The sequence below is a fragment of the Hibiscus syriacus genome, unplaced genomic scaffold, assembly GCF_006381635.1.
Source record: "Hibiscus syriacus cultivar Baekdansim isolate YM2019G1 unplaced genomic scaffold, ASM638163v2 tig00110831_pilon, whole genome shotgun sequence".
Lineage (NCBI taxonomy): Eukaryota > Viridiplantae > Streptophyta > Magnoliopsida > Malvales > Malvaceae > Hibiscus > Hibiscus syriacus.
The window spans coordinates 1,946,519-2,018,607 of NW_024062882.1; the positions used below are offsets into that span (position 1 = coordinate 1,946,519).

The window sequence follows — 72,089 nt, forward strand, 5'->3', positions numbered from 1 at the left end:
TCTTACCTCGGTGGTGGAAGATGGCGTGGGTCATTCTTAAATTGTCATTACCTTTCTTCGTCGACATTGATACCCTGTGCATTAACGATAAAGCCTAAAAAGACAAGCTTATCACTATAAAATACACACTTGTCCATGTTAGCAAATAAATGTTCTCGTTGAAGAACTTCGAGTACAGAACGAACATGGCTGATATGAGATTTAAGAGAATGTAAGTAGACAAGGATATCATCAAAGTAAACAATAATATACTTATTTATGAATTGTTTAGAACATGGTTCATTAACTACATGAATGTGCCCAGTGCATTAGTAAGGCCGAAGGGCATGACGAGCCATTCATAGAGTCTGAACTTTGTCTTGAAAGTTATTTTCCACTAGTCACATTCTTTGATTTGGATTTGTTGGTAATTTCTTTTTATGTCTATCTTTGTAAAGACGCATGATCCTTGAAGTTCATCTAACATATCATCAAGGCATGAAATAGGGTGTTTGTATTTGATTGTGATTTGATTGATCGGTCTACAATCTACACACTTTTGGATTGTGCCATCTTTCTTTGGCATGGGGATGACTTGAATAGCACAAGGACTAAGACTTTCACGGATGTGGCCATTTTCTAGCAATGCCTCTACTTGTCGTTCTAACTCTTTGGTCTCTTTGAGATTACATTGATATGTAGGTCGGTTTGGAATCGATGATCCCATAATGAAGTCAATTTAGTGTTCTATTCCTTTTTTAGGTGGTAAGCCATCCGATAGATCACTTAAAACATCTGTGGAATCATGTATAAGAGAAATAAAAACACTAGGCAAATCTGTGAGGTTAGTAGAAATAAAAAATATGGTGTATTTTAAACGGATGAGGACGCAAGAATTGTTATGGGAAAATGTTTTTCTCAGGTCTTTTGTGCTCGCATAGATATTTTGTAAGACTCTTGTTTTCTCACAAATAGGTTCACTCAACTCTCGTGGTTTATGTTTTTGGTTTCTATCAGTTTTGACCTCTTTTGCCTATTTTTTTTAAAATTCCCAACCTCCTTACAAATTCATTTTTGATCATGAAGAATGTATTTTAGATGCATCAGCCTCAAATTATAAGGTTTATTGTGGATGTTTAGAGAATATTTTTTTGTCTTACCACAGTAAATGGCATCATTGTTATATTGCCATGGTCGTCTCAAAAGAATGTGATATGCTTGCATCGCACCAGACATCGTTAAAATACTTTACCATATTTAGATTAACGAGGCATTACTTTGTGACCTTCAGTTTGGCATTCTCATTAAGCCATTGTAAGCAATATGGCTTTGGGTGTCATTGAAAAGGTAAATTAAGTGTGTCCACCACATAATTGCTAACCACATTAACAACAATTCCATTGTCAATGATCAATGAATATACTTTATCTTTTATTTGACATCTTATATGAAAAATGTTTATTCTCTGTATATCCGAGTCATCAACTATTTGTATGCTTAGATTTTGCCTCACAATTACGCATATTGTGCCAAATCCATCATTATCTGAATCAAAATGTTTATCCTTTTCCATACTATCGGGATAATCCGTTTTCGATTCCAACAAACTAGTTCCTTCATCTTATATTAACATGTTTTTCAAATTCAGACAATCACGATGGACATGACCATAAACTTTGCATTTAAAGTACAAGGTTTATTTTGTTCAGGACTATTTCGGGTTTTTGATAATGTCTTTACTAGCCATCTTAGGCTTTTCATCCCTCAATTTATTATTCACGACAGAAAGTGGGGTAGAAGATGAAATGGAATTTGATGAATTACCTTGTTAAGAAGATGAAGTACCTTGGTAATTATCTTAGATACAATATCTCCGTTGAAGTTTTGCTTCGATTGTCATCGCTTTCTTTAATGTTTCTTAAAGGTTTTCATAACCATGTAAGTCAAGAAGATCCATTATATTCATGTTTAAGCCAATACCAAATCTTGACAACGTATCTTATTCTTCTTCAGTGATGTTTGCTCGGTTCATGAGGGACTTTATCTCCTTGTAGTAGTCTTTGATTAAACTTTTCCCTTGTCAAAGTCGGTGGAGTTGTTGTTTTACTTCCTTAGTGTAGTGTGTCTGAAGAAAATAACTTCTCATGAAGAGATTTAGTGCTACCCATTATGTGATTTATTGAATTCGGTTGTCGTGAATTACTTTTCTCATCTGTATGCACCAAGTGTGAGCATATCCCACAAATTCAATAGTGATGAGTGGTAGTTATTCGTTTACGAGACAGTCGCAGTAGGAAATCATAAGATCAACTTTTCCTTCCCCGTCTATGTAGTTGTCTAGATCGTATTCTCCTTTGAATGATGGAATTGTGAACTTAGGTTTAGTTAAAAGTTCCAGTATTTGAAACCTTGGTTGTGCTCGTCTGGGTATCGTTAGGTTGTTTGGTTGGTTGTCATCGACTTGTCTTGGTTGTTCAATTGTTGGTTGTGGTTGTTATCGTCTAAAGGTGAGAATGAATTCATCTATTCGTTGTTGAAGTCCGGTGAGTATGTTTGTTTATTGTAGTATGGCGTTTGAGAGATTGACGAGTGTCTCATTAAGGCCTTCTTCTCTTGACATCCTGAAAATCAAAACACTCAATGATAAATTTAAAGTGAAAAATAAAATAAAAAAGAACAAGAAACCTCACAAGTCACTCCAAGGAAGCAACACAATGAGAGTCAAGAAACCCGATCTTTTACTCTTTAAAACTCTCTTCTTCAAAAGTCTTTCGATGTTTGTATTAGAGTTTGATCGCTAATAAAGTGGAAAAAAGAGACTTATAAAGCTTTAAGAGGTCATGAAAAGGTATGACTCCAAGTGAACGAAAATGTAAGGAAGAAGAATTATGCAAGCTCTTTTAATCCTACTAACACAAGAAAGAGAATGTTTTAGATGATGTAAAGGAAAAATAAATGGTGTAACAAAGGAACCTAAATCAATAAGATCAAAGAAATTGGAAAATAAACATGGAAACCCTAAAAACGTAGGATAACGTGAGAAACATTTTTGTGGAAATTTCAAATCTCCAAAAAAATTGAAACTTTTTTGAATGTCTTCTAATGAATGTAGTTGTAATATGGAAAATTTCAACACCAAATGTTTTCTGGAAAATTCTATGAAAATTCGTCAATAACCAGTGCTAAAAAATATCGACCAAACTTGAATAATGGATTATAGAGGTATATTGATGTTTGATTATCCTGAATTTTGACTATATACTTCTCTTAGGATGAAGCAAGTACCTGTAAAAATTCAACCTCAAATTCCTCCGTTTTGAATTTCTATATTTTTTGGCATTTTTTTTGCCTTTTTTTCTTTTTTTTATTTCAATGGAAAAATTGAACTAACAAGAAGGGGTTGAAACTAAATTAAAAAATTACAAAAAAAATGTGAAAAAGATGAAACTTCATGAACTAGCTATGCAAGGGTACCTTGGTGACGTAGGCATGCAAGGAGAAGCAAAACCTCTTGATTATTTCCAAGAATCATCCCAAATCTGATACCAATTTATAGAGAAGATACAGTGGATAATGGATTTTTCTCGAAGATGAGGAATCAAACCTAAAAAGCTCTAGACTTGATGAAGAAATGAGAGGTCTTGATGGAATAAGGTGGGCGATAAAAACTATAATGAGTTTATATGCTGGTTTTAAGATAAGGGAAATAAAATATAGGACAATGAAAACAAGGGTAATAGAATAGATGAATAAATAAAGACAATTTGAAAACAAGGATAATAAAATATAACTAAAGACAAAACATGTAATAAGAAACAAGCTTATCTCCCTTATAAAGTGGGCGGCCAAAGGGTTGTTGGTGTTGGATTTTGATGGATGAATGCTCATTGGAAAGATAGAAAACTAATAATCGTAATAGTAAAGATGGAATGAAGATCGAATGGTTGGATTAATAGAAAAATTGAATTGAAAATTTACCCTGGTATATATGAAGTTTACACAAACCCTAATTTAGAGATATGAGTGGCATGATGATGGAAAGAAAAAGATGATGGCTTGTGGAAAATGATAATTGAAAGATAAATGTCCTATCGAACCCTCCTAGTTGTAATGAAAAGGCAAACTCAATAATACAACTCTAACTATCCCTCCTAATTGTGATGAATAGGCAAATCAGAGTGTGAAGATCTCTCTCTTAGGAACTCAGAGGAACTAAAGAACAAGAAACTTTGAAGGCACAAGGCTATTAACTCTTGCAAAAATGATCTCTCGTTGTATTGAATAAAAGAATAAAACTTGATGATTACCATGAGGGGAAATAGCCTCCTTATATAGGCTTTGGGGGAGTCCTTGTAGTAACATAACTAACTAATAAAATATAAATAAAAACTATCCTAAATCCTTGTGACATGCGACATGAATGAGGGCCCTTGACGAGACTTTGATTTGACGGTGTAGATGAAAATAAGCATGATGAAACACTTGAAACTTGATGGACGACTCAGATCATCCTTTTGGAAGGTGGATGGGTAGCATAGTGTGAAAGAGGGCCTTGATAGGCACCTTTGCTTATGATAAGCAAGGGGGAAGAGTTTGATAAGAAAGTGGGAGGGTGATAAGCTATCAAAGGTTACATTCAATGACATATTTATCTTTATCCTAATAAATCGAAGCAAATAATAATATAATCATAAGATAATGAGTTATCCCATGCTTTATAGATTTAGCATTGGATAACTTTACAAGTTTTTAGGCTCAAGGTAGTTTAAGCTAATTTTTAGGTATATCTTCAAGGATACTGCAATTGTTCCCGTAAGTGACTTGGGTTGTGGTGATCCAAGTTGATGTGAGAGGAAGGATAAGTTAGTTTATTTCCTTGAACTCTTCAATCTCCATGCGGGCGTAAGCCCTTACTGATGAAGGCCTGAAATGCATTATGGAGTTTTTCTTTGAAGAAGTTTGGCTAGTCCTCTCGTGATTGGGCCTAATGGTAGAGTAAGCACATCTTCCTTATCTTTTGGGTGTGTGGTGCATGTATCAACATGTAATGAAGACTATCTTTATGACATTTAAGAAGGATGAATGGCTTGTAGATGAGCATTGAATAGGAAGAGACACCCACTTTTGGACAAAATTATGCCTCCATTTAGCCACAAAAGTTTCTAAGTTCATCTTAGATTATCTAGAATATTCTGCCACTAAAGGGGATAAAAAGAAACAAGACATTCAAGAGCGCTCAACACCATTTTGATGAAGCATTCGTCTACTTTGTATGACATTTCATATTCAACCCATGAACACTATAAATAACACAATTTTTTTTTCATTTGAAAACAAACTTTGATATAAAAAAAATATTTTTTGAGAGTTTCTTTTCTTTGTAGTTATTTGAGAACTCTATCGACTTCAAGTTCATTCTTGTGGCATACATCCATTCAATTGTTTTTAATGTTGGTTCTTAGCTCCTTTATAGCTAAAGGGTTATGTTCCATATCCTACCACTAAACTTCCATTATATTATATTGTTGGTTCCTAGATCCATATAGCTAGTAAGTCTCAATCCATCTACCTTTCATCATTACAAACTCACCCTTTCCTCTATCATATTTCAATTTCATTTAGACACAAACCCATCACTTTCCATACTTCATCGTAACATCATCTTAACCTTTACAATATCAATCCTTTACGCTTCCATTTCTTATCTTATACATATTCTTCATCAAACATCTCTTCATATCTACTTATTATCTCTTTGAGAGTTGTTTTCAGATTACTCAAGTTATAAGCTCAGTCACTTACTAAAATCATGATCAGACAATATTATATATGATTCAAAACATCAAAATCGAGATCATATCACTTAATAAAATAATACTATATAGTAGAGAATCATTTGTTTATTTTACCCATATATTTAATGTTCTGCGTTGTCTAATATGATTAAATAAATTTTAGCTGTTGGTTGAAGAAGGTTATAGAGTATTCTAGGATTCTTGATTGCTTTATATATGTAGCATTTAATGCTAATTAAATTAACAAAACCAGTAACTCGTTATAATAAGAAAAAGGTTAATTACTCCTAAAATGTCAAGATTTCTTCCTCTCGTTAGACTATTTCTTGCCGGAAAAACCAGAAGTGTGCATATTCCCCGACGGGAGAGGGTTTCCCCAGAGCCGTCACTCTAATTCCTGGTGAAGGAAACGGACCTCTGTTAACGAAGGCAGTGGAGAAGGTCATGTAAGCTATGGAGGCGCCCGCGTACTTCGAAAAGCACAAGTACACGTGGGCAAGCGAGTGCCGACGGAAGTGTTGGAATCCATACTGAAGAATAAGGTGTGTCTGAGCGGTGGTTTGAAGCCCATGGGAGATGTACATTTGATAAAATATTTTGACCTTTACTCATCTTTGGAGTACTGCTTAAACTTTCCGGGCATATGGACGAGACATCCGAAGGTGGATTTAGTTGTGATTAGAGAGAACACTGAAGGCGAGTACAGTAGTCTCGAATACGAGATCACTTCGGGTATTGTGGAGATGCTTGAGGTAACGAATCTTTTTGCTTCTTCATCCTAACCCCAAATATTCAATTAGGGTTTATTTTGCTATGAAATTCCATGCCCTGTTGAGTCAGCTAATTAAGTAATTCAATTCTTTTTATTCTAAAGAAAGATTAAAATATTGTTTTCTTGTTAGTTTATAACCAACTAACCAATAGGCCTGTAAACGAACCGAACGCATACGAACGGAGGTATGTTCAATTTCGTTCATTTAATAAATAAACGAACATAAACGAACACGAACATAAACGAACAAAATATTTTTTGTTCATGTTCGTTTATTAAGGAATATAACTTGTTCATGTTTGTTCATTTAATAAATAAACGAACATAAACGAACATAAACATAAATGAACACGAACATAAACGTTGGAGACCCTACCTTCCATTGTTTTTTCATGAAAAATAGTCGACAATGCAAATCAACCAAATCTACAGTGATAAATAGCGTAAAAGCTGATTAGCATTGATGAAATGTTTAAATATATCAAATATTTTGATCGATCTTTTAAAGATATTAAATTATTCACACGACTTTAATTTAACGCTATAACATTTATCTTAGTGGTCCATGATTACATATGAACATTCATTTTCCGCTATTACACTCTTTTTCAGAAATTGCATAGAAACCTTTGTTTTGTTTTCTGACAAATTCTATATATTTTTCTCTTTACTGATGCTCATATACTTCCTATTGTTACATTTATCTTCACATCTATTTCTAGAATGAAGTATGATGTTTTCTTGAGTTTTAGATGTGAAGATACCCGCAATAACTTTACATATCAACTATTAAGCCAAATAAAACAGAGAAAGAGATGGAAACAGACCAGTAAAACTTCATATTGCACTATAATATAACTTGTTTTGAAGGTTTCAGCGATCGTCTCTACTCTCCAGTGAACACTAGGGTTTGGGAAAAAAAGGGATTGAATATAGGTGCGAGGTACCTCACAGGTTAACATATTGGATTTAAACTCCAAATAAAATTGGGTTAATTATAGAGTTGGTTATCAGAATATCAGATTAATTAATATTTTTAAGATACTTACAAATTGGTCACCAAAATTGATTTAAGAAGATTGGGTTAAACATAAATGAATGAACATAAACGAACATTACTGAACGAACATAAACGAACATAACCGAACGAACATAACCAAACGTTCATGAACATAAATGAACGAACGAGACCTATGTTCATGTTCGTTCATTTAATTAAACGAACAAAAAATCTTGTTCATGTTCGTTCATTTAATAAATAAACACACATAAACGAACTTCCCGCCGCACGGTTCATGAACGGTTCGCTGAACGTTCACTTCATTTACAGGCCTACTAACCAAGTTTTGTTCAGAACGGATTGCTAAATATGCTTTCGAATATGCCTACTTTAACAATAGAAGGAAAGTTACTGCTGTTATGAAATCTGATGATGGGCTGTTCATTGAATCTTGCCCTGACGTTGTGGCAAAGTATCCGGGTCGACTATGATGAAATACTTCTTGAAAAATGTTGTATGAGACTTGTTTTCAAACCGGATAAATTCAATTTAATGGTATATTAACATTTAGAACTCTTTTTTTTGCTAATTATTCACATTATTTAATGTTATTTAACTTATTGTTTAGCTTACTCCCTATGTACACGGGAATGTCCTTGCAAGCACCGCCGCTGCGATAGCTGGATCCACCGGCCTTGTACCTTGTGGAAACGTTGGCGATAAATATGCATTGTTTGAGCAAGGCGATTCGGTGGGCAACGCCGGAGCGAATCCCGTTGCAATCTTTCTTGCTTCTGCATTGCTACTGAGGCATCAACATTTTCATTCCTTCGCCAGCCGACTCGAGATTGCGGTGAAAAATGTCACTCAAGACATGGGTGTCAATGGCACGACCCAACAACTCCTCGAGGCCGTTCTAGCTCATCTAGAGCGATAGTTTTTTCTTCGTTTTTTTCTGTTTCCGCGAATAAACAAACAAATGAATGAGAGGATTTTAAATTTCATGTTTTTGTTTTTCAATTTGCCATTTACACAGAAAATTGCAAACTTGGTACATGTCTTTTTTAGACGCAAAGTGATGCTGCTAAGCTTCAGTTCATTTTTCTTAAATTCGTTGAACACTTGATGTAGTTTTTGTAATGGAGAAAAAAAATTTAGTTTAGCAATCTAATTAATTGTTTATCTCGTAAAATTGAAGAAATACTGTTTTCTAGCTGAACTTGTGAAATTTGTTCAAGATTTGACTGAAATTATCCTTGTAAGATGTTTGAATCCGGTATTTTGGTATTTGTTTGAATGAATTTTGATTTGTAGGATGATGATGGAGGTACAGTAAGTGTTGACATTGAGTCTCTAAAAGGCAAAGGATTTCCAGGGGTTGATATGTTTTGGTTATAAGTTCTATTTGATTGCTATGAAATTTCAGTTGTACAAAAATTTATCCTTTGTTTATCTCATTTTTTGTTATGATTTCCATTGATACGCAGCTTCTGTAAGTAATGTTCCTAAAAAAGGAACTGGCCAAGTGGAAGCGCAAGTAAGATCGACCTATATGTTATATAATCTGTTTTCTTTTTACTACTATTATCATCAAAAAAGAAAAATTAAATAAAATTTTGTTGGTTGTGTTTTTTTTTCTTGATTAGGACAATCGTTACACTTGCTTTGGCATTTCTTACAAGTTCACAAGCAATACTTATTGTTTGGTCGAAGAGAGCTGGGAAATACGAATACAGTGTTACCACAGCAAACTTTTTGGTGAGTGGAATGGTCATCCTTTTTTTATTACATGACACAGTGCCAATGGGATTGACTTTCTACTTTTATTTCGGGAAACAGTTGGTGACTCTGAAATGTGCCTTGTCACTTGCGGCCTTGGCAAGAATATGGAAAAGTGAAGGAGTTACAGATGATAACAGATGTCACTTTTATTTTTTTTTACTTGACACAGTGCCAATGGGATTGACTTTCTACTTGTCACTTGCGGTTGCCTATGTCTAATTTTCTTATTAATGTGGAGATGATTAACATACTTTTTTCCCTTTATTTGTCATTGAAACTGGTTGAGTACAACCCTTGATGAAGTTATTGTTTATCCAGTTCTTGCTTTACTTTATCTTGTCAAGAATTTGCTTCAGGTGGATTTGAATTGTAGTTTTACTTGTGAGTAATGATATCTGTCTTATTGTCCAAAATGTAATTGTATATGCTTTTCAATTTTATATTGCAGTATTACATCTTTGCCTATGTTGATGCACCAGGTTATTAGATACTGAAGAATCTGAATATTATCAGTATTGATGTTTTGCATCGTATCATCCTTAAGAAAAAGTGAGCTCCTTAAAATCATGCATGTCGATGTTGATGGATAACATCTTATTATTCAGTGTAGTGTAGCCTTGCAATTGAAATTCTCAGGATCTCAGTTATGCCAAGTTCTATGAAATATACCTAATATACATTAAAGTGGAATAACATTTTATTGAAAGTAAAAAATAAGATAATGAGGTGGCTGGAAAAATGGTTTTGGGCGGCTAATGTAGTCAAATTTAGGCAACCAAATTGTTTAAAAAAATAAAGGGATAATTACTAAATTTAATCCTTAAATTTTAGGATATTTACAAGATTAGTCCTTAAGTTTCAACTATAAATACCCTAACCCATTTAGCTTCAAAACCATCCCAAATCATTTTAGCTTTCTCCCAATACTAGAGAATTTAGAGAGTTTCTTGAGAGTTGTTTTCTCCTTTTCTATCAAGAGAGAATTGTCATTGTTTTCTCCTTGTTAGATCGAGAGAAGTTGTAATTCCTATTTTCTCATAGTGAAATTCTTCTACCGTTGCCCGTGGTTTTTACCTTATATTATTTAGGGATTTTCCACATAAAATTTGGGTCTTCTTTATCTTCATTTTTTATATTTTCTCAAATTATCAGTTGCGATTTTTCTATATCCAATAGTCGTATACCGCAACAATTGGCATCAGAGCCAGATTAGAGTGTGTAATATCTAATTATTATCTTTGTGGTTGCCACCAAAAGGTGGATCCTCTAACATAAGAAAGTAAGAAGTTATTACCCATTCTTTGAAGGTTCCAGAGAACTATTCACGATAGTGAAATAGTGGGAGCTATCCGTAATAGAAGCTATGTCAACAAAATTTGATATTGAAAAGTTCAATGGGAGAAATTTCTCATTGTGAAAATTGAAGATGAAAGCCATCTTGAGAAAAGACGGTTGTCTAGTAGCTATCAGTGAAAGGCTGGTAAATTTCACAGATGACAACAAATGGATCGGAATGGAGGGGAATGCTATGTCAAACTTTCATCTAGCATTAGCAGATAAAGTATTATCAAGCATCGAGGAGAAAAATACAGCTAAGGAGATATAAGATCATCTCACCAAATTGTATGAGGTCACATCATTGCACAATAAAATTTTCCTTAAGAGGAAATTGTACACTCTCCGTATGCCAGAATCTACTTTAGTGACAGAGCACTTAAACATGCTGAACACTATATTTTCTCAGCTTATATCCCTAAAATGTATAATAGGAGAACAAGAACGTGTTGAACTTCTACTTCAAAGTATACCTGATTCGTATGATCAACTCATCATCATCAACTTGACAAATAGTAATGTCACCAGTCTAGTCTTTGATGACGTTGCAGTTGCTGTTCTACAAGAAGAAAATCGGTTCAAGAACAAGGAAGATAGACAAGTAAATCTACAACAAGCAAAAGCGTTGACAACGATGAGAGGGAGATCAATGGAACGTGGCCAAAGCAGCAGTCACAAACATGGTAGATCAAAGTCGAGAAGCAAGAAGAATTTAAAGTGCTACAACTGTGGAAAATGGGTCACTTGAAGAAGGATTGTTGGAGTCTAAATAAAAACTCCAATCCACAAGGCAATACCGCAAACACTTCAGATGATGGAGATGTTCTATGTTGTGAAGCGTCAACCACTGTGGAAGGTAGAAAAAGATTTGTAGATATATGGCTCATTGATTCAGGTGCAACATATCACATGACCTCAAGAAGAGAATGGTTTCATCATTATGAACATGTCTCTGGAGGATATGTGTATAGTTACAATGATCATGTCTTAGAGATCATTAGCGTTGGAACCATCAAATTGAAGATGTATGATGGAACAATTAAAGTTGTTCGAGATGTGCGGCACGTGAAAGGCCTAAAAAAAATTTTATTATCCTTGGATAATAATACAAGAAAAATTGAAACACGGAAAGGAATCATGAAGGTGTTCCATGGAGCGCTTGTGGTGATGAAAAGCGAAAATATATCAACAAACTTGTACATGCTGAAGGGAGAGACTTTGCTAGAAGAAGAAGCCTCTGTTGTCTCATGTAGTTCAGATTCTGCAATGCTATGGCATCAGAAACTTGGACACATGTCAGAACAAGGAATGAAAGTCCTTGTGGAGCAAAAGCTATTTCCAAGCTTAACAAAGGTGTCACTTACTTTGTGTGAGCATTGCATAACAAGTAAACAACACCGGTTGAAATTCAACACGTCAAATTCTAGAGGCAAAAGTGCTCTAGAAATGGTTCATTCTGATGTATAGCAAGCACTAGTTACATCCCTAGGCGGAGCAAAATAATTTGTCTCATTTATTGATGACTACTCCAGGAGATGTTGGGTGTACCCTATTAAGAAGAAGTAAATGTGTCTTCCACTTTCAAAAACTTCAAAGCACAGGTGTAACTTGATTCTGGAAATAAGATCAAGTGTTTCAGAACAGATAATGGAGGAGAATACACAAGTGAAGAATTTGTTGACTTTTGTAGGAAAGAAGGCATCAAAAGACAGTTCACAGTGGCGAACACTCCTCAACAAAATGGAGTGGCAGAGCGGATGAATAGAACCTTGTTAGAAAGAACAAGAGCAATGTTGAGGGGTGTAGGCCTAGAAAAATCATTTTGGGCAGAAGCAGTTAATACCGCCTCTTATTTGGTGAATCGAGCTCCATCAACTGCAAAAGAGCTGAAGACACCAATGGAAATGTGGACTGGTAAACCAGCTAATTATTCAAATCTCCATGTATTTGGAAGTATTGTGTACGTGATGTACAACTCCCAAGAAATTTTAAAGTTGGATCCGAAATCCAGGAAATTCAAATTCTTGGGGTATGCTGATGGAGTAAAAGGGTATCGATTGTGGGATCCCAGTGCCTGCAAAGTGATCATTAGCAGGGATGTTATCTTTGTAGAAGATAAACTACAAAGAAAAGAAGATGATGATAGCGCTGAAAAGTCTACACAGATACATGTGGAAAATGAGATTCTTCTGAAGCAGAACCAATACATGATGAACAAGAATCAAAGAGTTTTGAAGCTCTAACAACTCGTCAATCAGATCGTGTGAGAAGATGTCTCAATTGGCACTCAGATTATGTTATAGAAGGAAATATTGCATACTGCCTTTTAACAGAGGACGGTGAGCCATCAACATACCAGGAGGCAATTAATAGCTCAGATGCTTCACTATGGATGATGGCGATGCAAGAAGAAATTGAAGCCCTTCATAAAAATAATAAATGAGACCTTGTGCCACTACCACAAGGAATGAAGCCAATTGGTAACAAATGGGTCTTCAAAGTTGAGAGGTATCAGGCAAGACTGGTGGGCAAAGGATATGCTCAAAAAGAAGGTATTGATTTCAATGAAATCTTTTCTCCTGTGGTTCGACTAACAACAGTTCGAGTAGTTTTGGCAATGTGTGCTACATTGAACTTACATCTAGAGAAGCTAGATGTTAAAACAACTTGTCTTCATGGAAATCTTGAAGAAAAGATTTATATGCTCCAGCCTGAAGGTTTTGAAGAAGACGAAAAGAAGAACTTGATTAGCAGGTTGAACAAATCTCTGTACGGTCTAAAGCAGGCACCAAGGTATTGGTATAAGAGATTTGATTCCTTCATTATGTGCCTTGGATACAACAGACTTAATGTAGACCCTTGTGCTTATTTCAAGAGGTTTGGTGATAACGATTTTGTTATATTGTTGTTGTATGTGGATGACATGTTGGTTGTAGGACCCAACAAAGATCATATTGAAGAATTGAAGGCATAATTGGCTAGGGAATTTGAAATGAAAGACTTGGGATCAACAAACAAGATTCTAGGGATGCAAATTCACCGAGACAGAAGTAATAGGAAGATTTGGCTTTCACAAAAGAATTACTTGAAGAAGATCTTGTCACGATTCAATATGCAAGATTGTAAGCCAATTTCTACCCCTCTTCCTATTATCTTCAAATTATCCTCTAGTATGAGTCCTAGTAGTGAAGAAGAGATGATGGAGATGTCTCGAGTACCGTATGCATCAGCAGTGGGAAGTTTAATGTTCGCTATGATATGCACAAGACCAGACATTGCACAAGTAGTGAGAGTGGCTAGTCGGTACATGGCGAATCCAGGCAAAGAGCATTAAAATATAGTAAAGAGGATCCTTAGATACATTAAAGGGACCTCAAATGTTGTATTATGTTACGGATGATCAAATTTACTAATCAATGGGTATGTAGATTCTGACTATGCAGGGGATTTGGATAAAAGCAAATTTACTACAGGATATGTGTTCAAAGTTGCTGGTGGAGCTGTAAGCTGGGTTTCAAAATTGCAGTCAGTTGTGGCTACATCCACAACAGAAGCAGAATATGTAGCAGCTACACAAGCCAGTAAAAAAGCAATTTGGTTGAAGATGCTATTAGAGGAGCTTGGACACAATCAAGAGTATGTCTCTTTGTTTTGTGATAGTCAAAGTGTCTTGCATCTATCAAAGAATTCAACATTTCATTCAAGGACAAAGCACATACGAGTTCAGTACCATTTCATTCGTGAAAAGGTGGAAGAAGAGACAATATATATGCAGAAGATCCATACCAAAGACAACATAGTAGATTTCATGAAAAAGGCGATCAACGCTGATAAATTTACTTGGTGTCGATCTTCTTGTGGCCTGTCAGAGACATATAAGCAACATGATGGTACAAGGTAGAAAGAATGGTGTGAAGATATGATTGTTCCAATCAAATCTTCAGGTGGAAGATTGTTGAAAGTAAAAAAATAAGATAATGGGGCGGCTGGAAAAATGGTTTTGGGCGGCTAATGTAGTCAAATTTAGGCAACCAAATTGTTGAAAAAATAAAGGGATAATTACTAAATTTAATCCCTAAACTTTAGGGTATTTATAAGATTAATCCTTAAGCTTCAACTATAAATACACTAACCCATTTAGCTTCAAAACCATCCCAAATCATTCTAGCTTTCTCCCAATACTAGAGAATTTAGAGAGTTTCTTGAGAGTTGGTTTTCTCCTTTTCTATCAAGAGAGAATTGTCATTGTTTTCTCCTTGTTAAATCGAGAGAAGTTGTAATTCCTATTTTCTCATAGTGAAATTATTCTACCGTTGCCCGTGGTTTTTACCCTATATTATTTAGGGGTTTTCCATGTAAAATTTGTGTCTTCTTTATCTCCATTTTTATTTTTTCAAAATATCAGTTGCGATTTTACTCTATCCGATAGCCGTATTCCGCAACATATTTTGGGTTCCATTAATTTTTCTCTTATTGATACTTTAATTCAGATTAAGCGAGATCCTTAACCATGGATACTCACTAATTATCACTCTCATGATCCTTAACCATGCGTTCAGGCGTTACATTATCCTCTATCGCTTGAGTGAGTTTGCCGGCACCTGGTTGCTGACTCCATTTATAGTTTTGCGGTAGACATTGTATTTAGGTTATTGCATCTTTTCTGATAATTAAATTTGATTCTTGGAGAAAAACACCGTGAACCTCGGAAAATAGGCAATGAGCTACACCAGTAACATTGAAGGGATGCCTAGCACCTTGCTACTGACCTGCCCTTTCAATGCTTAAAGAAATGGGAATTCTGATGTTCGACAAGCTAAATATAGCCGATGCTTATAGGAATATATGGCATCTGCCTAAATATACCTTCTTTTTGCAATGAGAGCTTAGATTTGTGATTATTATTTCCTTTTCGTAGTGAAGTACTATTAATAAGGACCTTTTAATTTCCCTGCTTTGCTTTCATGACGTACTATTTAAGTACTCGTGTAAGGACCTTTTAGTTTCGCCCTTTTGCTTTCATGAAACATGCCTAGTTTATTTGTTCATTTGCAGTGGAATTGCTGTATCAATGGTGATGAAACATGCAGACAATATTGTGAAGGTAAGACATGATATGAAATTTCATATTTATTTAATCATTTATTTATCGGAATTTACATCCATCTCTCTGATTTGATAGAATCTTGTTAGGTTTGCCATGGTTATTAGTATAGAGTAATAATTCTCATTCATTTGTAGTTCAATTTACAATGAAGCTGTTTCTCGTGAGGCTTGGATTACTTTTTTATTCGTCGTTTCCAAACTTCCGGTTTCTTAATGCCGAAACCTGTAATAAGGTGCCTTTTTTCTTGCTTGATAATTCTATTTACAACTTTGCTGTGATCCCAATGAAGTGGTGCCGTACTCGTATTCAAATTAATATATATCATGAGTTGACTCAGTCTTTATCAATGACAGTTCCGCTGGCTATCCACTTTGTCAAAAAAAAAAAAATTCAGTGTTAGTACATCCTTGCATTAACAGGGAAACAGCGAAATCTGTAATAACTTTGATGGGTCATCGTTTTATTTGTGCCATTAACAATTTAAACCAAAAATTGAGAGAAAACAAAATAGCCACCACAACTATAAAGGACCAACCAGATGTTCAGAACCAGAGACCCGAAATTATCCTTGCATGAACCGGAAAAAAATGTACATTACAGAATCACTTTTCTTCCGGTCGCCGAAGAACAGATTCGGCAAAGCTTTTGTTGCATGCAAAGTGCAACGATAACCCGTTTAGAATAACATTCATAGGATCGAATAAAAGGGTTTCGTCTTACTTTTTCTCTCTATGCTTAGGGCTTGGGCGAGAATACTTCAAATATCCATCCCATGTAACCTTTCTAAGACCGGCACGAATGGATATTATGTCTCTGACCCTGTATATAAAGGATGTCAGCTGAATCGAAGGTATTGCTTCTCTAGAGAAGATTTCAAACGTGTTAATCGGTGATCTCAACTACCGATTCCATTAATAAGAATGGAACTAACCTTTCCGCAAACTCGGTGGCCGTTTCTCCTGGCCTGAGATTCTGGGGCTCTAGGTACAAAACATCACAAACAACGGCCCAGGATGTCATAAGCTGCAACAGATGCATTGTGAAGGACTGCCTGTAGGAAATGGATATATCGGTAAGACTTCAGGGGTATCATAACCACATAATGTAAAAGCATTTATATTTGTGCAGGACAGTTGAAGACTCGGGGATTGATTCCTTACTTCCGGCGATTCCAGAAACCGTCAACAAGATTTTATTGTACTTTATTGCGATCGGGCAAACTGTGCAGCGGAGTTCGAACGCACGCTAAGCATCATCAAAGAACAAAGATGTCAAAGAATTAGGATATTGCTTTTGGCACTAAACTTTTAATACTTACATTCTAGCGCTACATTTTCCAGATAGCCAATCATTTTCCATCACCCATTTCTTTTGTGACAGGTTAGTGTCAAAACATTCACATTTCACTCCTCTTTCTTCTTCTATGATTGATTTTCCCTGAAACCCACTAAAAATCGATAAAATTTCATTAAAAAATTTCATGTTCTAATATTCTAATCTCTTTAGACGACCATCCAATTAGACTAGTTTTGAGTTATATTATTCGTCTCCTCAAGATGAAGTTTCTCACTATTCTATTTTCGAACAAACACCCTAAATCCTTCAATTATGAGAAACGCCTAATAATAATAGTTTTTTTTTTTAATTTTGTCGTGAGTTTTGTGAAAAATCAATCTTAGAAAAAGAATAAAGAGTAAAATACAAATGTTTTGATATTAACCTTGATGTGAAAAACTACTGATGATAGGCAATGATTGGATGTCTACAACGATCGGAAAAATGTAGTGACAAAAATGGAACCGTAAATATTTTAGTGGTAAAATTGATACATCCCTAAAAATTTAATGTATAAAATGATAACATTTTAAATTTTAATAATAATTTTAAAATCGTGCATATGTCTCTTGATTGAGATCCCATTTTTGATGGAGCTTTGACTTTTCCTTTAAAATAGATTAATAAGATCATATTTTGACTATAGCCAGCCATAATCAAATTATTTAGATTATCAGATATTCGACTCTTGTATCGCAATACAATCTCTTCACAGCAAATTATCTTCCCGAATCATTCAACTAAAAAAATTTATTAATTTAAACCAACTCACACATACACTCATTATTATTTTTGGTCGAATTTTGTTGTTAGTATTTATATTAGGTATAAGTTTCGAATTTAATTTACACTTCGATGGTATGATTTAATCAGTTTTAATCTATGTATCTTTTGAATTTTGAAATTTCAGACCTAACCTAAATAGAAAAAAGACAATAGGATTAGGGATAGGTATGGATTAGGTCGAGCTAGTTTTTGGTCAACCTGAATATGATCTGAGCATTCCACTCATTCACCCGTCACCTAATCCGATTCTAATTTAGGAAGATTCCATTCGACTCGAAAATCAACTTGATTAAAAGTATGCATTTGACTCGATAAAAATATATTTTTATTAGATAAAATAGGGATCTAATAGAAAAAATAGAATAAGAGGATATTATTGTAATTATCCCTAAATATATAGGAGATAATTATACTATTTCCTGGATGGGGTCGAATTTTCACTCATGACCGATCTTATCCTTAAAAAATCTAACTCAACTCAAACCTAATTTTTTTCTTAAAAAAATCTCGATCTTAAAAGATCATATTAGGTTAGAATTCATCGATTAGCTTAGAATTCATCGCGTTAGAGTTGCATACCTATCCCTAAATAAGACTAAGTCATAAGGAATCAAAACGATCAAATTAGAGAACATAAACTAAACCTACAAATTATGCGTAATACTAAAACTAATAAAAGAATCGAACTTATCAAGTTTAACACACTATACTCAAACCAAGATTGAAATTTTAAAATTATACGAACTTAAAATGATTATTAAGTGGTTAGGGATTAAATACACAATTTACACATAAAACAAGGAATAGTAGAATAATTTGACTTGTTTTTTATATTTCAGGGAAATTTTATAATTTATGTATTATTGAATTAAATATAAGTAGAAATTATCGATAATCAAATAAATGCTATTATCAGTCGATGTTGGTGAAGTGGTAAGTAGATTGATATCATTTAAAAAGGTCTCGACTTTGAATTATTGTGCATACATAAAAATTTTATTGAAAGATTCATCCATCAAAACTAAGTGTTTTATACGAATCGATTTGAATTAATCAGAACCAAACCTAGAAAACAGAAAGAACAAAGTGCTCACCATTACTGTATAAATCTATTCATCTAATATTTCATAAAAAAAATTCTTTTGATTGTGGATTTGATTTCAAGTTATTCAATTTTTTATAATAACTCAAATAAAATTATTTTATTACTTTATTATTTTATTATCTTTCATTTATTGTTAATTATGTTAAAGGATTGTTCATAAATAATATCATTTAATTTTTATTTGATTGATAGTAAATGTTAAATTCATTATTAATAAATTCAAATAATTGATAAAGAATATCATTTTAATTTTTATTTGGTTGACATTAAATTTGAAGTCCAATCTTAGTAATCTCAATCGAAACTAAATTAAAATTTTTAATCTCCTAAAAGATTTACATAATTCAATTTTGAGATGATTTTGATGGTTGACAATAAAGAAGTTTTAGATTTTAGTTTTGATTCATGTTTAAAGGGATTGAATGGCTTTCTAACAAGTTTGAATTGCAGTAAAGCAGTAGTTTGATAATATTTTCGATCAAATAAATCATCAAGCGTCGAAACGATGCGATGGTTCAATCGAAACTAAAAATTAAAATTTTTTGATATGTCATTTTTAACTATCACATTAGTTTGAAATCAAACTATATAAGATCTTCCCACCATTGATATTAGCAGCAGTGACGGAACTTCATGGGGACCAAGGGGAGCTTTGGTCGTGACTGTCCCTTTTATGGGGCCACAACCGGGTAGGTACGCCAAGGCCAACCATGTATAGGGCCTAGTGGCAGGGTAGAATAAGCTTGTCCTCTTTTCAAGCATTTCAATGTTATAGGTATGGAGTGGGGGTATGACTTACTGTCCCCTGTTCGAGCATTTCAACGTCTATAGGTAGCATTTCTGTTATTTTGTTTTTGCATATATGTAGGGGGTGGACAGCCGGCAGAGTTTGGGCTGATCCACAGGTAAAGGTACGTGTCTTGTGAACACCATCGAGGGCCGCCCCTACGGCCTAATCGATGGTGTGGGTGAGTCTTCTGTAACCCGATGTTTCTTTTATTAATAAAACATTTTTCTCTCGGAGAAGTTCGGGGGTTGAGGTGTGCATCCGCTATGCCCCACGGGCTCGGATTATTGGTCGAAGGACCATGTGGCTATAAAGATCTAACGCGATGTTTGTTTATGCTTGATCAGATCTACGAGATTAAGGCTGACTTGGTTGGGAAGCGTCCCTTTCGAGTGGCACACGGATTAGCAACCGAACCAACTAGGCTAAGTCCGTGACACTTGGTATCAGAGCACAGAGGTGCGTGTTCATTTACTAAAAGCACAGAGGTGCTCATTTTGTTGAGTAAAGCATGATAGTGCTTGTTACCTGCTTGTGGCACAGCTGTGCACAAGTGGTAAACCTAGCACAGAGGTGCTTCGCCTCAGGCCGCAGCACGGAGGTGCTCGGTCATTTGTAAAAGCACGGAGGTGCTTGATTTTAGATTGTAGCACAGAGGTGCAAATCATTCCAATGCACAGAGGTGCCAGAATTTAGATTGAAGCACAGAGGTGCTCAGTCATATTTGGCTGCACAGAGGTGTCAGTCCTCGATTGAAGCACAGAGGTGCTCAATCGTCTTAGCTACACAGAGGTGTCAGCTCCCGGCTGAAGCACAGAGGTGCTCAGTCATTTATTTTAACTGCACATAGGTGTCAGTTCTCGATTGAAGCACAGAGGTGCTCAATCACTTTTGGCTACACAGAGGTGTCAGCTCTCGATTGAAGCACAGAGGTGCTCAATCGTTAATTCTAGCATAGAGGTGCTATGGATTCAGCACAGTGGTGCTCTTTTCCTTCCTAATTTAGGCACAATTGTGCTTATTTGTGTTACAGGCATAGAGGTGCCAGCGAGTTACAAAGAATGGTTCGCACACGAAATGGCGGAGTAACAAGCTCTCACAGAGGTGTAGAGCAGGAAGTTACTGAGCCGGTTGCACCGAGAATGGTTCACACACGAAATGGCGGATCGACAAGCTCTCACAGAAGTGTAGAGCAGGAAGATACCGAGCCAGTTGTGCAAGAGACTGGTTCGGTTGATCGACGAAAGCTAGAAGAGATCGAAGCCGCACTAGCGGCCCTTAGAACTCATATGATATCTGGTGATCGTATGAGGAGAGTAGAGGAGACCCAATAATATTTGCTCGAGACATTGACTGATTTGGGCAATGAGGCAAGAGATGCCATAGGTGTGATACAACTTGGGTATGATGACCTGAAGGCTCAAGTCAGTGTGCTTCAGGCAGCGGTAGCTAGTTTGACCGCAAACCCTATTAAAAGAGTGGGCGTACGAGCCAAGATCCCTGATCCTTAACGCTTTGATGGAGCGAGGGATGCTAGAGAGCTTGAGAATTTCTTATTTGACATAGAGCAGTATTTTCGAGCTATGCGCACGGAGTCTGAGGAAGATAAGGTGGCAATGGCTTCGATGTATCTAGGTGGTGACGCCAAGTTATGGTGGCGGTCCAAGTTCAAAGATGGAGTGTGCTCCATTACGACTTGGGATGCGTTAAAGAAGGAGTTGAAGACCTCCTTCCTCCCCGAGAATGTAGATTACAACGCTCGTAAGAACCTAAGGGAATTATCCCACACTGGACTATACGGGAGTATGTGAGAGAGTTCTCAACCTTGATGTTGGATATAAAGGATATGTCAGAAAGAGATAAGTTGTTTCATTTTCTTGAAGGGCTCAAGCCATTGGCTAGACTCGAGTTGCAGAGACAGAAGGTTCAAGACTTGACAGTAGCGATAGCTGCTGCCGAGTGCCTTAATGATTATAACGATCATCCTGGAAAGCGCAAGACACCTTCTGTGAGTGGAGCTAACACCCAACAGGTTAGTGGGAACAAGTTGGCTCGATGGGAGAAGACATCGAGTTGGGGAGCAAATAGAAGAGTCCCTGGAAGGGACCCAGCTCAAAATAAAGTCCATACTGGTCCTGGATCGAGCAATGGAGGGAATAGACCCTCGTTAAGGTGTTTTCTTTGCAATGGACCCCATCGGGTTGCAGAGTGTCCACAACGAAGTGCTTTTAATGCCATGGTTGCAACAACAAAGGACGGAGAAAGAGTGAACGCTCCGATGGGAGATACTGAGCTTGAGCCGGCTAGAATGGGCTCCATCCGATTCATAACTGCATTACAGTCTCAGTTGAGTAACTTGAGGAAAGAACCAGAGAGGGGATTGATGTATGTGGACATCTCAGTAAATGGGAAAACCTCTAAAGCTCTAGTCGACACAGGGGCCACAGATACGTTTATCTCTCCTGAGGAAGCGGAGAGATGTAAGTTGATTGTCACCAAGGAGGTGGGACAAATGAAAGCAGTTAACTCTACCGCTTCAATGATATGTGGAGGTGTGAAGAGGGTCAGTATCAAGCTTGGGTCTTGGGAAGGAAGTGTAGATTTCACTGTTTCCCATATGGATGATTTTGACGTGGTATTAGGGCTCGATTTTATGATGGCAGCCCAGGTGATTCCTGTCCCCGCATCAAGTTGTTTAATGTTCATAGGGGAGCAGCCATGTGTGGTACCAGCTACGATTCTCCCTCGTCCTGGGAAGAAGATATTGTCCGCTATCCAATTTAAGAGAGGGGTGAAAAAAGGGGAGCCCTCCTTCTTAGTCTTTCCAATTTCCAAAGAGGATGACAATCTTGGCACGGTGCCCAAGAATGTTCAAGAAGTACTGAGAGACTTTGAGGATGTAATACCGGGTGAATTGCCGAAAGAGTTGCCCCCTAGACGGTTGGTGGACCATGAGATTGAATTAATTCCGGGAGTAAAACCTCCTGCGAAATGCCCATATCGGATGAGTCCTCCGGAGTTGGCAGAGTTGAGGAAACAATTGGATGAGTTGCTCCAAGCAGGATTTATTCGACCCTCGAAGTCACTTTTCGGGGCGCTTGTGTTATTCCAGAGAAAACATGATGGGAGTTTGAGATTATGTTTTGATTATAGAGCATTAAACAAAGTGACTGTCAGGAAATAATATCCCACTCCGTTAATTGCCGATTTGTTCGACCAGCTGAGTAATGCTAAGTATTTCACGAAGTTGGATCTCAGGTCGGGATACCATCAAGTGAGAGTGGCCGAATGGGATTAGCCAAAAACGACATGTGTAACTCGGTATGGAGCATTTGAATTTCTTGTTATGCCTTTTGGACTAACCAATGCTCCCGCTACTTTCTGCACTTTGATGAACCAGGTGTTCCATGACTATCTCGATAAATTCGTAGTCATCTACTTGGACGATATAATGATTTTTAGCACTTCTATAGAAGAGCACTTGGAGCATCTTCGGTTGGTGCTGACGAGATTACGGGAAAATCGGTTGTTTGTGAAGAAGGAGAAATGTGCTTTTGCCCAAACGCAAGTCCAATTTTTGGGTCACATCATTGAACGAGGGCGCATTCGTATGGATAAAGAGAAGGTGAAGGCTATCCAGGAGTGGCCGACCCCACAAAATGTTAGTGAGCTTAGATCTTTCCTTGGTTTGGCCAATTATTATAGACGATTCGTAGAAGGTTATTCTCGTAGAGTAAAGTTACTCACTGATTTGCTAAAGAAAGGCTGTGAGTGGGTTTGGTCCAATGACTGTCAAGAGGCTTTGACGATTAAAGAAGGTTGTAATCAGCGAACCAGTGCTTACCTTGCCGACCTGGAAAAACCTCTAGAAGTAGAGACAGACGCATCGACTATGCAATTGGAGGGTACTCTTAACAGGACAAACATCCGTGGCGTTTGAGAGTAGGAAGCTAAATGAAACTAAAGCGAGATATACGGCTCCAGAGAAAGAACTTCTCGTAGTAATTCATTGCTTGAGGATTTGGAGGCATTATTTTTGGTTCCAAATTGTGGTAAAGACCGATATACAGCAGTTAGCCACTTCCTTACACAACCGAAACTGACAGCAAAGCAAGCTAGATGGCAAGAGTTTCTGGCCGAGTTTGACTTCAACTTTGAGCATAGGCGGGGAAAAGAATCAGGTTGCTGACGCTTTGAGTCGCAGGGCAGATTTGGTAGCACTCCGATGTGTGGCCCTATATTCGCTAGTAGAGTGTCCAATGAAATTCGTCAGCTCCTTGTGAACTTTCCAAGCAAGATCCGCAAGTGGAGGCCCTTATGGAGATGGTTAAAAAGGGTGGTGTTCGAAATGTTTTGGATAGAAAATGGCTTATTGATGACAAAGGCCACGAATGTTTATTCCTCGAGCTGGAAATCTACGACAAAAGTTGTTGAAGGAATGTCATGATACCCATGGGCCGGGCATCCTGGTGGAGGCGTACTGTTGCTTGTTGGGACAAGGGTATTATTGGCCTCAAATGCGCCAAGATATGATGGATTACACCAAGACATGTCTTATCTGTCAACAAGATAAGGTAGATCGACAGAGGACTGCTGGGTTTGCTCGAGCCACTACCAGTGCCCGCCCGACCTTGGGAGAGTATCTCCTTGGATTTTATATCACGCTTGCCTCGAGTAGGAGATCTTGGATCAATTTTGTTGGTAGTGGATAGGTTCTCGAAGTATGCCACTTTATACTAGCATCAAAGTATTGTTCGGCGGAAGAGACTGCTAGTTGTGTCAAACATGTGGTGAAATATTGGGGCATTCCTCAGAGCATAGTCAGTGACCGAGATGGAAGATTATTGGGAAATTTTGGAAAAGATTGTTCCAGTTATTGGGGACACAACTCAACTTTTCGTCGTTACCACCCTCAAATAGATGGTCAGAGCTGAGCGATTAATGACTCTTGGAGGAGTACCTGAGGCACTTTATTCAGGCCAATCAGAAGAACTGGCCTCCATTATTGGATGTGGCGCAATTATGTTTTAATTCACAAAAGAGTTCGTCTACTAATAAAGCCCTTTTGAACTGGTGACAGGTCAGCAGCCAAGACTTCCTCACACTGTGGATGAGACCTCTCAGGTAGATGCCCTCGTGCCTCAAATTTTGTGGGGGATGGAAGCAGAATATGGAATACGGGTCCAGTCTCAATATAGCAAAGTGGGGAATGCTTCTTACAAAGTTGACCCTACTTGGATACGAGTTCACCTGTCTTCCATGTGAGCAATTTGAAGCCGTTTCACACCGATCCCAATATCGATAATCAGAGTAGTCTGCCAGGGAGTCAATCGGCACACAACCACCCTCACAGCGTCATGTTGACGAGATTCTAGTAGGGAGAATTGTTAAGGTGGGAAAGCAAACGGGAGTATCTAGTCAAGTGGGGAGGCTTTGAAGAGAAACACTTGGGAAAGAGAGTATGATCTCAGGGCATTCAAGCAAAGATTGAAGAGTTTCAGGCCAAGCAGTCGACGAGGACGTCGACAAATTAGGTGGGGGATTGTCGTGACCGTCCTTTTAGGGGCCACAACCGGGTAGGTACGCCAAGGCCAACCATGTATAGGTCCTAGTGGCAGGGTAGAATAAGCTTGTCCTCTTTTCAATTTCATGTTTTAGGTATGGAGGGGGTATGACATACGTCCCCTGTTCGAGCATTTCAACGTCTATAGGTAGCATTCTGTTATTTGTTTTGCATATATGTAGGGGGTGGACAGCCGACAGAGTTTGGGCTGAGGTAAGGTACGTGTCTTGTGAACACCATCGAGGGCCGCCCCTACGGCCTAATCGATGGTGGGGTGAGTCTTCTGTAACCCGATGTTTCTTTTATTAATAAAACATTTTTCTCTCGGAGAAGTTCGGGGTTGAGGTGTGCATCCGCTTGCCCCACGAGCTCGGATTATTGGTCGAAGGACCATGGCTATAAAGATCTAACGCGATGTTTGTTTATGCTTGATCAGATCTACGAGATTAAGGCTGACTTGGTTGGGAAGCGTCCCTTTCGAGTGCCACACGGATTAGCAACCGAACCAACTAGGCTAAGTCCGTGACACTTTGGTCCCCGCCAATTATTTTTTTAAGTGTTAATTAATATTATATATATAGAAAGCAAATACAGAAAATTTTACCAGCCCCTAAATTAAAAAGAATAGTGTTTATGAAAAATAATAAAATATTTAACATCGCTATAATATTTCGCCCTTGATTAACTGGTGATCGTTCCTTTCATCGAAAACTCAAACTTTGTCGGCTATGAATTAGGTTTTTGACAAGAATACTTTAATGGGGCACATTGGCATTTTAAACAGAAATGATCACAAATCAAAATAATAGTTAATTAAAACGTCCGTGATTGTATTGCGAGTTTAATAAGTTCATTGACCAAAATAAGCATTCTAAAAGTTTAGGATCTAAAGTTTTACCCCATTACTTATAAACTAGTTCTCATTCAAAGACCTATATAGAGGCATGAAAAGCATACAAATGAACATATCACATAAGCTAATAGCAATGGAGAGGAAGGGGCCATAATGGGAGCTGGTATAAGTGGCCTTCTGGCCTGCAAATACACATTGTCAAAGGGCTTTCATCCCATAGTTTTCTAGTCCAAAGCTCTGTTGGTGGAGTTTGGATCAAGACCGTCGAGTCCACAAAGCTCCAAACCCCTATACCACTTTACCAGTTCTCCGATTCACATGGCCGTCTTCGGTCACAGAAGATTTCCCTGACCAGCACAAGGTGTTCGATTACATTAATGGATATGCAAAGCATTTTGATCTGATTAAGCACACAAGTTCAACACCAGAGTCGTTAGTATCGAGTATGAAGGTCCGGTAATGAGGAGATCCGAGCTTGGAGTTCATGGGGTGGCAATGGTGACCCCTTTGGTTCCAAAGGGAAATGGAAGATCATTGTTGAAGACTTGGAAACACTTCTAACTGAGGTACTTTCATTAGGGGTTTAATTAAAGTATAAAGACTAATTTAATTCAATATTTAATCTTTAAACTTAATTTGACCTCTCACTCCTATAATAATATTAATTAGTCTAAACGGTTGACACAATATTAATTATCAATTAAAATGTTGATGTGTTTTCTTAAAAATATTCATTTGATATAAAAAGATTCCACGGCATAATGACGGGTAAGAGAAAAAACCTCATGTCATATCACATGTTGAAACGAGTAATTTAAGATGACATGTTAACTATTTGGACTAATCAGCGATTAAAGATGATAAGTTCAGATAGATTTTTGATCGACTTAAACTCGATTTATTATTATAACAATAAAATTTGATCCTGAATTTAGAAATGTTTTATCTGATAAAAATTTAATTAACAATCGTATCCAATTAACATAAAATTAAAATAAATTTTAATTTAATACCATAATTTGTGTACCTTATACTAATTTTGAACATTTTTATCAAAATCTAACTAATAATATATAATATATAAAATGATATTTTCATAATTATTTCAAGATAAGATAAAGTCTTCATAAATCAGGATTCGACAAAAACATGACTCAAAATTTGAAATTTTAATAAAATTCCATCCTATCGAATTAAATCTAATCAAAATCATATCAAGTATGTTTTTTTTGGGTCATCCCTACTAATGAAGTTGTAAAAGTAAAGTGATCAAATTATGCCTAATCAAAATATAAAGAAATCTGAAAATTGAACATAGTGGAGGGATCAAAATCATAATTTGACATTTTCATTATAAACAATGATTTAAGACTTATTTATTTATTTAGTGCAGATTCACATAGTGGAATTTGTAATAGTTTGTGTGGGGAGATTCAGTGGACTGCCAAATATCCCAGAATTTCCCCCTAAAGGCCCGGAATCATTTAAGGGTAAGGTTATCCATTCCATGGACTATGCTGCCATGGATGATAAACAAGCTGCTGAGTTCATCAAAGGCAAACGAATCATTGTTGTTGGCTTCCAAAATCTGCGTTGGACATTGCAAAGGAGTGTTGTGCCGCAAATGGTATTGAAATTCATACTTTTCGTCATTAAACCAACAAAATTAATAGTTCTCAAATTGATCCGACTCAAATTAACCGAATCCGAAACTGATTCAATGGTGCTTGCAGGGGTGGAAAATCCATGCACTACAGCTCACTGGAATGTCCCTGATTATCTTCCATGGGGATTCTCTCTTGCACATATGTATCTCAGTCGATTTTCGGAACTCATGGTTCATAAGCCTTGTGAAGGGTTTCTCCTCGGTCTATTGGCTACAACTCTTGCACCACTGGTGAACTACTCGTATCCGACACTTGCACTTGAATCCGAATACATCGATTTCTCTAAAGGGTGTTTCTTTTTTTGACAGATATGCATATTTGAAATTTGTTGAGTGACACAAAAAAGAAACTTCGTTTGGAAAACATGGCATGGTTCCAACGCATAGCTTCCTCAAAGAAATCAGTTCATGTTTGATCTAAACTGTTCCGGTGAAATTCTACACAAAGTTGAAGAGGGAGAACTCAAATTGAAAAAGGCCCGAACTTCAGTTTCTGCGACAATGGAGTTTTGGTTGAAGGAGACAATGTACCAATTGAAGCTAACCTAGTAAACTTGGCCACCGGATTCAAAAGTGAACAAAAGCTCAAAGGCATTTTCATTTCCCAAACCTTCAAAGACTACATTACCGGATCCCTTGATGCAGTCCCTTCCGTTCTACAGGTCAGTTAGGCACAATAACATGTTGATACACGCTACAATTAGGGAGTGCATTCAGCCCAACTTGTCATAAATTTGAGTCATAAATTTGACTCGAAAGAATTTCAAATAAAATTTGAGTCATAAAATACGATTGTCAACGAATAACTTGTATTTTTTATTGGACTCGACTTGATCTAATGCCCACCCCTAACTACAATATAAAACACTTTAAACACACGGTTATAAAAGATGATATGAACGGAGTGGTGTTGTTTAATCAGGGAGTGCATTCAGCCAAGGATACCACAACTAGCTGTAGTCGGATTCTCGGAGAGTATTTCGAATATATTTACGTTGGAGATGAGATGCAGATGGATAGCAGAACTTGGATGGGACATTCAAGCTACCAAGCATTAAAGAGAAGGAGAAAGATAAAACTATGGGATGAATACTTGAAACAATACTCGGGTGGATACTATCGTAGAAAGTGCATTGGTGCTTTGCATATATGGTATAATGATCAACTCTGCAAAGATATGGGGTGGAAACCAACGAGAAAGAAAGGGTTTTTGCTGAACTTTTTGAACCCTATGGCCCCATGGATTATGCCTCTAACTAAACTGGCTTTTACCCATTTTTTTTTCAATGAATTTCATTGTTGTTTGTCACTTAATTTTAATAAATGAGTTTGGGTTTTGCTTAAATATAAATGTATTGCTTGGATAATAAAATATAAATTACATATGAACCTCTATGGTTAAAACAATGTTGTTCTCCCTTAGGTCCCGAGTTTGAATAACTGTGTCTGTAAGTGTGCGTTATCGATGACTAAGAAATTATGAATAAATACTATTATGATTGTAATCACCTCAGACTATTCATATATATATATATATATAATAACATGAGTTGAATCGGTCTTTATCAATGACAGTTCCACTTGCTCTCCATTTTTTCAAATTAATACATTTTCAGTGTTAGTACATTCTTCATCCTTACACTAACAGGGAAACAACAAGACCTGTAATAATTTTGATTCGTCTGTTGAATGATGAAGGTAGTGCTGATGTAAGCAAATAGTTGTGTAGTTAGGAAGTTGTTAGGAGCAATTATTAGTGTTGATTGTTAGTTGATTGAGTGGTTATGAATCATGTAATATCTTGTATACAAGCAGTAGTATAGTTCAATGAAAGTCAGTATCTTGGTTTGCATTTCTTCAATATTGTTACTTGCTCACATAGTATCAATCGCCATAAGATCCTAGAGCTTATTGCTTTCCTTGTTGCATAACTCAGGGTGTTCTTGCTAGTTCGTTGTATTGTTCACGTATAAAAGGTGGTTGCTCAATGGTACTGGTATGTTGTTTTTGTTCGAATAAGGATCTTTATGTGGTTCTTACTTATTCTCTACTTAGTATTGTGATTCGATGTTCATTAACAAGAAGATCAATGTGTTGGATGAAACAAATTTCTTGTTGTGGAAACAACAAGTTTTACTTATTTCACAGTCATCGACTTGAGCGTCTTCTCACCAGTGGTTTGCAATCTCCACCGGAGATTGTTGATGATGACAGCCTTATTCCCAATGAAGCTTATGATGATTTGTAGCCCAGGATAGTGCGTTAGCATCGTGGTTGCTTTCTACAATTAGTCCAAATTTTATCTCAGTTTATGGGAGATGAGACAGCTGCTTCTATCTGGGCTACGGTGTTGCAATACTTTGCAATTAGGTCTTCAACCTTGGTGATGAGTTTACACTTTAAACTTCAGTCTCTCAAGAAGGGAGAAGACAGTATGTGGGTCTACATTGCCAAGGTTAAAGAAATTTGTGATGCCTTGCCTTCATGTGGAAGCTTGATTCCTCTGGTAGGACACATTAGAATTTTGAAGGATTACCGCATGAGTATCAGCCGTTTATGCCAGTTATTACCTCAAGCGGTGACATGCTGCCCTTGAATAAGGTTTATACCATGCTTATAGAGCAGAAACACAAATTGTTGGGTTTGATGCTCAAGAAGAAACTGATGGTTTCAACTCATCTTACTCATGGAGCTGTTCAGGTGACTACTCTAAAGGGTCGTATTCAAACTACGATAGAGATCGTATGACTACTGCTCAGATAGGTGGCAGGTCTGATGGTTAGGGGTCGTGGTCGACCATATGTTCAGTGTCAACTGTGTGGCAATATTGGACACTTAGTTGATCGTTTTGGCATCGTTATGATGAAGGGTCAGATTGTTAGTAATAATCTATCCAACTATGATGAAGAATCTGGTCAAGCTCAGCATATAAGTGTACATGTATGTGTTCTTTGAATTTTCCTCGATCTTATGCTTCGACTAGTGTTGATTCATCAATAGCTGAGCAGGATTAGTGGGTTGTTGACTCTGGTACTACCCACCATGTCATTCCAGATGCAAATGTTATAACTCACAGAACTGGTCGCAGTGGTCTAGGTAAGCTAGTGTGGGTAATGGTGGTTCATTACGTGTTGGTAGTACGGTCATGAAATCTTATTCTAGAGTGTTGTTAGTTAATGATTTGCTCCATGTACCTGGCATAACTCAGAATTTGTTGTCTATGTCCAATTTTGTTAGGGCAACAATGTGGTATTTAAATTCTATTCACAAGGTTGATGTGTTTGTGATAGTTACTGGAGAGGTGCTCTCCAAGGACGTATGTAAGAGGCTTTATGTGTTTCCTAGTGTTGCTACATCAAGTGTTTGTAAATGCATGTGTAAATACAATTGTGATTGGTGAAGTTTACAGTCTTTGGGATAGAAGGTTAGGGAATGCAACATATGATACAGTTGCTAGTGTGCAAACATTGATGTACAAGTTAATAAAGATATGAATAAGATTTGTGAAGCTTGCCATTGGCAAAAGCCATAAAATGCCTTTCTTTCATTCTAATGTTGTGTATACCAAGCCCTTTCAACTTGTGTACACTGATATATGGGGACCAACTCATGTGCTTCTAATGGTTATTACTTACTTGTCATTGTTGATGCTTATTCAAGACAAACTTGGGTTTATTTTTTGAAAGCTCGTTCGCAGGTAGTAAATACCTTTAAGTTGTTTCAACAAATGGTTTCTACTCAGTTTGGGTTGTCTTTGAAGGCTGTGCAAAGTGACTGGGATGGAGAATATCATAGTCTATCATATGTTCTGTTAAAAGAAGGGATTGGTCATCTTGTTGCTTTCCCTCATACATCCGAGCAGAATGGTGTGGCCGAAAGGAAACATTGACATATCATTGAGCTTGCCTTAGTCTTGCTAGCATAGGATGCTATGCCTTTTGTTATTGGTATGTTATGCACTGTTGTAGATGGGCTGTCACCTTATGAGAAGTTGTGGGGGAAGAAACCAGAATATAAATTCATGAAGGTTTTGGGTGAAAATGCTATCCTCACTTGAGGCTATTTCAACAGCGCAAGCTTGATTTTTGTTCTCAGCCATGCATATTCTAGGTTACAGCCCTCAGCACAAAGATATGTGTCTAGCAGCCAGTGGAAAGATATATTTCTGGACATGTTTTTTGATGAGTTTACTTTTCCATTTGCAGGGATTCAAAGTTCGAGTAATATGTTTGTGCCTAATAAATAGAAGTCTGCAGAACTTGAGCTTATAACCGATATGAGGCAGTTTCGAAACAACAGGACCTATGTAGATCAAGTAAGTGTTTTGGTGATATGAATCATACTGATGGCTGAGGGAGTTCTCTAGTGCAATAGGAGGTTAGTGCAAGTGAGGACAGTGTTGATAGAAATTTTGGTCATATGGGTCAGGCCACAGTAATGTGGGTGAAACTTCTCTAGAAGTTGCAGTTCAACAAGAAGAAGGTGGTGAAGTCAGTACAGCAGGAGATGTTGAACTAGTAAGTCAAAGGCAACCTATGGCAGTGATTGGTTCCTTGACAATGATGCTTCTTCAAATGATAGAAATGATGCAAGTACTTGAATCGTTATTCGATGCTGACAAGAAGTAAGTGTGGAATATTTAAACCTAAGTTGTATTTGGCTAGCTGTGATGACATGGAACCTGTAAATTTATGAGGTACTTCAATCTCCTCACTGGAGAGTAGTAGTGTATGCAGAGGTTGAATCTTTAAGGAAGAATGATACATGGACTCTAGTGAAGCTACTGAAGGGCGATCATTGGTTGGGTGTAAGTGGCTGTTAAAATTGAAATGCTCCATAGCAGGTATAAATCTAGGTTAGTAGCTAAAGGGTTTTCTCATGTGCCAGACATGACTTTGGTGAGATATTCAGTCCTGTTGTTAGATTTGCAAAGTTGAATGTTTTCCTTTCGTTGGCTGTTACATGCATGATCTGCATGAAAAGGTGCTCATACAGCAGCCGCCTGGGTTCGAGCAAGTAGCTGTTGATGGTTGTCCTTGCTGTGTAGGTTAAAGAAGGTGTGTATGGTTTACGCCAAGCTCCTCGAAATGACATGATAAACTGAAGAATTATCTAGTTAAGATTGGTTTTAAGAGTCTTCAGCAGACACGTCGTTGTTATTCGATGGATAGATGGTCAGTGTTTATATTGTGTAGGTTGATGATATACATGTAGATTGAAGAAGTAGTGAGGTTGCTTGGGAGTGAATTTTTCTTGAAAGATCTTGGTGATCTATATTGTTTTCTGGCATAGAAGTTAAGCGTTGTGGTAGTTCATTAATTCTTAACCAAAGGAAGTTATTCTAGAGCTATTGATGAGGAAAAAAATGGTACTGCCAATCCTGCATCTACACCTACGCTTGTGTCTGCTAAGTTGAGTCAAGGTGCAGGGGTGTTGCTTCAGAATGCCTATGAGTATCGAAGCATTGTAGGTGCGTTGTGTAGCATGTCACACTCATCCAGACATTGTCTTTAGTGTTTTAAGGCAGCACAGTACATGCATGTTCCAAGACAAGAACATCTTGTTGCAGTTAAAAGGATTTGAGATACTTGGTGGGAACGATTAATCATTGCTTGGTCATAGCACCTGCAGTAGCTGGGTTTAATGTGATGGCTTCTGCTGATGCTGATTGGGATGGAAACACTGATGACCGTAAATCTATCTCTGGCTATTGCGTGTTTGTAGGTGATAATCTTGTAATGTGGAACTCTAGGAAGCAAAAGTCAGTTTCCAGGTCGACGATGGAGGCTGAGTATAGGAGTGTTACGATGTTACTGCTGAAACAACATGGGTGGATGCTCTTCTGAATGATTTGGGTGTTGCAAGGCAGAAAGTGTCAATAGTATGTGTGATAATAGCAGTTGTGCCCTAACAACTAATCTTGTCTATCATGCAAAGAGTAAGCATGTAGAGCTTGATGTTCACTTTATTCGTGAGAAGGTGGCGTTGAAGCAAGTGTTGGTGAACTATGTGCCAGGTAGTCATTAGGTTGCTGATGGATTCACAAAGCCTCTAGCTGCTACTCGATTTGAAGTGTTTAAGACCAGGGTGAATGTGCAGTCTTTCCTCGAGCAGAAAGAAAGAAGTAGAGAGAATTGAATGATGAAGGTAGTGCCGATGTAAGCAGTTAGTTGTGTAGTTAGGAAGTTGTTAGTTGTGTAGTTAGGAAGCTGTTAGGAGTAGTTATTAGCTGTTGATTGTTAGCTGATTGAGTGATTATGATGATGTAATATCTTGTATAAACATAATAGTTCAATAAAAGTCATGGATCTTGGTTTGCATTCTTCAATATTGTTACTTGCTCACATAGTCATTGTTTTATTTGTGCCATTAACAATTAAAACCAAAAATGGAGAAAAAAAATAGCCACCACAACTATAAAGGACCAACCAGATGTTAAGAACCAGACACCAGAAGTAATACTTACATGACTGGAAAAAAATGTACATTACGGTATCACTTTTCTTCCAGTCGACGAAGAGATTCGGAAAGCTTTGTTGTCTGCAAAGTGAAACGGTAACCCATTTAGAATAATATTCATAGATCGACAAACTTAAAAAGTAAATAATGAACAGCAAGCTGCATGTAGAAATCTGTTAATAATTTTCAGTACCAAATAATTAAGAACTAATAACCAATTGACTAATTTTTAAGGGTAGGTTAATGGGGACAAAGGATCAAGATGCAAGCATGCGGATGAATTGTTTAGATGCTAATTTGTTGATGCATTGACAAATAAAACTATGGAGAATGATCGCATAATTGTAGGTATTATTTAAGATCTCGAAAGATATAAGATGTTATGGCGACCAGTAAAGAGGGAAAGGAATAAAAGAGTTTTCGTCTTTGCTCTCTATGCTTAGGGCTTGGGCGAGAATACTTCAGATCCATCCCTTAAGATCGGCACGAACGGATATTATGCTCTGACCCTGTATAGACAAGGACATCAACTGAATCGAAGGTATTGTTTCTCTAGGAAGACTTGAAACGTGATAATCGATGGATATTATATCCATCCCATTAATAAAGAATAGAACTAACCTTTCTGCAAACTCGATGGGCGTTTCTCCGGGCCTTAGATTCTGGGCTCTAGGTACCAAACACACAAACAACAGCCCAGGATGTCATAATCTGCAACAGATGCATTGTGAAGGACTGCCCGTAGGTAAAGGAATATTGGTAAGAGCTCACGGATATTAAAACCAAAATATGAAAATGACATTTTGTGTGTAGAGACAGTTGAAGACTCGGGGATCGAATCCTTGCTTTGGGCTATTCCAAAAAGCGTCAACAAAAATTTTATTGTACTTTATTGCAATCGGGCAAACTGTGCAATCAAGTTCAAACGCACCCTAAACATCATCAAGGGAACCAAGATGTCAAGAACATATGAAGCCTGTGAAAGGGACAACTTAAGCAGTTCTCCCCAAACTCTAACAGCGATACCTTCTTGAACATAACGCTGTATTGATTGTTTACACACGTCCTTCAGGAAATATGAGAAGAGGGTTATTGTCAGCCCCCTGACTATGATCCCTTAACCTGAAATTCATAAGTTTATACAACCATGAGATGAAAATAATATTGTTAATAAACATTTTCCCTACTCTGATTGAACTTACTTCTTTGCTGCAATTTCACGATCTTTAAAAAAGCTTAAAAAATCAGATATACCTCGTTTGTGTTTGATCATGGAACCAAGTCCCGGTAATTTTTTCAACTTTAATTGGTTTTATATGCCATTCTAATAGATTCACAAATTCAACTTCTTCTATATATAACTTGAGCATCAAGTTAACTATTAACTGCTTCATTTGCTGATTCTATGGGTTGGACTTGTCTTTTATCAGCTGCCTGGCTGCATTATCTCTCCTTTCCATGGCGACTGAGATAATCAAACTTGCTTCTGAGTCCATTCTTTCCTCTCTTCACTTTATCATTTCAATAAACTTCCAGATATCATGGTTTGATTAAATGCAAGGAACATTTTAAAGGTGACGCTAGACCTTCGGTCGGATCCATTGAGTTTACCTTGTCGATGACTACATAAATCGAGTCGGATGGGCAACATATGTGGAGAAGGTGCTCTAGGAATCAAGAACACGACGGCTCTTCGACATCAACAACAAATAACTAAGCCCAAATTCAAACAAAGAAAGTTGTAGATTTATTCAAGAAAATTGTATTCATGTAGGATCAAATGAGGTATACATGTATTTTGTTAACCATATACAAGGAATGTATGTAGGTAAAACAGTTAAGAAAAATACGCTTAAAAAAATAGTAACGTGAACGAAATTTCTGTTTTTTCCATTAAGAAAGATCATCGAGTACATGGTTTAAAAACTTTAAAAAGATAACCAAAAATACTAGAAATTAGGAAGACATACTCACGATCAGATTCAGTGTCAAACATAACTGACCACTAAAAATTAAATGAAACACAACTGACCACTAAAACTTACTGACATATAGCATGGCCTTATAACCCACTAACTAATTAAAAGAAATGCTCAATAATAATAAACGTCCATAACAATTTGAATCACCCTTTCAACAATTCCCCTTGATTCAAAGTCACACGCTGCCAATTGTGATCTGAAGAAATGATGCTTGCCTGGAAAGAGACTTCGTAAATACATCAGCAATGCTCATTTGAGCTGCAAAACTTTAACACTATCTTTTCGTCAGCTGCAACCTTTCGAATAAAAGGATGATGCACATCAATATGCTTGTTTTTCCATGAAAAGCGGGATTCTTTGTCATTGCAATCGTGGAGGTTATCACAAAAGATATCAGTTGCTTCCTTTTGTTCCAGACTGAATCAGAGCTTTCTAAGCCATAAAGCTTGTCGTTCGCTGCCATTGCTGCTGCATATTCTACTTCTGAAGATGATAAACCTATTGTTTCTTACTTTTTTTGAACTTCATGTTACTGCCAGAATCAAAGCTAAAACATTGCCAGAGATTGTTATGGGGAGAAAGAAGAACGGCGAGGAGAGGAGGATTTGGGAAGGACGAGCGAGGGGAGAAATTGGGAATGGAAGCAAGGGTTAGGGATTGGGAAATGTAAATTGGGAATTGAAGCGTGAAGGGCATATTAACTTACCGGGTGAGTTGGAGCAGGCTGAGTGGATCTAGGAAGAGTTGGAGCAGTCCGAGTCAGAAGGCCAATACCTGCAGAAGAAAGGAAGGGATAAGTAGAGTTGTTAGAATCTATTATAAAGGATATCCATGGCATTATTAGAATTACCGTACAACCATTGTAACTAAATAAGACCTGCTTGAGGCATTTTCTTCCTCATGCAATGAATGAATGATTATTTTCTCTAAATTCTCTCATTCTTTTCTCGAATTTTATTTTATTTTCTCATTCCATAACAAATTGGTATCAGAGCCTTAATTCCTGGCAAATTGTAGGCTGGATATGCAAAAAAGAACCACACCATGGTAGAATCTACTGATCTCTCTGCCATCAAAATATTAAGGACTTAAAGAAAACAGTGCAACAAGCAAATGAGGAAACCAACCCTCCCAAGTGGTGGGAGGCACAAGATAAACGTATAAGTTCGTTGTAGTCAAGGATGACAACGACTCAAAGCTACATGGAGCAAATATGGGGATTTTTACAGGGAGGAGGAGCAAGTCCAAAACAACCCTGGAATTGAGCAGATGTTACATATGGCAATAGAAGATACAAATGATAGATATCAAGTGTTCGATAAATTGCCAAAACCAAAGGTATGTACCAGTGCAACAGAGCTACTTGTGGTGTTCAAGTAGTGGTGATTCTGATTCCCATGTCACCATACTATACAAAGACAGAAAGCAACTTGTAGCAGGAAATTACTATCCAATTAACCTTGGAATTTATACGGTGGATAAGAATCTGAACTATCCGTGTTGGTTGATCGTGCCACAGGAGGATCAAGTATTAAAGATGGAGAAATGGAACTCATGCTTCAGGGAATGATGCTGATGATTCGAAAGGTAGGCGAAATCCTTGACAAAAGTGTCTCTGCGGGAACCACAAGCGAGGTACTTGATTTTCAATATGATGAAACAGTGTAGGTTATTTCAATGCCATTGAGACTATAAAGAACCATGTAGAATGATAAACCTTACAAGTTTAGATTATTGCTAATGGGAATTAATCTTAAAGATGCGCTAGTAGAGGTCAAGAATAATTGGAAAGGGCAGTGGTTTTGTTGCTGTGGAGATTCCATTTACTTCCTGCCAAATGTATTTTGGAAATTCGTGGGAAGAAGCCTGCCAACTTGGCCATAACATATTGATCATTGGGCATACTATGATTTGAACACTCTACAAGGTGAATGGGTCCCTGTTGTTGATGACTGGATTCCAAGTGAATCACCTGGCGAACTAGCATTTGCGACCACAAGAAGGCTAATGAATTATGGTTTCTATATTGGAGAAGTTATATGCAAAATTGCATGGTTCTATGAGGCACTAGAAGGCGGCTTGTTCAGGATGCACTTGTTGATCTTACTGGAGGTGCTGGTGAGGAGATCGACATGAGAAGTTCTCAGGCCCAGTTGGATCTTGCCAGTGGTAGATTATGGTCTCAGTTGTTGTGATTTAAACAAGAAGGATTTCTTGGTGATGGAAGTCCATCAAGCTCTGATGTGAATGTTTTTTCCAATGGTTGTACAAGGACATGCATACTCGTTACTGCAGGAAGAGGTAGATGGACACAAGCTTATTCAATTCGAAACCCTTGGGCTAATGAAGTTGAATGGAATGGTCCCTGGTCTGATTCATCTTGGTGGACGGATAGGATGAGGCACAAGCTGAAGCATGTTCCTCAGTCAAAAGATGGTATATTCTGGATGTCATGGCAAGACTTCCAAATTCACTTCAGTCAATATGTATGTCGGTCTATCCTCCTGAGATGCAATATTCTGTCCATGGACAATGGCGTGGTTACAGTGCTGGTGATTGTCAAGATTATAATTGTGGCAAAAAATTCCCATTCCCATTGAGGGAAACTAGTCCAGATGCTTCTTATCCGATTCATGTGTTCATCACCTTAACTCAGGGTGTTAACATTCTGAATTTTTGAATGAAAGATAAGTAAGCTACTCTTGGTGTGACACTAAGGCAATCCAGAAAATTGTTATCTCCATCGAGCATATGTGTGTGAAAGAAACTTCTGCTTCTAACATGAAAATTGCGCTTGATTTGATTTTTAGCCTTGTCGTTCAAAGGTTGAGGATATTTAATTGCAGCTGGAGAAGCTCTATCATTTCTCTGGGGTGGTGTTCCTGTAACTTCTGATGTGATTCTCAAGACCAACTTTACTTCACTTTCTAGTCTTCAAATTTTATTGGGTGACATCAATGAAGAAAAACCTGGTTGATGCACTTGTTACCACTTTGACTGGTTCTAGAAAGAGGAAAAGCGATCAAGTGGTTGAAAACTCAGAGGTATTTCAAGAGGTCACTATTAGTGAAAGCCTTAGTGGGGGGAAACTTAGCACTTACAAGGAGCTTTGTAATCTTGCAAATGAGATGGGACAGCAAGATTAATTATAAATTTATGGATCTGGCTAATTATCAAGCCTCACTAAATTCCAGAGAGGGTTACTTTTGGATTTTCTAATATAGCCAAGAAGCCAGTGATGCTCTTCAACCACATTTAAGAGTATTGATTCCAAGGCTTGTTCGCTACCAATATGATCCTGATAAAAATGTGCAGGATGCTATGGCACATTTATGGAAAGCACTAGTGATCCTAAGAAACTATTGATAAAACCTGGAATTTATTTTGATGAACTTCTAATACAATGTGGATCCAGGCTTGGTGTTCTCGTGAGGAATTGTGCCTTGCCTTTGTAGATATTATCCAAGGTCGAAAGTTGATCAGGTTGGGAGTATTTGAAGAAAATATGGGTGGTTGCTTTTCGTGCTATGGATGACATCAAAGAAATTGTGCGAAATGCTGGTGACAAACTATGTCGTGCTGTAGCCTCACTAACAATAAGGCTCTGTGATGTGTCCCTTACTGAAGCATCAGATGCAAGCCAATCGATGGATATTGTTCTTCCCTTTTTGCTTGCAGAAGGTATATTGAGTAAAGTTGACAGTAGGAAGGCACTATGGAGTTGTTAACTTCATTATAAGAAGGAAAAACCATGGCCAGTCTATGGTTCACTTCATTCTCAAACCCAAGGAAAACATGAATCAAAGGTTAAAGGCATGGGGTGTGAAGGCACAAAGCAAAATGGAAATTTATAGAAATTCCAGTCTTACCATCAAACCTCACTTGCTCTTCGAAAAGGATTAAAGCTGGCAACAAGGTTCTATGGTTCTATAGGGATCGACAAACGTAGGGAGCGGAAGCACAATCAGATACCATGGATGAAATTAGAACTAGAAAAAGTTACGGTGGTAAATTATATTGTACTTCCAGCACAATTCTCAGATTTTGATCCTGGGGACAAGGATCATCTCGTGGGGTAGGTATTGTTATGGTCGGAGAAGAAGAAGAACGGAGAGGGGATTTGGGAATGGACGAGCGAGCGGAGAAATTGGGAATGGATGTGCAAGGGTTAGGATTGGAAAATGTAAATTGGGAATTGAAGCACGTGAAGGGCATATGATTAACTTACCGGATGAGTTGGAGCAGGCTGAGTGGATCCCGGAAGAGTTGGAGCAGTCCGAGTCAGAAGTCCAATACTTGCAGAAGAAAGTAAAGGATAAGTAGAGTTGTTAGAATCTGTTATAAAGGACATCCACCTAGCATTATTAGAATACCGTACAACCATTATAACTAAATAAGACCTGACTTGAGGCATTTCTTCCTCATGCAATGAATGAATGACTATTTCCTTCTCTAAATTCTCTCATTCTTTCTCGAATCTTATTCTTTTCTCTCATTCCATAACAGAGATACTCTTCCAATCATCTAAACAACCTGCCCAATCACTGTCAGTGAAGCCAAATAATCTGAAATTTGATACTTTACAATACCAATGACAAAATCACCTTTCCAAAAATAACGAAGGATTCTTTTGCTACTCCGAAGTGTTATTTTGCAGGACTTTGCATAATTATAGACACAACACTAACACAATAAACAATATCAGGTCTAGTGTGTGTTAGATAATTCGAACCACCAATGAGAATTCTAACAGAGTTGAATTGACTTTGCCAGTCCCATCTTCATGTTGTAACTTCTCATTGATGTTCATTGGTGTGGCAGTTACCTCACAATTTGCCATGCTAAACTTCTTTAAAGATATTAGCATATTTCTTTGACATACAAAAATTCCATCATCATCCTGCATAACTTGAAGCCCCAAAAAGTATTGCAACATGCCCAAATATGTCCTCTCAAAAGTTCTCACTATACATGACTTAAAATCATCAACTAATAACTTTGACAGCCCAAGTAGATCATATCATTGACATAGACAAACAACTAAAAAATCTCCATTACCATTCTTCAAATAAAGAGTCCCGCAAAGCGTTTTTCTTAATCTGTAAACTTTATTTTTATCACCACATACAACAAACCTGGTGGTTGTGAGACATAGATCTCTTCCACAAGATCGCCGTTCAAGAAAGTAGACTTGACGTCAAATTGATACACATATTGCAATTGAGCAGCTAGCGCTAAAACAATCTCACATTTTCAAATCGAGCAACAAGGGAATATGTTTCTTAGAAATCATACTTTGTTGTTGTATCCCTTTGCCACCAATCGAGTGGATGCTGCCATATGCATTATACTTTGTTCGAAACGCCCACTTCAGTCCTACAACATTCTTGTCTTCTGGGGCATCAACTAATTCCCATGTTGAATTTCGTTCAATGGCATGCATCTCCTCCTTCATAGAAATCTTCCATACAATTGTTCTGCAGCTTCTTCAAAGGAGGTTGGATTGGTGACTAATAGGGCAATGTCACCTGATGCATAAATTTCTAAGAGACCTAAATTTTCTTGGTGGTGTTTCTACTGGTGCTGGAAGAGCTATGTGATGGATATGTCAAACTAGAGTGCAGTAGCAATAGGAGAGGAAGGAGCTGAATTTTCAAGTGATGGAGGAACTAAATTTGCAGGATGCTCAACTTCAATCTACTGAAACTTTATTCATCGAGCCTTCTAGTCACAATTCAGTTTCAAATCCTTGTCATTGAATATCGTCCTTGCTGATTATCACTTGCCACTTATAGGATTATATGATACGCTTTAGATTGATGACTATAGCCAATGAAAATGCATTTTTTAGATTTTCATCAAGCTTAGATTGAGAAGTAACTAAACCATACACTACACAATCAAAACTTTTAAGTGGATTACGCAAGGTTCTTACCCATCCAAGGTTCATAGGGTGTCTGATTAATAAGAATGTTGATAAAATGTTTAAGGTACACTGCTGTTGCAACTGGTTCCCCCAAAATTTATTTGGAAGCATTTTTGCATTCAAGCTTCTGACCATTTCTACAACAGTACGATTTTTTCACTCCGCAACTCTGTTCTATTTGGAGTGTATGGTGTTGTAAGTTCCCTTCGAATCCCATTCGCATTACAAAAAACATTGAAATCATTAGATAAGAATTTACCACCACGATCGCTTCGAAGTGCTTTTATGCTTATCCCACTTTGCTTCTCCGCCAACGCCTTAAATTTCTTGAAATTCTCAAAAGTTTCATATTTGATTTTCAAGAAATAACCCAACTCATGCGGCAGTAGTCATCTGTAAATAACAAAAAATAATGACTTCCACTGAGTGGCTCTGTTTTCATAGGAATACACAGTCAGTATGCACAAGTTCAAGACAATCAGATGCCCTGATTTTCCAACGAGAAATGACTTTCTATTTTGCTTACCATAACACAACTCACAAAAATCAGTTCTCCAATGTTTGGCAAGCCAAGAACCATTTCTTTTCTACTAAGAACTTTTAAGCCATTCAAATGCAAATGCCATAGCGTAAATGCCACAAATTTCCCTCATTATCCTTCTTAACAATTAAAGCCTTACTCATTGTATTTGAGACATCAAGAGGAAATCCTATTTGAGTCATATAAACAGTGATGACTTGACCAAAATTCTTATCACGAATAACACAAGAATCGTCATCAACATAACAAAATATCCACTTGTCATTAATTATCCGATACTCAATAAGTTATGACCTAGATGAGGCATAAATTGCACATTAAAGAAGTTTGACATCACCTTGCACAGTTGTAATGGCAATTGTACCTTTTCCTTCAACTTTCATTTGCTTATTGTCTCCAAGTCGGATTTCACTTTTATGTGACTCGTCAAGCTTCTTAAATAATGATTTGTCTTCGGACATATGGTTAGAGCAGCCACTGTCTAAAACCACATATCTTACTATTATTATACTGGATGGAGAATGTGTCATGAATAACAAGTTTCCTCTTCCACGTTCTTTGTAAAATTTGCTTGTTTATGCTTCTTATTGTTTGGCCCAAAAATTAGCTTCTCTATGTCCCACTTTGTTACAATATTTGCATTGAATCAGATTTTTGTACTGTCGTGTTACCATACTGACCTCTACCTCTACCACTTCCACGACCATGTTAATAAAATTCACCCTTACTTTAGAGGATTCCTTCACTTGAAAAGCTTTTTCCTCAAAGCTTTCAAAAGACCTGTCAATCCTTGCTTCATGGGCTATCAAAGAACTCATCAATTCATCAAAGTATAAATAGACATGTCCTTTCTTCAATTGCATAAAAAACATGATCAAATTTGATGTTAAGCTTCTTAGCACCTTGCTCACAACAATTTCATTAGTTAAATTTTCACCATATGATCTCATTTGATTAACAATCCCAGATACTAGATAAGAATTCTTGCACTGAATCTTTCTCTCTCATAATTAAGGTCTCAAATCAAGTCGAGAGTTTGTAATTTAACAGTAATTACCTTCTTATCGCCCAAATACTCTTGCTTCAAAATCTCCCATGCTTGTTTGGAGGTCTGTTGCAGAAATTCGTGAAATATATCATTCTCGAGGGTTGATTGAATTAGCATTAGTGTTTTGCATCCTTGTTACGATTTTCTCTCAGTTGCTGCTCGGGTCTGCTGGTGCCATATCTAGCTCGTCGTACCCATTTTTCACCAATCCCATAGTTCTTGAGACTTAAACAACGTCCTCATTTGAGACTATATTTTTCACCTTTGAAAATTGGAATGAGAGGTTGTGTCGGTTGATTGGTTTCGCTATTCTCCATAACTTACAAATACTAGTTTTTTAAGGACGAAACATGACAAACTGATACCACAAATGTAGGTAAAACAATAAAGAAAAAAACTCAAAAGAATAAGTGATGTGAACAGAAATACTGCTTTTTCCATAAGAAAGATCATTGAGTACATGGTTGAAATACTTTAAAAAGATAGCTGAAAATACTAGAAATTAGGAAGACATACGATCAGATTTAGTGTCAAACATAACTGACCACTAAACAGCTAAATGAAACACAAGTCACCACTAAAAACTTACAGACATATACATGACCTTATAACCTACTAACTAATTAAAAAGAAATGCTCAAATAATAATAAAAGTTCATAACAATTTGAATCAGCCTTTTAACACTTCGTCCTTGAATCAAAGTCACACACTCCCAATTGTGATTGAAGAAATGATGCTTCGCCTGGGAAATAGACTTTGTAAATACATCAGCAATCTGCTCATTTGTGCTAAAAACTTCAACACTATCTTTTCATCAGCTGCAACCTTTCGAATAAGATGATGATGCACATATGCTTAGTTCAGCCATAAAAAAGTGGGATTCTTTGTCATTGCAATCGTGGATCGATTATCACAAAAGATCTCAGTTTCTTCTTTTGTTCCAAACTGAAATCACTAAGAACTTTATAAGCCATAAAGCTTGTCGTGTCACTACCGTGCTGCTGCATATTCTACTTCTGACGATGATAAATCTACTGTTTCTTGCTTTTTTTTAACTCCATGTTACTGCTCCAGAATCAAAGCTAAAAACATTGCCAGAGATACCTTCTGACCATCTAAACAACCTACACAATCACTGTCAGTGAAGTCAAATCTGAAATTTGATACTTTGCAATACCAAATGCCAAAATCCATCGTTCCAGCAACATAAAAATTGTTTTTTGCTCCGAAATGTTATTTTGTAGGACTTTTATAAATCTAGACATAACGCTAACACAATAAGCAATATCAGGTCTAGTGTGTGTTAGATAATTCAAACCACCAATGAGACTTCTAAACAGAGTTGAATTGACTATGCCAGTCCCTTCATGTTGTAACTTTCATGATGTTCATTGGTGTGGAAGCTACTCATGCTAAACTTCTTTAAAAGATCTGCATCATATTTCTTTTGACATACAAAATTTCCATCATCATCCTGCATAACTTGAAGCCCCAAAAAGTATTGCAACATGCCCAAATCTGTCATCCTAAAAGTTTTCACCATATATGACTTAAAATTATCAATTAATAACTTTGAAGAGCCCAGTATCATCGACATAAAGACAAAAACTAAAAAATCATTAATATTCTTTTCAAGAGCCCAGTAGATCATGTCTTGAAAAAGACAATCTAAAAAACCTAGAAAGCGCTTTTCTTAATCTGTAAACTTTATTTTCATCACCACAGACAACAAAACCTGGTGGTTGTGAGACATTGACCTCTTCTACAAGATCGCCATTCAAGAAAGCAGATTTCACATCAAATTGATACACAAATAATTACAATTGAGCAGCTAGCACTAAAATAATTATTACAGTTTCAAATCGAGGAACAGAGGAATATGTTTCTTCGAAATCAGTACCTTGGTGTTGTGAGTATCCCTTTGCCACCAATCGAGCTTTATGCTTTTGGATGCTTCCATCTGCATTATACTTTGTTTGAAACACCCACTTCAGTCCTACAACATTCTTGTCTTCTGGGCATCAACTAATTCCCATGTTGAATTTCGTTCAATGGCATGCATCTCCTCCTTCATAGCAATCTTCCATACAAATTGTTCTGTAGCTTCTTTAAAGGAGGTTGGATCGGTGACTAATAGGGCAAGGTCACCTGATGCATAAATTTCTCAAGAGGCCTGAATTTTCTTGGAGGTGTTTCTGTCGAAACGATTTTTCTTAAAAATGTGAGATTTTAAAAACCGTACATTTTTTTAATTATTCTCATTTCGAAAAATTTGGAGTTTACTTTAAAATAAAATGTACGGTTCGAGGAGTCGCCACCAATCTTTGATTAGGGTGTGATTGGGCACCCAAAAACGTTTTGTCATTTTAAATAGAAATTAATTTTAATTAAAATGACAAAGTGAGGTCTGCGCTACCAAAACTCGAGTTCGGGAGTCGGTTACGCGTGGGGAAGGATTAACACCCCACAACGCCCTAAATCGATACATAGTCGATTAATTAACGTCTTTGCTATAAAATTTACAAATTCAACTTTAATTTGGTTTATGATCGCGTATAACAACAAAACATGAATTTTATAATATTCAAAAGTACCAAAATAAAATAAATTAAAATTACCAAGCCTTTTAGAAAGATAAAGAATATTCAATTATTTAAAAATATCGAGACCAAATCTTAGATAAGTTCTAACAATCTTTTCTCGAAAAATTTAAATAACCGAACATTTTTTTCTTTTGTTCCCAAATTTTAAGTGTCACTGATGGGATACACGTTTAATTTAAAATAGTCAAAATCTGTTCTCTAATGAGTTAAGACAAGCCACTCAGAACAATTTTAAATTAAAAGGTTATTACCCTTAATCCAATTATGTAAGTATGTCAAGTTGTGCACGTGTGGCCATCATGCAAAAATTAATAATAAAAAATGATTATCTAATTAATAAACAACATATGTGCACATGCATACATATCATCATCATTCAAACATATGAAGCATACATTCGAAACGAACACTAACTAACCATACATGCATACGCATAAAAATCTTAAACATGGACTAAAATGTAGAGAAAACTAATTTAAGGTTAAAAACATAAATGAAGTAAACAACATGCTATTGTAAAAATGATGAAAAATAAATGGACTTAAAGATATGTGACCAAATTAAAATGGAAATGCAAATCTGAGGCTAAAATAACAAACTGCACAAACATTGAGTCATGATACAAAAGTAATAACATTCCAGGCACCAAGGTTATAATTTGTCCATTAACAAACAAAGGATTAAAACGTAAAAATAACTGAAATAAGAGGAGTGTGAGCGGGAATATACCCAACAAATAAACAGGGACACAAATCTGGAAAATAACAACATGAGGACAAATAAAAAGGACTGAATTCGAAAGGAGTCACCACAAGTGACCAATTTGTAAAAATATATTTAAATTTGGGGGACTAAAATATGATTTTACCCTTGTGCTTCAATGCCTAAAATAATAATTAACCCAAACTTTTTAATATAAAACTTAAACTAAACTAAACATAAGCTACCTCACGCAGAAAACCCTTCAGTCGCATATCTTAACTCTCCCCCTCTCGCACAGTGCCGCTCATCCCTCGATTGAAACTCACCATAAAATCCATCGCCGCCGGTAACTCAGTAGTTGAACCCTCCGATCGTGAAGGGCGAGCCAGCTCGAATCGACCGTAAATCAATCCTAAACCCAACTTCCTTCTATTTCTTACCCTTCGAAAACGTAAGCCCTCTCCTCAACTCTTCTTTTCCGACTCACACTCATCTCACGCAAGACCAAGACTCAGTTACTCGGTGAAAACCCAACCCAGCAAGGTAAGTAAAATCAAAACTCTATTTTTTACTCTATATGCTCTAGAAAACTAAAGGAGACAACCCCTATTTGGAACAAAACCCTCCAATCGTTCGAGTCTCTCCACCCCGATGGCTTCAACTCCGGCGACCGACTCCTCAACTAGGTAAATCGACTCCTCTCTTCTTATTTCATTTTGGTTTTGTCAAACTAAATATCACCTTCTTTCTTGACAATGGAACCCACACATAGAAAAAATGAAGTCAACAAGACCCCACTTGTGTTCGAGCAGTTTAGGTAAGTCCCTAATCCCTCTTAAATTTTAGTTTTAAAAAATTGCACACACACACAACCCAAAAAAAAACAAGCTGGAAAATAAAAGAAACTGATGAATAATTCCTCGAAAAAATGTACCTCCATTGCTTTCTCTGTTTTTGAATTATAAGATTACACTATTGTTTCTTTTCGTATCCTTTACACTGTGAAATTGTTTATAGCTACTAAGATTCCCAACTCCTCGTCTCCTCTTTTCTACAATACTCTCTCTTTTTTCAGTGTTTTTCGTTGGTTTCTTTTTTTTTCTTCAAATTCCTCATTCTTTTCGTTCTTCTGCTATGGTTTTCAAGCTCTGGTGGTTCATTCAAATAAAAATCGAACCCCCTTTTCAGTTTCTTTCTCTCTACTGAAGATAATGGACCCCGATTCTTTTGGTTAACTCCTGATAATACTCGTTAACCCCCCATAACTGCCTTTATTTTCTAGAGAGTATTCTCGTGGGTTGGAGGCTTCTCTGTTGGGTTAGGTTGGAAATGATTTACTATAAGTCGGATAAAACGAGCATTTACAGTTGCCCCTTGGTCGCTTGTAAATGTATAGCTAAGGCAAGAATTTTGTGCAAGTATACATAATCGAATCAAGTAATATAGGGTAAGTAAGTTATCGTCCACAGGGATTGGTCGAGAAATTTATCTTCACCACATATAGAACTAGTGTCACAAACTAATTCCTACTAGGTTTTCAAATAATATTAATAAAACAAAGAAGTGATATAATGATTGTAGAAAAATTAGGTCGAGGAAAAATAATTATGCAGAATGCTGGAATAAAATAAAACAAGTGTTGAATTAAATATAATACAAACAACCTCACATATTCAGACTTATCACTGAGCACTTATGCTAAACTTTTGTATTGACAAATATTATTCTAAGTCTAGAATGAATTATGACTTGATAAGCTGCCCAAGGGATTACTAGGTATTCTTAGAAGATTTCTATGGCAATACTCAGCGTTACTACAACCCTTGGTTTGTCAAACTGTTTTGTAGCAATACATCTCAGCGTGAACTATAGGAGTTATCTATCCTACTCTAGCTTTTATCCCTTTTAGTCGATTGAAACTCGCTCCTTATCTCTAAGGTAAACAAGTTAGAGCTTCACCATCCCAGATTCATTCCATTGTTCACGTAGATCTATCTTAATTCTCTAGAATCTAAGAATCACTATCTAGACAAAAGACTATCTCTCGATGCTCTTACATTACCAAGACATGTTTTACCAAAACCCCAGGCGATCTCTCGATGCTCTTACAGTGTCAAAGTAAAATTCAAACAATGAAAAAAACAGTCATGAGCAAAAACATAATTCATTATTCTTAAAACATATATAATTGTTTAGGCAAAACAAAGTTTAACACCAAGTAAGAGTCATGTTTCTATAAAAAAGTCATCCAAGTATCATCATTTAATACAAACCCAAATATATAAAAAGATTAAGAACAAAGAAGAACGACTCTCAAAATCGGGGGCTCTGTCGCAATAATTTGATCAGCATAGCGCCTGCCTTGGTGATCAGCCTCTCTCGAGACCTGATCACCGCTCTGCTACAACCTGGCTATGGAGGACACCAAGGAAGGTTGGTTGGTAAACGGTGGAAAGCACTGCAGTTGCTTTCTCAGCCTTAAGTAAAGTTCTTCTCTCTCTTTTGCCTTCTTATTTTGGCGGCTACGGCTGTTTATTTAGAGAAGAATCTCTTAGGGATTCACATGCTTTGGAAATTCCTTAAATAGCCGTTGTTATATGCCCAAACTAAAAAAGGAAAGGCAACTGGCGGCTATTAAATAATTAAGGCTTGCTTGCACGTGAAGTAGGTCATCCAGCTAGCATGTGAATAGGCGATTTGTCACCACTTCAGACTTCTTCAGAAACCTTGTCTCGGCGAGATAATCTGCCTCTCACTTCTTATCTGTTCTGTTGGCCCTTGCAAATTTACATTGGTCACGAATGAAGTGTTCTTTCTCTGTAAATTTCCTGCAAAAACTAATCCACAACCATTTCTCCTCAGCAGCATCAGTCAAACCAAATAAATTTTGCCTAAGCAAACTTATCCACCACAAGCTAACATAACCTATATGTAACTAAATGCAACTAAAATGTTGTGCATACTTTGTTTAACGAGCAATAACATTTTCTTTTCAATTGAATTTTAATTAAAAACAATGTGATTTTAGAAAACCTCTCGTTTCGAAAATTTGGAAATCTCTTTACGATAAAAAACCTATGGTTCGAGGAGTCGCCACCAATCCTTGATTAGGGTGTGATTGGCACCCAAAAATATTGCCATTTTAAATAAAAATTAATTTTAATTAAATAACAAATTTGCGATCTATGTTACCAAAATCCAAGTTCGGGAGTCGGTTACATGTGGGGAAGGATTAACACCCCACAACGCCCTAAATCGGTACCTAGTCGATTAATTAATGTATTTGCAACGAATTTCACAAGTTTAAGTTTAACTTAATTAATGATCCCTTTAAACAACAAAAATGCAAATTTGTAACATTGAAAAGCAACAAAATATGTAAATTTAAAATTACCAAGTCATTAGAAAGATAAAGGATATTCGATTATTTAAAAATATCGAGACCAGATCTTTAGGTGAGTTCTAACGATCTTTTCTCAAATAATTTAAATAGCCGAATATTTCTTTTTCTTTCACTCCCAAATTTTAAAGTGATTAATCAATTCTTTTGGTGACACTGTAGATACGCTTTTAATTTAAAGTCGCCAAGAACAACTTTACTGTAAGTTAAGAAAAGCCATTCTGACAGTTTTAAATTAAAAGGGTATTACCCTTAATCCGATTATGTGATTAGTTCGAGTTATGCACGTGAGTTTATCATGCAAATTATGCTAATGAATGTCATGCAAAGAGCAATTAAATAAATATTATAATTAAAATATCATGCAATGTGAAATACAAAAAAAAATTATATATGTATATTTTAATTAAGAAATATAAACCACACATATTAACATATAATGCACAAATATGACTTAAATATAATAATAAAAACATGACATGCAACATTATAAAATTTAAATATATATAGATATATATATATATTAAAAAAAGGGACTAAATATGAATAAAACCAAAATTAAGCATACCAATCAACAGGTTAAACAAGGGCTAAAATAAAAAGAAAAATAAACAACATGCTCCTTTCATAAACATTTTATTTCAATGTACTGCAAACACGATATGACCAAAGTTTACATAGGATCAAAATGAACATTTCCAAAATTATATATCCAAAGTCAAATTTGCGCAAAAATGGCCAAAACAGGTAACTGGACTAAAATAAAATGCTCTGTAAATTGAGAGACAAAATTAGAATAATAATAAAGCTCGATTCAGGGACTGAAATGGAACGAAACAAAGGAGGAAGGACCTAATACAATGTTAGCCCATCTTCTAAAACCCGGTTCACCCCTGCCCATCAAAACGCTGCCGTTTTGGAAACATCTAAACGACGCCGTTTCTATTACTAGACACACGATGATTAGGGTAAACCTTAAGCCTCATCCATTCTCTCCTTAGCCTTAAGCCAGACAACCCCCATCTCAGTCATTTTCCCTCTCCCTCTCTCAACCTTCTTCCTCGCTTTCGCACCCCTAACAGAAACCCTATCATCCACCGCAGCCTCCACCATTTAGCGCTCCGATGAGGAGTCTAAGGCGGCCCGAGCTCTCCCCTCCACTCAAGAGTAACCACCTAGGCCTAGATCTAAGCCAAGCCTCTCAAAAATCCTCCCTTTACCTTATTCATCCCTGCCTTTAGACCTCGACCGTGGCAGCCGCCGTGGCTGCCACCTACAAATGACTCTGGTGAAAAGCCCCGACGAAACCCCTACCCTCTCCTTGAGTCCCTCACGGACTAAACAACGACCCAAAACCTAAGTTCTAATCAAAACATTCGAAACCTAATCAAGCCAACCTATGGCCACCACGGGCCTCCTCTCTTAACCTGACACAAACCTAGAAAACCCCTCAAAATCCTAAAGAACGTGGCTTAAACCGACATGCACGGCTGGATACGAACAAGAAACGAAGGGTTTACCTTCTCTCAGACGGGGTGGGTTCCTAGCAAGGGCGACGAAGGTTTCTGGATGGGTGAGTTTCTTTTTGCTTTCGTTTTGTTCTTGGTTGTTGATGAATGATCTTCTGGGTATTTCGTTTTTTTTTGTTCTTTTTGGGTTGTATTCTGTTTTCTTTCCTGATGTCTAAGAGATTTTTGTTTTGTTTTTCGTTATTCCCCTCCTGATCACTGAGAGCTCCTCTTTTCCTCCCCTTTGTTATTTCTAGTTGATCTCTCTTCTATAGTTTTGTTTTCGTCCGTTTCTGCTCTTGTTTGGTGTGTTTGCAGGGCACTGGCGAGCAAGTCATGGGGGCAGCAGTGGGGAATAGAGCTGTTGTTGGTTGGGCGTGCGTGATCTGGCAGTGTGGTGGTGGCTTCACGTGAGTCTGCAGTGGCTCGAGGATCACGGTGATTTGGGGACTATTGGATCGTGGAGCCAGATCCAAGGAGGCTCAGCGGCGCTGTGGAATATTAGGGTCTAAAAAAACCCTAAAGTTATCATCCTCATTCCTGAACCGTTAGATTGGGGCCTTCAGATCCTGTGGTCCACATAGTGCGGCGCTGGGCACTCTTCAGGCTGGAAACAGAAGCTGGAAACCCTAACGGGTTTTAGGGTTCTATGCTTGGGCCTGTTTGGTCTGGCCCGTTTTAGTTGTAACTCTGGTGTAGGCCCTGTAATAGTAAAAATAATATACTTAGTCATGTTATAAATTATTATTATTTTTTATTGCAATTTATGTCATATATTTTCATGTTAATAACTAACAAATACCAAACTTATGCTAATAACCTAATAACGATAATAGTAAAACCCAATTGAATTTAAATAATGCCCCGGACAAATCGAGCATCTACAGCTGCCCCTCTTTGTTCATTGTCGTGCAACGAGACTAGAGCAAAGATCACTAGATGTTCAAATTTGTCCGACCCTGAGAACTTTGACAGACTCATCCATTCCACTCTTCCTCTAGGGAGAGTGAGAGTTGAAAAATCTGAAAACGGGTTCGCCCCTCTTTCTCCAGGGGAATAGAACTCGAACATTTTCAAAAACCTCCATAGTCCTTTAGAGAGTATAAGACTCGAACATCTTTAACAATCGCGTCTGCCCCCTATTTCTTCAGAGAGTATAAGACTCGAACAATCTTCAATGATCACGTCTGCCCCCATTTCTTCAAAGAGTATAAGACTCACAATCTTCATCAATCGCGTGCCCCTATTTCGTCAGAGAGTATAAGACTCGAACAATCTTCAACGATCGCGTCTGCCCCCTATTTCTTCAGAGAGTATAAGACCCACAATCTTCATCAATCACGTCTGCCCCCTATTTCTTCAGAGAGTATAAGACCCAAACAATCTTCAACAATCGTGTATGCCCCCTATTTCTTCAGGGAGTATAAGACTCGAACAATCTTCAACGATCGCGTCTGCCCCCTATTTCTTCAGGGAGTATAAGACTCGAACAATCTTCAACGATCGTCGTCCCCCTATTTCCTCAGAGAGTATAAGACCCGAACAATCTTCAACAATCGTGTCAGCTCCCTATTTCCTCAGAGAGTATAAGACTCGACAATCTTCAACGATCGCGTCTGCCCTATTTCTTCAAAGAGATAAGACTCGAACAATCTTCAACGATCGGTCCGCCCCCTATTTCTTCAGAGGTATGAGACTTGAACAATCTTCAACGATCGTAGGGAACCTGTAGATATTTTAAATCATCATGCAATGCTATGCTCCTATTCATGCCTACGATGTATGCAATTATACAATTTAATGCACTTTCTTCAAAGGAACACCATCTCTCGACGGATCTTGGTTTTGTCATGGGCACAGAACATTTGACCAGTTCACCCCATCTGATAATCTAAAAACCATAACTTTCGGCTTGACATGAGTTTGACTCATTTCTTTCTTGAAACCTGCCGGTACACATGACCAACTTCTTGATAAATGGCAATTTCTTTGGGTCATCTATTAATGGCTAAGAGTGTCTATGAATTTCCAAAGTTTTGGTAAACCTTGCTAGCTTCAGAATACCTGCATTTCCAAAACCTTTTGCATAATAATACAAAAATGATCTCATGTACTACAAGTTAAGCTATGCGTTTTAACTTTTTCAAAATTAGATGCTTGTAAAAGGGAAATTAAGAAAGGAAAATATCTCTTTATTTATATAAATGCGAAGAATTTTTAGGCAACTACATGACAAACTTTTAATCGGAAAAGAACAAAAGGATAGGTGTCTTCAAATATCAATAACACAAATGCTTTTGAACTGGCACGCCGTCAGAATGACTCGAGTGGAGCTTCTGTCAAAAGGATCTCCAAATGGTGATGACACTAAGAGTGCGAAACTCTTTTTGAACCACAAAATCTCCCATTATTGGATGCCATAAACCAATATTGAATCTCACGTGCATTCAATTCCTCTCTGGTTATCGCAAGAGACTCATTAATCTTTGATCTCAACCCAATTGCCATTGTCGTACCCATGTCAGGAGCTCTTCCTGTTCCCAAAAATAATTCAGATCCTCCACCCATACACGAACTGAACTCAGTAGCCCTTTCGCTGTCGCTTTGGTTTCAAGACGCCTTTCGAGTTTCATCTGAACCTCATTTTTCATTTTTTTCATTCATTTTTTATTTTATTATTTTATTATTTTATCATTTTTTCACTCATTTTTTCTTCTTCTTTTTTCTTCAAGTAAAATACTTCTTAACGGCGTCAGAATTCACTGGATAAGGTAATTCAGACCCATCCATCTCAGTTAAGACTAGAGCCCCCAGAGAAGGCTTCTTGACAACATAGGGTCCTTCCCACTTGGGCATCCATTTCCCTCGGAAATCTTTTTGAATGGGCAATATCCTCCTGAGCACCAAATCTCCTTCGTGGATTTCTCGAGGGCGGACTTTCTTATCATGTGCTCGTATCATCCGCTTCTGGTATATCTGACCGTGACAAATAGCCTTCAATCTCTTTTCTTCAATCAGATTCAATTGGTCATATCTGGCCTGTACCCATTCTGCCTCATTTAGCTTCACCTCCGATAAAACCCGGAGCGAGGGAATTTCCACTTCAATAGGGAGGACAGCTTCCATCCCATAAACTAGAGAAAACGAAGTTTCCCCAGTTGACGTCCGTACAGAAGTCTGATAGGCAAACAGAGCAAATGGCAACTTCTCATGCCAATCTTTATGTTTCAGTCATCTTCTCTATAAGCCTCTTAATGTTATTAGCTGCCTCCACTGCCCATTCATCTTTGGGTGATAAACCGTGGAATTATGATGCTTTATTTGAATTGCTCACATACAGATTTCATCATCTTGTTTAAGTTCAATGCATTGTCAGAGATAATTCTCTCTGGTAAGCCATATCTGCAGATGATTTCCTTCTTCAAGAACCTACATACCGTTGACTGGGTAACACTTGCATATGAAGCTGCTTCTACCCACTTGGTGAAGTAATCTATTGCTACCAGAATGAAGCGATGACCATTTGACGCTTTCGAAAAAATTTGCCCAATAACATCCATGCCCACATAGAAAACGGCCACGGAGCTGTCATCACATGCAACGGATGAGGAGGGGTGTGCATTCTATCCCCATAAATCTGACACTTGTGACACTTTCGGGCATAATTGATGCAATCAGTTTCCATAGTTGACCAATAATACCCAAATCTCATAATCTGTCTGGCCATTACATGCCCATTAGCATGGGTGCCATATTCCTTCATACTTCTTCAAGAATCATTTTCGCTTTTTAGTGTCCACACACCTTAATAAGACCTGATCCATGCTTTTCTTATAGGTCTCACCATTAAGCACATACCCTGCTGCTATTCTTCTAATTGTCCTTTTGTCATTCAGTTGCCTCGGGGTAACTTTGATATCTTATATACTGGAAGATATCATAGTACCAAGGTCCTTCATCATCTTCTTCTTCAATGTTAAAGCAGTGGGCTGGATACATAAGCCTTCATCTCAATAGGCATCATATTTGAATGCTCGTTCATCTTAAAGGCCGCTGCCAAAGTAGCCAAGGCATCCGCCATTTGATTTTCTTCCCTGGGGAGGTAATTGAAAGTCACTTCTTCAAATTCTTCAATAAGTCCCAGAACTAATTTACGATATTCCACAAGTTTGGGATCTTTAGTTTCCCATTCTCTGAGCTGGGTAAATTACCAAAGCTGAATCCCCATATACCCTCAGCATTTTTGCTTTGAGTTAATAGCTGCTCTAAGACCCATAACACAAGCCTCATATTCAGCCATATTGTTTGTACAATCAAAATTGAGCCGACTGGTAAAAGGATAATGCTTTTCACTTGGTGAGACCAAGATTGCCCCAATCCCATGCCCCAAGGCGTTTGAAGCACCATCAAAGTTCATCTTCCAGTATTTACCGGTGAGAGCAATTGTTTCTTCCTCCGAGATAGCCATTAAATCCTCATTCGGAAAATCGAAGTTCAACTGTTCATATTCTTCTGAAGCCCTACTCGCAATGAATTCTGCTATGGCGCTCCCTTTAAGTGCCTTCTAGCTTACATACTGGATATCAAATTCGGATAACAGGATTTGCCAATGGGCTAACCTTCCAGACAATGCAGGTACCCCCATTAGATACTTTAAAGGGTCCAGCTTAGATATGAGCCAGGTAGTATGATACAAACATATGTCTAAGTCTTCTGGTAGCCCACACTAAAGCGCAACACAACTTTTCAATTGGTGAGTATCTGGCCTCACACTCAGCGAACTTCTTACTGAGATAATAGATAGCCCTCTCCCTCTTCTCAGTTTGATCATGTTGCCCCAACACATATCCCATTGAATTGTCACAAACGGACAAGTAAAGAATTAAAGGCTTTCCTGGGATAGGTGGTGCTAGGGTCGGAGTATTCGAAAGATATCTCTTTACTGCCTCAAAAGCCTCTTGAAAATCCTCACTCCATTCTCCTGAATCATTCTTACGAAGAAGGCGGAATATGGGATCACATTTTTCGGTCAGCTGCGAGATAAACCGAGCGATGTAATTTAATCTCCCCAAAAATCCTCGAACCTCTTTCTGTGTTCTTGGGGCTGACAAATCTTGAATGGCTTTTACTTTATCGGGATCTATTTCAATTCCCTTTCGGCTCACAAAGAATCCCAACAGTTTTCCCGATATCACCCCAAAAGTACACTTATTTGGGTTAAGTTTTAGTTGGCACTTCTTTAATCTTTGAAAGAGCTTCCTCAAATTCTTGATATGTTCCTCCTCCGTCTTGGCTTTGACAATCATATCATCGACATAGACTTCAATTTCTTTATGCATCATGTCATGAAACAACGTCACCATGGCCCTCTGATAGGTTTCCCCTGCATTCTTTAATCCAAACGGCATGACTTTATAACAGAACGTCCCCTACATAGTGACAAACGTTGTTTTCTCCATATCTTCAGGGGTACATTTTAATTGATTATAGCCGGAGAAACCATCCATAAATGAGAATAAGGAATTTCCAGCAGTATTGTCCACTAACGTATCTATATGTGGCAAAGGAAAATTATCCTTTGGACTAGCTCTATTCAGATCTCTATAGTCGACACACATTCGTACCTTCCCATCCTTCTTTGGTACTGGGACAATATTTGCTACCCACTCAGGATATTTGGCCACTGTGAGAAACCCAGCATCAAATTGTTTCTTCACTTCTTCTTTAATCTTGAGCAGCATCTCGGGTCTCATTCTTCTCAGTTTCTATTGTACGGGCTTACAATCAGGCTTTATCGGTAATTTATGGATAACCAATTCTGTATCCAGCCCTGGCATGTCCTCGTACGACCAAGCAAATACATCCTTGAATTCTTGAAGTAATTCTATCAAGCTTTGCCTTCCTTCAGCAGACAGGGTGGTATCGATCTTTACTTCCTTTCTATCCTCATCTGTACCCAGGTTCAAGATCTCTGTAAGCTCTTCGTGAGGCAGAATCTACTCATCTTCCTGTTCCACAATCTTTAGTAATTCTGAGGGTGGTTCACATCCCTCATCATCATCACAACCTTCGATTTCCCCTTAACATATGGGCATCTCGAAATCAATCTCCGGGTCAGAGTCATTAGCATTCGTATTATTGATATCTGAGTTCCTGAAAGGATAACGAAAAAGAAGAATATATATACATATATACATATGGGAGAATATTTTCCCATATAAAAAATAGAAAGAAATAATATATGCGTATATTCAAACAAAAATGCATGAGGAAATGTTTGCCATTTGGGAATTAACAAAACACATCTTTTATTGAAATCAAGTAAAAACACACAACTTAACCCTTTACATCAAATCACCTATTGTCCTAGGGTATGAACAATAGGGAAGAGTTCTAGTGTATTACTCTGCAAAAGATTTGTAAACTACATGCAATTCCTCCACAGTCCAGTTGTTCAACACAAAGCCCGGTGGCGCAGGGTAAATGCCCGTAGCTCTCATTTCTTTGAACTCATCATCGGTTATGACATTAATGCCAAGTCCTCCAAGGCATTCTCAACTATCACTTTACTACTTTCCAAAGTCCCTTGAAACATATATCCTCCTGATACGAAAATGCTGCTCAATGGCGGGAATGTCATGGGCTCCCAGCTTGGGTCCTCACCAGTCAATCTTGCCTTTCTCGGCTGATACCCTAAACCGAACCTGTCTCTTTTAGTTACAGGGTAGATTGGGCCCCCAGTCCTTGCAATCGACGTCCAAACCTTTTCCAGTTTTTGCTCCTCTTCCAAGTCAGCTTAAGCCCCATTTTGGTGCAGTTTGACAATCTAGGCTTCGGGATCTTCTTTCCTTCTGCCACAACAGGCATTGACATATTCCAACGATCTGAAAGAACATTCAACAGCTTGCCTTCCACTTCAACGTATGGAGCAGTAGTAGAAACCGAAGCAATAATGTCTTCTTCAACATGAATGCATATAAGCCTCCCATAATTGCAAATTTTATCCTTTGGTATACGTTGACGGAACCGCACCGGCCTGATGAATCCAGGCCTTCCCAATAACAGTTGTATGTAGGCATGATGTCCATCACAAGAAACTCCACTTCGTATATCGCCAGGCCAATAGTCAAAGGGATAATCTTGCCTAGAACTTCTCTCTTCGTTCCATCAAAAGCTCGAACCACACTTTGATAGCTTGTCATCAGGTTGCTGTCCACTGGCAATTTTTTCAGGGTCACCAAGGGCATCACATTAACCGACGTTTCTATCAGTACTCTGGATAGAACATGCCCTTTGCACCTAACTGTGATGTGTAGAGCCTTATGATTGCCAATCATCCCAGAAGGGATCTCGTCCTCAGAAAAATAAAAATTATCGGCCTGGATGTTGGCAACTAGTCGGTCCAGCTTTTCTGGGTATCTTCTTCGGGACAAAGGTTTGGTTTAAAACTTTTAACAGGGCTTGCGATGAGCCTCTGAACTCAGAAGAAGTGATAGGACAGAAATATGGGCAGGCAGCTTGTGCTCAACAATACTGTTTCACTATGTTTCAAAAATTTTAAAAATTCCATCGCTTCATCTCCGTTACTGGCTCATTGACGATGGGTTCATCTTCTTTATCTGCACATCGATACTTTTCCTTCTCGACAGCAATCTTCTTCTCAGGTTCTTTGTGATAACATCTACCACTCCTGGTCATGTGTCCACTTCATCTACCTCTTCCTGTTGCTTTGCCATCTCCTATTTGACAAGTATATCTCCAGGGTACCTGTTTATTGTCTTTGTACGGGAACGAGAGGGAGGTGTAATAATCACCTTTGGAGCTACCTTCTCAGCCACCGATTCTTGGGAGTAATGACGAGGGGACAATAGCACTATAGACCCTTTGGATGATCCCTCAGAGGCGTAAACTTCCGCTTCTTTCTCAGCCACTTCTTTGAAGAACTCGATTCCTTACTATCCATCATCTTGTACCAGCCCTAAGAAATCAGAACACTGTTTATACTGTGTCTTGTGCAGTTATGGTAGTGGCACATCTCTTCATTGTTGAACTGTTCACATGGCGATTAGTCTTTAATAGTCCTACCTTGACCATTTGGCACCACACCCAAGACATGGGTGACATCACCTCCCTAACATTTTTTACAGTCGTTCTTCCTTTTCTTCAGCGACTGCATTAATCCCGGCTCCTGCATGGTTTGGCAATGGATTTTGGCTATGTTGGCTGTTCACTGTCACCAAAATTGATGACGTTTCTTCTTCTCAGAGCTTGGATGACCTTTTTGAAAGCGGGACAATTTTCAATAGAATGTCGGAAACCCCTGCATGGTATTCGCACTTAGCACTAGCATCATACCACTTGGGATACGGGGGTTGTATAGGGTCCACATGATAAGGTGAGACTACATGTCGATCATATAATTCGTGGAATAACTTATAAGTCATAGGAATCGGATCAAATTGAGGCCTCTCTCTCCTTGGATCTCTTGCCCCTTGTCTATTGTCAATTTGGGGTGATGCTACCGTTCCCTGTGGTCTGGACACTGTGATATTATGGAATACTGCCTTACGTTGCTGACTTCGTTTTCCTTCTTCCTCATCGGCTGTCTTGCTGGAATCTCCTCCCTCAAGCTTCCCGCTTTTAATCGCCATTTCAATCATTTCTCCCGCCGTAACTATATCAGCAAAACTTCGAGAAGGATTACCAACAAAATGTGAGAAAAATGGAGCCTTCAAGGTATTAACAAAAAAGTAGGTTCGTTTCCTCCTCTACCAACGGTGGGTGGACTTGTACTGCTACCTCTCTCCACCTGAGCATATTGTCTGAAACTTTCATTATGCTTTTTCTCCATTGCTTGCAGCACATTCTATTAGGCCTGACGTCCTTCACATGCTTATACTGGTCAAGAAAAGATTTGGCCAGGTCTTTCCATCTCCTGACATCAACTCTCCTTAGTTGATTATACCATCGCAATGCTGAGCCTACTAAGCTTTCCTGGAAACAGTGGATCAACAGCTGGTCGTCCCCTACGTAACCAGTCATTTTCCTGCAGAACATTGTGATATGGGCAGAAGGGCATTGGGTACCGTCGTATTTCTCAAAGTCAGGAGTTTTGAACTTGGGAGGTAGGACCAGATCAGGAACTAAACTCAGTTCCTTAGCGTCGAGACCATACAAGCTGGTATCTTCTTTCATAGCTTGTACTTCATTTGCTAGTTGCTTATATTGCTCCTGCAACAACTTGTTTTCGCTCTTCTTTGCTTCTTCATCAAGGTCCGGGACCTGGTGATATGGGTTTTCTTCGGGATGCGAACAAGATCCAGGTTACGGATTAACTGCAATGTCGTCAGGATTTATGTGTACTTTGGTATAGATAGATGTTCCTTGGATATTCAGAGACTGTACCGGGGTAAACCCTGGAGGGTAAAGTGGTTCTTCACTTGTTTGCTCATGGGCCTTTCTGTGCTATGGATTTCTCCCTCCCAGCATATTTGCCAACTTAGGCAACATATCCTCTTGAGCCTTAAGCATATCTTCTTGCATTTTCCTTAGATCATCTTGCAATTGCAGTTGAGTTCTTTCAATTTGAGCAATCTTATCATCCATGGCCTTCCTTGTGTTATAGTGATGCTTGAAATTTCCCAGTATTCTGTAATGTATCCCTTATTGTTAATTTTAATGCATTGAGGATGAATGCAAATTATGTAAAGTGTGATAAAAAATGCAACACAAAACTTAAATTGCAAATAAAATGCAAATGCATGCAGAAAGGCATTGATTCATAAGACGCGATCAGTCTTAGAACAACTTTCATTTAGGACAAAAGCATCATCTTTACAAGAAAAGTCCATTACAGAAAAGGCCTAGCTCTCATGTTCAGCTCTACTATCTGATTGACAAGCCAATCGACCCTCTTTCCTACATCTGATGCTGGATTGGTGTAGCTCTGGATGAATTTTGCTTGGAGGTCCATTTCTCCCAACTGCCTCGCAATGCCGCTTAACTTATTCATGGTCTCTCGGATCACGTGATTCACATTTTTCTTCCAGTCTCTAAAGTGATCGTTTGAGTTTTGCCATTGCAGTCTGGTGCCTTGGACGGTGCGCTCGAGACCAGCGATTTGTGTCTGGCAGCTTCGTAAGGCAGCCTCTAAATCATGAATCTTCTTTGCAAAGCAGCGTTCTCCTCGAGGCTAACCCTTTGATCTACTGGGCAACGCTGACTGTTTTCTGCAGATAAGGAACTTTCAAGCTGCATAACGTAGGCACTGTACTCTTCATTCTTTGCCTTGGCTCGAGAAAACTCTTCCTCATGCCTTGATTCCATTTCATGCATCTCTTGATTGAGTACCTCTATCCGTTCGTTCTTTGCTCCGCACCTCTGTATCCAGAGGAATACTTCATCCTGTTTGCCTTGGAGCACACTCTCTCGATGTTGCCTTTCTAATTTTAGCTCTTCTTTTCTTTGCCTCTTCTCAGTTTCGAGCTCGTCGATTCTTTGCTTTCTAACCTCAAGTTCAAGTTGCATGTTATTTGCCTTCATTCTGAGTTCTTCAATATTAGCATGCAATTCTTCTTCTCGCTTCTTGCTCAAGGTGTACCTTTGTCTTAACTCTTTAGCCTCTGTCCTTTCGCTCTTCAGTGCCCTAACCCAGGACCTTCTCTCGGACTCAAGTTCTTGATTTCTTTTCTTCTTCTCTGTCTCTACTTCTCTGACTCGGTGCTCTCTCTCGGCTCTGACGTCTCTAACTCGACGATCCCTCTCAGCCCGGAGCTCTAACCGCCACTGCTCTGAAGTTCTCCCGAGGCCAGTAATTACCTGTGCTCGACTCATCTTTTGGTAATCACTCTGTAAACTAGTGAGATTGGCCTCCACTTCATCCTTTCTCTTGCGCATAAGCTCAAATTGTGTATTATAGAACCCCCTATCGATGTCCAACATGAAATTCTTTTGTCTAAGGGCCTCACACTCTGCTTCCTTCCTGGTGATTTTCGCTTCGAATTCACTCTTCAGTATCTCCAACTTAGACGGTACGTATTTAAACTGTGCTTCCAAAGGAATTGTTTGGTCACGATCCGCCAACGGAAGGATATCATTCTTTCGCACCGCCCTCCATGCCACGTAATCTGGCGTCAGCATGACCTCAGCTGCTATGAAATCAGTTCTAAAGGTTGACTTCCATGCCTCTGACATTGCACAAGCAGTCTTCTTGTAGTGATCTCCACAGTATACAAATTCAGATGCCTTCAGACCGGATGTAGCTGGGACGAATTGGTGTGCCCCAAATTGCCTTAGTACCATCAGTGGCGCATAGCCTACTCTACCCCATATCCCTAATAGGGTTACCCAATCAGAATCCCCGTATTTGTACAACACATCCACAAAAGCTAACCAGGGGACAATATATCATGCTCCTGTAAATTTCTGAAGAGTGAAACCCAATCCTTCCTGGTGAGATGCTCTGGCCACTCTTTAGTGAGGAAATCCTTTTAAGGGTGAATAGGCCGTAGAGAACCGTCGACTATACTCTCGGTCAATTTTCCAGAAGTGACTGCGTATCCAAACAGTAAGCAACTGGACACACCCGGTGAAGCGGCTACTCTCAGCTCTTCTGCAACTGCTAAGTGCTCTGAATGTTTCGGCCAAAACCGCACCTTCCTTTCCAAACGCTCGAATAAATCGACCACTGTGGCTTCTACGTGATAAAGAACTTTCGGGAAAATCATCAAACCATAAATTCCCAAGACGAACATCTCCATGCTCTTCTCGATATCGCTATGCTTGACGATAAACTCCTTGAGGCATGACCAAGGGAAGCAATCGGACTCTCCCTTCTTTTGGATTCGATCAGCAACCCACTTCTCTCCCATCCCAGTAATCCTTGCGAGCTTGCTCTTAAAGGATTGTGTCCTTGAGGCTTTTGAGTAGATTCGGTCCAAGTGTATCGTCTCGAAATGAATCAAGGAGGTGTATTCTTCTAACGTGGGAGTCATGTCTTCCTTGTTGAAAGTGAAGCAGCTATATGCGGGATTCCAAAACTGGATGAGAGCTTTGATTAGGGGTTCGTTTACTTTCACGTACAACAGAAGGGCGATGTCACCATACTTTTGCCAGAAAGAGTATTTCACATCAGAATTCCAACTTTCCCAAATTTCGCGTAACTCTTGCAAATCGTTTTGCTTTAGACTGACCGGAGCAACCTCTGGTAGTACTGATATGTAATCTTCAGTCAAACTGTCGCCTTTCTTCCTCTGAGTTTCTTCGGACCATGACCTCACTTCCGCGTTATCCATTTCCTTGTTATGAAAGCTCTTGTCCATTTTATGACCGCCTTCTACTTTTATGACCACCTTGTGAATCAACACCTTTCTTCATGAATGATGATGCAATGCAGCAATAATAAATAAAACATAAAACACAAACAAAAATAAAACTGTGTTAGTATATACAATGAATAGTCAAAGAATAAACAAACAACATGAAGATAGAAAATATATACATCCTAAACCTTATTCACATGGTATCTACCAACATGGCATCTACCGAATCATGCTTTAGTAGATCCTACCCAACATGATATTTACCCACATGCTTTGTTACTCATAAAAAATCCTAACCACATGGTATCTAATTCACATGCCTGTTCGAAAAATAAACCTAACCACATGATCTCTAGTTCGCATACTTTTTGCAAAAATAAATAAATTTGAGGGAAAAGTTAGAATGAGTTTCCCCTTTGTGTCTGCGGACAGAGATTCAGCATAAGACGGGCAGGGTTTTGGTATCACTAAAAGGGTCCTCGAATTGTCCTTTGCTGGTGCCCCATTGAGCTTGCCAGACCCTCGATCCTCACCCATTATAGGCTTAAAACGGATCAAGTTCAATTTCGAGAGGATACATTTCCCTATGTCCATGCGAGGAAACTCAATGTTTCACTCGTAAACATAAGGCATGTACCCCAGAGGTTACTAGCTAAAGCCCATGCGGAGAAAAGTAATTTTTCTCACGTAAGCGTAGCTTTCACCCCTACCTAACGGGACAGAGCACAGTTAGAAGGCTCTAAATAGTAAAGGTTTACAACAACAGTGGGGAAACTCATAATCCTTTGCCTCGATCCAAGAGAAACAATAGACTAAAGTGAAAGTCAGAAAACTGAAACATGTAGATCACACATTAGTACAACTATTTATTCACTAGCCCAAATTACAAATTAAGATGCAAACAAAACAATTCAAACAAACAAGGGATCAAGAACCAAATCAAAGCGAACTTATAACTTTCGTTTGCAAAGACAATTAATTAATCGACTATAGGTCTGACTCTCTAAAAAGGTCCCCAGTGGAGTCGCCAAGCTGTCGAAACGTTTTTTAACACCGGAGCGGGGGCGAGATTTTTGAAAACCGCATCATTTTTAATTATTTTCTTTTCAATTGAATTTTTAATTAAAAACAATGTGATTTTTAGAAAACCTCTCGTTTCGAAAATTGGAAATCTCTTTAGGATAAAAACATATGGTTCGAGGAGTCGCCACCAATCCTTGATTAGGGTGTGATTGGGCACCCAAAAATATTGCCATTTTAAATAAAAATTAATTTTAATTAAAACAACAAATTTGCGGTCTATGTTACCAAAATCCAAGTTAGGGAGTCGGTTACGTGTGGGGATGGATTAACACCCCACAACGCCCTAAATCGGTACCTAGTCGATTAATTAATGTATTTGCAACGAATTTCACAAGTTTGAGTTTAACTTAATTAATGATCCCTTTAAACAACAAAAATGCAAATTTGTAACATTGAAAAGCAACAAAATATGTAAATTTAAAATTACCAAGTCATTAGAAAGATAAAGGATATTCGATTATTTAAAAATATCGAGACCAGATCTTTAGGTGAGTTCTAACGATCTTTTCTCAAATAATTTAAATAGCTGAATATTTCTTTTTCTTTCACTCCCAAATTTTAAAGTGGTTAATCAATTCTTTTGGTGACACTGTTGGGATACGCTTTTAATTTAAAGTCGTCAAGAACAACTTTTCTGTAAGTTAAGAAAAGCCATTCTGACATTTTTAAATTAAAAGGGTATTACCCTTAATCCGATTATGTGATTAGTTCGAGTTATGCACGCGAGTCTATCATGCAAATTATGCTAATGAATGTCATGCAAAGAGCAATTAAATAAATATTATAATTAAAATATCATGCAATGTGAAATACAAAAAAAATTATATACGTATATTTTAATTAAGAAATATAAACCACACATATTAACATATAATGCACAAATATGACTTAAATATAATAATAAAAACATGACATCCAACATTATAAAATTTAAATATATATAGATATATATATATATATATTAAAAAAAGTGACTAAATATGAATAAAACCAAAATTAAGCATACCAATCAACAGGTTAAACAAGGGCTAAAATAAAAAGAAAAATAAACAACATGCTCCTTTCATAAACATTTTATTTCAATGTACTGCAAACACGATATGACCAAAGTTTTACATAGGATCAAAATGAACATTTCCAAAATTATATATCCAAAGTCAAATTTGTGCAAAAATGGCCAAAACAGGTAACTGGACTAAAATAAAATGCTCTGTAAATTGAGAGACAAAATTAGAATAATAATAAAGATCGATTCAGGGACTGAAACAGAACGAAACAAAGGAGGAAGGACCTAATAAAATGTTAGCCCATCTTCTAAAACCCGATTCACCCCTGCCCATCAAAAAGCTGTCGTTTTGGAAACATCTAAACGACGCCGTTTCTGTTACTAGACACACGGTGATTAGGGTAAACCTTAAGCCTCATCCATTCTCTCATTAGCCTTAAGCCAGACAACCCCCATCTCAGTCATTTTCCCTCTCCCTCTCTCAACCTTCTTCCTCGCTTTCGCACCCCTAACAGAAACCCTATCAGCCGCCGCAGCCTCCGCTGTTTAGCGCTCCGATGAGGAGTCTAAGGCGGCCCGAGCTCTCCCCTCCACTCAAGAGTAACCACCTATGCCTAGATCTAAGCCAAGCCTCTCAAAACTCCTCCCTTTACCTTATTCATCCCTGCCTTTAGACCCCGACCGTGGCAGCAGCCGTGGCTGCCACCTACAAATGACTCCGGTGAAAAGCCCCAATGAAACCCCTACCCTCTCCTTGAGTTCCTCACGGACTAAACCACAACCCCAAAACCTAAGTTCTAATCAAATATTTGAAACCTAATCAATCCAACCTATGGCCACCACGGGCCTCCTCTCTTAACCCTGACACAAACCTAGAAAACCCCTCAAAATCCTAAAGAACGTGGCTTAAAACCGACATGCACGGCTGGATACGAACAAGAAACGAAGGGTTTACCTTCTCTCAGACAGGTCGTGGGTTCCTAGCAAGGGCGACGAAGGTTTCTGGATGGGTGAGTTTCTTTTTGCTTTCGTTTTGTTCTCTGGTTGTTGATGAATGATCTTCTGGGTATTTCATTTTTTTTGTTCTTTTTGGGTTGTATTCTGTTTTCTTTCCTGATGTCTAAGAGATTTTTGTTTTTGTTTTTTCGTTCTTCCCCTCCTGATCACTGAGAGATCCCTCTTTTTCCTCCCCCTTCGTTATTTCTAGTTGATCTCCTCTTCTATAGTTTTTGTTTTCGTCCGTTTCTGCTCTTGTTTGGTGTGTTTGCAGGGCACTGGCGCGAGCATGTCACGGGCGGCAGCAGTGGGGAGTAGAGCTGTCGTTCGGTTGGGCGTGCGTGATCGGGCAGTGTGGTGGTGGCTTCACGTGAGTCTACAGGTGGCTTGGGGATCACGGTGATTTGGGGACTGTTGAATCGTGGAGCCAGATCCAACGGAGGAGGCTCAGCGGTGCTGTGGAATATTAGGGTCTAAAAAAACCCTAAAGTTATCATCCTCCTTCCTGAACCGTTAGATTGGGAGCCTTCAGATCCTGTGGTCCACATAGTGGGCGCTGGGCACTCTTCAGGCTGGAAACAGAATCTGGAAACCCTAACGGGTTTTAGGGTTCTCTTATGCTTGGGCCTGTTTGGTCTGGCCCGTTTTAGTTTTAACTCTGGTGTAGGCCTTGTAATAGTAAAAATAAATATACTTAGTCCATGTTATAAATTATTATTATTTTTTATTGCAATTTTATGTCATATATTTTCATGTTAATAACTAACAAATACCAAACTTATGCTAATAACCCTAATAACGATAATAGTAAAACCCAATTGAATTTAAATAATGCCCCGGACAAATCGAGCATCTACAAGACTTCTTCAGATAAATCTTGCCTCGGCGAGATAAATCTGCCTCTCACGTTCTTATCTGTTCTGTTGGCCCTTGCAAATTTTACATTGTCACGAATGAAGTGTTCTTTCTCTGTAAATTTCCTGCAAAAACATAATCCACACAACCATTTCTCCTCAGCAGCATCAGTCAAACCAAATAAATTTTGCCTAAGCAAAACTTATCCACCACAAGCTAACATAACCTATATGTAACTAAATGCAACTAAAATGTTGTGCATACTTTGTTTAGACGAGCAATAACTTAATTGAAAAGTCTAGAAATTGATTCTTTTTACGGAGTTATCACACCCCCAAACTTAAGCTATTGATTGTCCTCAAGCAATGTACAATAGCTAGAAGAAAATTAAAATTATCATGGCAAAGCAGTGTTAAGAAAACCATATGGTTTGAGATTTTAGCCCTCAGCAAAAAAATAGTTGGCCTCAATATGTTCGACAGTCATATCAGTCAAGTCCCTTCCATAGTCAAGATTTATTGCTATTGTGTGTGCGTGATTGTAACCAGTCTATGCATAAAGGTAATTAGACAACTTAAAGTAAGCACTTCTGGATTGTCAAGGCATCAAATTATTTGTCAGGCTTAGTTTATACTCCTAGTTATTTATCAACTTTTGATTTCTCTTTTTTTATATAGGGGAGTCAGCTCATCACACCTACCATTCCACAGTCTAGGTGAAAGGGAGGATACCTTCCACCCCAAGCTAGTCAGGCAGAGTCATCCTATGACTACTTTCATTCACTCATATGCCTTGGCAACTCTTAATTTCTTATGGAGTTTTTCTAATTACGCCATTGCATAGAGGAGTGTCCCTTTTAATTTTTCAAGTTCTAAACACTAGGGAGTTTCACTTTACCCTTAAAATATTTTTGAAGTCTTGGTAAGTAGAAATTTCTTTCCCAAAATTTTTACAGATTACCTTAAGCAAGGACAACCTACAATCATGTTTTTAAATTTCAAAGAATCAGGCCTAGGGTTGGTTATCTTCTTTAGACAGTCTTATAATAATTCTGGCCTAGGTAATCAAATTAAGCATTCATCATTGGGCATCCCTAATTCATTCCTAACAATAATCTTAACCTACTTATGTCATGAAAACTAAAATTTTCAACCAATTATCATCAATTGCTTTTTAACAAAGAATGGAAAAATATGGAACAACACCTCCCCCAAACTTGAGGGGTGCATTATCCTCAATACATGAGAAATAAAACTACATGATACTGTATGCAAATAAAAAAATAGAAAAAACTAAAATGGAAACTTACTGTGGTGGGGTGGCTTGACTAGACGCCCTCGTTCGTCGTCGTTTGGGAGGAGAGATAATCTCAAATCCCGATTCTACTGCTATTATCGTCGAGGGAGACAGATGATGTATACGGCCTGTCGTTCGCTTGTAGCGCTTCTTGCTGGTCGAGGCTCGTGCTGGAGTTGGTTGCTTGGCAATAGGAGTCGATTATGCAGGGACTGGTACTAATCTTTGAGTTATTGCTGGGACTGGCATTTCTTGATGGACAAGGGACTGAATAGGACCACAATCGGGTTGCTTTGGTGCTGGCCTTTCTCTTGTATCGGTGAGACATGGGTTGCCAGTGGTGATACATCTTTGGGTACTCCTGGGGTAACCTCTGGAGGGGCATTTGATGTCGAGGCGTGGAATGTGCTGCCGCTAGCATTGTATTTGAGGATGGCGCTGGGGAAGGGTGGCAGATTGGAGGTTGTGTTTGGGACCAACTCCTTGAAGAAGGCGTTGAGCTATGTATCCCTTGCCTTGACATACTCGAAATAGATCTCCATGTGATCCTCTAGGTGCCCTATCTTCTCACGTATTTCTCGTTTGTGCGTAACCACTGCGGCCATTCTGGCCGCGGCAACAGATTTTTCTCCCCGCTCCAAACCTTCATATGGGTGTTGTCATCGAAACTGATCAACTCGGGTACCTTTTTCTTGGTGATACCCTCCTTGGATTTAATGAAGTCCTCAAAGGGCTCGAAGATGAGTTCGCCAACATCAATCTTTCTCTCTTATATTATTGAGTGCAAGAGCATCAATGTTTTCACGAGCACAGTTGTGTTATGAGAAATTGGCATAAACTTGCCCTTGAGAAAATGGTTTAACAACTTCACGATCGGTTTTAGGGCTCGAAGATCGAATCTCTTCCTCGTTGTGGCATTCCCTTCGAACTTGGCCCACCTGAAACAATGATCTTCAAGAACTCCACTGTATGTTTCCTTGTATGCCTCATCCATGAATCTCTTGTGTTGCTCCTCTACTTTCCCCAACTTGAAGTATCTGTTGAGTGTTAAAGGGGAAAATCAAAGGAGCTTCCCTCAGACGTACACCGTGTGGTTAGATGGTTCTTTGAGGTGGGCGTAGAACTCCCTCACCATCGATAGTGCTATGACTTTGGGATAGCGAGTAAACGTCTCCCAGTTGTGATTCTTTATCACGTTCATCACATCTGTTTCAAACAACTCTTCATCCTCGGCTGGAAAGACGAATCCATCTTCCAAATACACTTGACTTTTTGGAGGATTTTGAAATGTTCTTCGGCTTCGGCTATTTGGAAACGTTCAAAACTCGGTGTTGAGGTTGGGGTTTTCCTTGATCTTACCATGGTACTTGGTTGGTGTGGTGAAATCAGTGGCGGCGATGGGGAAGATTTTGGTAAGAGAAAGAAAAATTTTATTGCTTGGTAGAGAGAGAGTGAGGCACGATGATGAAGAAGGAGTTGGGTGGTTTTTTCTGGAAAGTAATGGGTAGTTTTGGGGTAATTATCCTTACACGCAGGGAAAATAATTTGCATTGAATGTGGGATATGTGATTGGACATAAAATTGGGGAAAAATTTCCCTCTTTAATTTTGCCGCCTAAACCATGTCACCCTAGGGTTTCCTTTCTTTTCATACTTGCTTCATCTCCCCATGCCTCCATGTGTACTCTGCATGCCTATAATAGATAAAGAAATAAAATAAAACGGATAATGAAAGCAGAAAATAACTTAATTTATTTATGTACAGAATTCAAATTTTCGTTGCCTAGGCAGCGAATTTTGTTTAAGTAAGGCAAACTTTGGGCATCATGTGCCATTGATGCCGGTTTTTCGTGCATGACTGGGGCTCCTTTGTATTCACCTTGAAGATGTGCCATGGATGTTTAAGTTTTTGTTTTAATGAATGGATGTTGTTTCATTCTTTATTCTGTTTTGTTTGTGAGACTTAAAGCCTTAAGGTTGTAGGAGCTACGAGAGCAGCCTTTCCTTAGGAGGGTTCATGAGGTTCGAGAGAATGCCTTGGCAATTTATCTTTAGTCTTCGAGAGAAGCTAGGGAGGAACTACATAAACAACGGGTTCTAGATAGTAACTAGGCCTAATCCAACTTAGAGATAAGAATAGGATTTCATTCAACTAAAAGGAGTTGTGTATAAACGATAGGTTAGATGTTAATGTTGCCGCAAAAAGGTATTGCCAAGACATATTCTATTAGCTGAGTCAATAGGATCACTGCTTGGGCTTACGCCAATCGGTTTTACCAGGGCATCTTTAGTCTGTCGAGTCCCTTACTAGAGATAGCATAGGGCACATCAGTAGACTCTGTCGGGGAGGGTAAGCATAGAAGAAGCACCATTCAGAGAAATAAACTTAAGTTTTCCTTGTGTCTCCCATCACTCATTTCCATTGCTGCTTGTCTTGTGAGAAAGCTAAAGTCCTACATATATTAAATCTAGTATTTGCATTTTTATTTTGCCTTGACA

At 38.0% G+C, this 72,089-nt stretch overlaps 1 protein-coding gene and 2 pseudogenes across 1 annotated transcript; all 3 read left to right on the forward strand.

The window, feature by feature from the left end:
* The window catches only part of LOC120142796, a 21,201-nt pseudogene extending 12,718 nt beyond the window's left edge, over nucleotides 1-8,483 (forward strand).
* A 12,883-nt stretch (nucleotides 8,484-21,366) lies between these two features.
* LOC120142797 lies at nucleotides 21,367-23,723 on the forward strand. The gene is made up of 4 exons (XM_039157297.1): nucleotides 21,367-21,586; nucleotides 21,667-22,955; nucleotides 23,042-23,104; nucleotides 23,184-23,723. The coding sequence occupies exons 1-4, from the start codon at nucleotides 21,367-21,369 to the stop codon at nucleotides 23,721-23,723; spliced, it is 2,112 nt and encodes a 703-aa protein (XP_039013228.1).
* Nucleotides 23,724-24,174: 451 nt separating this feature from the next.
* On the forward strand, nucleotides 24,175-29,125 carry LOC120142798 (annotated as a pseudogene).
* Nucleotides 29,126-72,089: the final 42,964 nt, after the last annotated feature.

Coding starts and splice junctions, on each gene's coding strand:
- LOC120142797 (XM_039157297.1), top strand. CDS start 21,367: ATGCGCACGGAGTCTGAGGAAGATAAGGTGGCAATGGCTTCGATGTAT. Junction 21,587..21,666: donor CCACACTGGACTATACGGGA/GTATGTGAGAGA, acceptor ATTTTCTTGAAG/GGCTCAAGCCATTGGCTAGA. Junction 23,105..23,183: donor AAAACGACATGTGTAACTCG/GTATGGAGCATT, acceptor TTGATGAACCAG/GTGTTCCATGACTATCTCGA.